This window comes from Lycium ferocissimum, chromosome 6 (genome assembly GCF_029784015.1).
Source record: "Lycium ferocissimum isolate CSIRO_LF1 chromosome 6, AGI_CSIRO_Lferr_CH_V1, whole genome shotgun sequence".
In the NCBI taxonomy this organism is placed as follows: Eukaryota; Viridiplantae; Streptophyta; class Magnoliopsida; order Solanales; family Solanaceae; genus Lycium; species Lycium ferocissimum.
In genome coordinates, this window is record NC_081347.1 from 73,153,127 (window position 1) to 73,224,462 (window position 71,336).

Sequence of the window (71,336 nt, forward strand, 5' to 3'; positions counted from 1 at the left end):
CACAAAGTAGGCGGACTAAAATGGACCTATTTTCAAGAATCAACCGGAGCTCCGGTGGCCATGGAGCCATTTTGGGTTTGGGATGCAGGGCTCAAGCACTTACTCCACCTCCACCTAGTCCTGCAGAAGAGGCCTAGTTTCCATTAGCCAAGGAATGTAGTAAAAGTAGCTTGTAAATAGGAAATTGACGACGAGCCCTTAGCATAGCATGTGATGTGTGTGGACTAGACGCGCGTCACTGGCCTGTCGCAGACAAAAGCCTAGTTTTAAGTGGAGAAGGGTAGAGGGTCAGGCCCACTATTCACCAAATTTCGGACCATGCATCCCTGATCCTCCCAAGTTTCGAACCATGCACCCCTGATTCTTCACTGAGTTCAAACCATGCCCCCTGATCCTCCACCGAGTTTCAAACCATGCCCGATCCTTCATCGATTCGAACCGTGCGTTGCTTATCCTCAGGGATTTTTTCTCGGTTATCAAAAATAGGATATCGTCAATGATCGCTGGTGGAAGTAGGTTAGAGCAATCTGTCTTAGTGCTACTCCAATTTTCAAGAAAACAGAAATACAGAGCTAGCAATAGCACTATGTAGTTTTTTTGTTCTTGTTTTCTTTTATCAGAATTGGATTTCAGTTCTGTACATGATCGCTTTAGGCTTAGAAAATCAGTGTTGTGAAGGATGCAGCTTATCAGTTACTATCTCAGTCTTTTTGAGGAACTTTGCCATTGTGTAGGTACTATATAATGACTGGCTGAAGATAGTGAAGTTACTTTTTACGTTCCGATGTCTCTAAAGTATCCGAATCTTTAGTATATCTTCATGCTGATGTATTGACATGATATGTAAAAACGAAATAAACGAGCGGATCTTGGACTGTTTACTTTTGTCTTTGCTTAATTTTTAGAGTTTTTTTGAGGATCCTCGATGTTATAAAAAATATTGCACATGCAAGTTTCTTTAAGTATAGGTTGATTTTGAGTCACACATCAGTGAGGATGATTTTATTTGCTCCCTTATATGATCTTGGACAATCTCTTACCTCATGAGCTGGCAACGATATTTGTGACAAAGTCATATAAGGCATTCGAGTCTGGTTAAGTTGTGTAGTCACCTTATGACTGAACTTAACATCTTTTATCCCCATTCAAAGGGATAAATAAATGGGAAACGGGTCAAAAATACCCCTCTACTTTGACAAAAGGGCTAAAAATATCATCCGTTACGAATTTGGATAAAAAATACTACTAACGTTAGCAAAGTGTTCAAAAATACCCCTAAAACTAACAGAGTGCCACTGTGGCATGTTGACATGGCAATTGACCAGTCAAAACTGAACATGTGGCATTTGGACCAAAATTATAATATGAATAAACTGAACATGTTGACATGCCACAGTGGCACTCTGTTGGTTTTAGGGGTATTTTTTACCCAATTTCGTAACGAAGGACATGTTTAACCCTTTTCCCAAAGTAGAAGGGTATTTTGACCCTTTTCCCTATATAAATAATTGTATCAATCACTTTACCGTAAAGAACCATGCTAACGTGGGATGCTTTATGCACCGGAATGCCTCATTTTTTATAACTTCACCAAACAGAGGGAAGTACAAACCGAAGAGTTCAAGCCAGAAAATGGATCTAGTTAATGGGATGGATTTACGTGATACATCTTTCTTAGAGTTGAAAGAAAAAGATTGATTCTAGTATTGCAAACTTACGTGAAAATACAGAATTTTTTTGAATTCCAATATTCTGGACTAGTGTGTAATATTTTTTCCATTGCAGATTACCCTATGGACGATTTTATACGCATGCAGTAATCTACAGAATTTACTCATCGCTGCTCCTCTAAAAACACCAAAGAATCTCATACAAGTTGGACAATCATTTACTCAAACCACACACAGAGATAACGAAACAACCATAGTGCCATTTTCAGCCATGGCCATAGAACCGCCACCATGCTTCTTACAGCCATAGTGCCATTTTCAGCCACAAGGATTCATAAGACTTTTGCGTACTAACAGCTTATGATATCATAATAAAAGACATGTGTCATTACATTGCACGCACATTGTCTAACCACCGGGCAGCCTGCTACCAGCTTATGATATCATAATAAAAGACATGTATCATTACATTGCACGCACATTGTCTAACCACCGGGCAGCCTGCTACAACGCTACAGGCAAAGGTGGCTGGTAACACTTTCCACCAGCCCTGGAGCATATAAACTAACATAAACTTAGACTCGAGTGTTGTAACCTGGAATCTCAACTCTTATATCTCAATCACTCAATCATCCCCTTCAGAACACGTTTATCATGTTTTCCTTTTTCCCACTTCCTTTATTGTTAACGAAAAGGTTACCAATCCAGTTACAGTTACAGACAATCCGACATCTTGGATGCAAATCTATACCAAAACACTCAACAATCAAGAACTTTACCGAGTATCAGATGATGTTCACCATTTGTGCAACGTGTGCTACTATACTATCAACTAACACACTTTCGCATTCATTAAGGAATAAAGTTTAAACTTCTGTTCATGTGTGTGTCTGGTTGTTTTTCATCTAAATGAAAAGCTTGATTTTGCAACTTATGTCCTGCAGCTAAATAGTTCTAAATGCATAACTTAAAGAGTAAAAAACTAGCATAAAGAGACTGAGAAATATAAAACAGACCAAACGAAGCCAAGTACGCTTCACGTAAGTATCCTTTGGCTACTAAGAGACTGTTTGGACTGGCTTATAACTTATAGCTTCTAAGCCAAAAGCCATAAGTTAAGACATAAGTTGTTATTTTGGCTTAAAAACAAGTGCTTAAAAGCACTTCTCTATTTTATCCAAACACTACAAAAGTGCTTAAAAACTATTTTGCCTTAAAGCACCTAAAATAAGCCAATCCAAGATGCATTGCCCATTATTAAGTCATATAAATTCCACAACATATATTTCAATTAGATAAAGCTCCAGCATCAATCGATAGGATCAAGCAGTAGTTCACAAACAAACCAAAACAAACACTACCTAACATATAATCATCAAAATCCCAAAAATCAACACAAGCTAATCCATTATTACTCCGTAATTAAAGATCAAAGCAGTACAAGAGAAACCCAATTCACTAAAATATCCCATACCATATAAATAGCAGCAAAAAGTATCCCATACCATATTAATACCAGCAAAAGTATCCCATCCGATCGATAACCCGAAACCCGATCCAATCTCCAAACAAATCATTCAATTCAATCCTGAGCCTTCAATTTCCCCACGCGCTTATTCAACATCTCAACTTTAACAACTAAACTTCATAATTGATTTTTGATGACGTAAGTATTCAGATGGCAAGATACGGATGATTCACAAGTGGGTCGGGTCTCATATTTCCAGTAGATATCCATTAATAAAAAGAGACAAAAGGGTATGATTGAAAGGAATGGTTTGGAGATTTCGGGTCAACGGCAATTAGACCTTTACGAAGCGGGTCAAGACCCGGAAGTGTTAGGAGAAGGAGCATGTTATGTGCTATATTAGCATAGGTAATCCTTAGGAGTTCTGTTAGCATAGTTAAACCCTTCTCTGCACCTTAAGACCTCACTCTAACCCCTAGCAAGTCGTGATTACTCTAGTGATTCATATAATGCTACAGATAGTGGATTCTCAAAGTGAAGAGGTTGCTGGTATGAAGAACAATGTGAAGGTCTCTGTGGGGAGGGCTAATGAAGTTGAGTTGTAAATGGTGAGAGGAAAAAATATTAATTGGATAAATAATACAAAGGAAATTCAACAAACCGGAGAGGTGGAGCAAGCTAGTCGGAAAGAAAGTTAAGCCAGGTGACATTGTGGGGCGGGCAAGGTTCACCATAACAGGAAACTAGTTAAAGGCATGATTTTCACCAAGGGGGTTCATCATCTACTAGCCATATATACATAGAAAAAATTGTCCTTATACATGTGATTTCCCGGGAAAAGGGGTACGGATGAACCCCTTCCGCTAGCTCCGCCACTGGTTAAATTTGTCGTCATACAGGTCAAGTAAAGACTCGCAGAGAAAAATCAGATATGTCAAAGAACAACCACGAGTACAGGTAACCATGCCCACCTCATCACTCAAAAGGACAGTTTCTTTTATCATTCATTTTTATTAAAGGAAACAGTATCATCACAAGAACACTCTATCATTCAAAAAGACAGTTGATGAGCCATAAGATATTTCAAGCCTTTTAAGTATAACAACTTATGATATCATTCAAAAGAAAGACACGAATGATTATTTAACAAAAAATTGGATGACGGCAACAACTCGACTAACTTGCATGCACATCGACTAACCACCAGGTAGCCTGCTATAACACCAAAAGCACAGGTGACAGGTAATCCAATCCACCCAGCCTGGAGCATATAAACTCACACACAAACTTAAGTGTTGTGCCTGGGAGTCAAACCTGGGATCTCAAACTCCCATATTTCAATCACACAATCCAGTAACAGTTACAGATAATTCAACATCTTGGAACCAAATCTCTACCAAAACACAGAGCAATCAAGAATTATAAGAAGACGTTCAGCAATTCTGCAACATGTGCTACCACCTATACTATCAACCATCATACTTTCGCATTGACCAAGAAATAAAGTTTAACCTTTTATTCATGTGTATGCCACTTTTTTCCTTTTATAATCTTTTTATCTAACTCAACTTATTCAGCAAAGGGGTCATTTGGTAGTTGGATAGAGTTATGCAAGTATTAGTAATGCAGGAATAAGTTATTCATTATTAGTTATTCCATCTTCAACCCTGCATAAAATAATATATAAATTGACTTATAACTTGTACATATTTTATTTACGGAAGAGGCTCAAATATGCCATCAAACTATCGGAAATGGCTCATTTATGCCATTCGTCAATAGTTTGGCTCATTTATGCCATCGAACTATCAGAAATGGCTCATCCATGCCATTTTTCATCAACGCAGGTTTTACAATACCAGATATGACACTTGGCCTCCAATTAGAGGTCCATATCGTTTAATTAAACCAGCACAGATTTGTGGGTCGGGTTTTCGTTTAATTTAGGATTTAATTTGTGTTGGTTTAATTAGACGACGTGGACCTCTAATTGGTGACCAAGTGTCATATCTGGTATTGTAAAACCGACTTTATTGAAAAATGGCATGGATGAGCCATTCCTGATAGTTCAATGCCATAAATGAGCCAAATTATTAACGAGTGGCATAAATGAGTTATTTCCGATAGTTTGATAAAGATATTTGAGCCTTTTCCCTTTTATTTATGCGAGATTGTAAACTGTTAACCAAAACACCTTACTTGGTGTATTAAAGTTTACACATAGCAACTAAAATTCTACCAAAATATGACACTAGTTAGGCAGGTCCTAATACATGAATAATTCACTTCCTAACCAGCAACCAAACGGCCCCAAAATTCATAACTTAAACAGTGAAAAACTAGCATATATTTCAATTAGATAAAGCTCAAGCATCAATCAACAGGATCATACAACAATTAACAAACAAATCAAAACAAACACTACCTAATATAAGTATCAAAATCCCAAAAATCAACACAAGCTAACCCATTGAGCAGTTCACCAAGTCATATAACATTATTAATAATTACTAACAAACAAAGCAGTACAAGAGAAACCCAATTCACTAAATATCCCATACCATATAAATAGCAGCAAAAAGTGGCCGATCCAATCAGAAAACCAAACCAAAATAGGGAAATTATCAAAAATATGCAGCCCATAAAATATTACGTCACATAGCCATATTCTCAGTTTATACAACATTATACCTGGGGAAAGCATCATACATAATGTATCAACCATGCATAACAGTGTATAAGAGCTGTTTATACACAAATATGGGCTAAAACGAGTAACAAACTCAAAATATGGGCTACATGGCGTAAATATTTTCTCCCAATAGACATAGAGCGTAATTTTAAAAAAATTATACCTAGTGGAAAGCATTATACATAATGTATCAACCTTGCATAATAGCGTATAAGAGGTGTTTACACACAAATATGGGCTAAAACGAGTAACAAACTCAAAATATGGGCTACATGGCGCAAATATTTTCTCCCAGTAGACATAGAGCGTAATTTTTTAAAAACGACGAAAACTGATCCAATAACAAAACGGATCATTCAGTTCAATCAACAAGATCATGTATCAGTTTACAAACAAAATAAAAAAAACAAGTACTACCTAATATAATTATCAAAATCAAAACAATTCGTATAACATTATTACTATTAATTAAAGATCAAAGCAGTACCATATAAATACCAGCCAAAAAAATCCGATCCGACCCGGAAACCCGAAACCCGATCCAATAGCAAAATGGATCATTCAGTTCATTCAACAAAACAGGATAATGCATCAGTTTACAAACCAAATCAACATAAACACTACCTAATACAATTATCAAAAGTCTTATTACATATAAATAGAAGCAAAAAGTATCCGATCCGATTGGAAAATCCGAAACCCGACCCGAAATCCGATCCAAATTACTGAGCCTTCAATTTCTCCACGCGCTTATTCAACATCTCAACTTTAACAACTAATCCAGTAACAGAATACAACAGCCAGTAAAAAACTACCGCACACGCGATTAAAAGCGCGTTGCGTTGAGATTTCATAATTGATTTTTGATGACGTAAGTATTCAGATGGGGAACAAGATTCGGATGATTCACAAACGGGTCGGGTCTCGTATTTCCAGTAGATATCCATTAATAAAAAGAGACAAAAGGGTATGATTGAAAGGAATGGTTTGAGGAGATTTCGGGTCACGGTGATTAGACCTTTACGAAGCGGGTCAAGACCCGGAAGTGTTAAGAGAAGGATCATGATTGCTTCTGCACCCGCGGCGTAGCTGAGTACTACCCATTCTAAAGCCATTGATGTTGTTCGAGAGATCTGAATTTTACTGAGTTTAGATTTGAAGGAAGGTATCTATAGAAGTGTTGAAAAGGAGAGAAAATGACAAAAGTGGTACCATGTATTTGGAAGTAGGTTACAAATAGTCCTTTAAGTATGAGTTGAGCTGTTTTGGTCCTTTAAATTTGTGAAAAGTGAGCACTTTTGATCTCTGTCAGATATTTATCATAATCAGTGAAAATGAAAAATAATTAACGGAAAGTATATTTATAGTTTATGTTATTTTTGGTCTATTTTAAGAGTTTGGAGTAGTTTTTTATGTATCGATTTCGTGGAGTTTGACGGAAAATTTCTTGTCTTTTTTGGTTAAAAAATATTTACACGGTTCCCGTTAAATTTAATAATTAGAGTTTGGTAAATATATGACGGGAAGAAAAGTGCTTATTTTGAGAAACTTGAAGGACCAAAACTGTTTAATTAATACTTAAGAGACTGCTTTGAACCTACTACCTAATATAAGGGAGCATTTCGTCATTTTCTCTCAAAAAGGATATGGGCTGAGATTTGTTTGGGCCAGATTGGTTAAAGCCCATACTGCAAGTTACCCAATTAATGGTAGGAATTACAACCGGTAACCTGTTTTCCACGTGCTATTTAAGTTATATTAAATTTTTTCAAAGTAGTTAAGAGCCTGTTTGGATTGGCTCATAAGTTGGTCAAACTAGCTTATAAGTCATTTTTAACTTATTTGAGTATTTGACAAAAATAAAAAACAGCGTAAATTAAGTTAAAAAGTGTTTAAAATAAGTCAAAATCAAGAAGTTGCTTAACCCCAACTTATTTTTTTGGCTTAAAAGTCACTTTGGCTTGACTAAAACATTACCCTTTGGTCTATCTCTTGTCCGAGCTTTGTTCTTTCTTCTATGAAGTATGTCATGTCACTTGTAATTTCATCAAGATAATCCCCCCATACATCTAATCGGTGAGCTCGAACCAAAAGCCAAGTATCACTCACAACATCCACTTTGTGAAAATCACTTGAGAGAATAACAACACTTAGGACACTCTTTCCATCGACCACCGCACTAAACGGTTACAAAAGTCCAAAAATCATAGAATTTAGAAGGGTCACACATCACATCCCGTACGCGCCAAATTTTAGAACAATTTTCCCATGTAAGTGGGGTCCACAAAGTGCACAAAAATCATTAAAACACGAATACCCAACATTCGATAAATTTTCGTTCAAAGATGCCATGATCAATTAACATAAGAAAAACTTGTCGCTCCCTAGAATACCGATCCCCAATATTAAACAAAAAAAAAAAATGAATAGATAAAAGAGAAGTTTAATCTAGATAAACAATTAATTTCTAAATGTAAAGCAAGCTGATGACTAACATCACGCAAAGGTTTACGAAAAGAGCGAGCCTTAAACGCATGTGACCGAGCAAACATGAATACATATATAATATAAAGCATGAGTAAAAATATCATAAGTAGGGAGAGCATTTAATAACCTTTATAAAACGTAATAAGTCAAAAAACATGAGATTTAATAAAATGAGTTCTCCGACTAAGAGATCGCACACGCAAGTATACGCGGTCGTACAAGTAATATAGAATTTTTAAGTCATGAATATAACTTGCTTGTATGGATGCCGTCCCCTTGAAAATAGCATATATATCATAAACTAGATGTAAAGCAACCGAAATGAGACTTGTAATTAACTATTTATCAAATTAAACTAATGCTAATTATCTAAACAAGAAATAAAATCCAAATTATATTTGTAAACTAACTAAAAATAAAAGAAAACAAATAATGAACTTGAACCAAGAAAGAGCGGATTTTTATCGGAGAAGAGATAGATCATAAACTAGAGTTATGACCACTACCAATCCATAAAAGTTGTGAGTTTTTAAATGTTCTACCTATGGGTTACTAGTTGACGGGTTAATTGTAACTTTATGATATTCTCTCAACTACTCACAAGCCGTATACTCATTTTAATTGAGAGATGCTACTATAACGCCTATATCTCTATGGTCAAGGATATATATTAGAGGTAACAAGAACGCATTTATTTCTCCGTATTCAACTAAGTAAGGTTAAAAAGGGTTTATCTCTATCTTCGCATGATATGTTCTACCGAAACGATTAAATCGAACAAACTCTATTTATTCTTATTACGTACGTGAATTCCTTTCTCAAGTCGACTAAATCGCGCAATTGTAACTTTATGATATTCTCTCGAACTACCTATAACGCCTATATCTCGATGGTCGTCGCAGGTAACAAGAACGTATTTATTTCTCCGTATTCAACTAAGCATATCTCTACGTATAGTGTTCAATTAGTGATCAAGTAATCAAACAATTAAGACCAAGAATAAATAAATAACCCAAAGATAGAAAATCAATAGATAGAAACGATAATCAAACGTCAACTTTCATGTTTGTGTCAAAGCCTTAGAATTAAAGAGTTTAGCTCCACATAAACATAGAGGAAAAATAACAAATCATCCGAATAAAAATATCAAAATAAGTATTACAGAGAAAAGAAGATAAAACCCTGTAACTATGGCCTCCACGGCGGCTCCAAGCTTTCTCTAGGTCCAAAGTTATACACTAAGGGTTTCAAGCTATCCAAAGTTCTGTAAAAACCCTGTAGAATATGTATTTATAGGGTACCAAAAGGCTTGGGCTTTTTAAAAACTAAATCCAACTCGGACAGGGAAAATAAACGGACTGAAGACCAAATATATTCAGAAACCACTTTAGCTCGCGTTGGCTGTGCGTGGCTTGACTGCCAGGTACGTTTTCTTTTCCTTCTCAAATTCAATTTCTTCAATCATTGTGTCTCCCTGATGTCTCTTCCTCTCTTTCTTCCTTTCTTTTGTTTCTTCCACTTTTTTATTTAATTTTGCTTCAAATCTCTTCAATTTTGTAATTCTTTATTTCTACAAAATAAAATATAATATTAAGCATAAAGCAATATAATTTATACTCAAAAGACAATTAAAAGTATTAAAACGTAAGGCAATTAATAGCTAAATATATGCATTTTTAGGCCGAACATCATTCGAGTTAAATGAATTTGAAAGGAAAGATAAATCTTAATGTGTTCTAGAAGAAGAAAAGGCCTACTAGCACTAACATTTGAATTCAAATTTGTTTAGCTAAGCCTCCTTCTCTGACAATGTGAATGCATGGACTAGCACATAGACTAGACTTAACAATTAAGAAAGGTGTTTAGTCATTAATTGGATCGACTCTTAGCTTAGTCTAGAAAATGCAATGAGGGCATTTAACTCATTCACATTAATCTTTAAAGTCTAGGTTAATCTTAAGTGGGTAAAATTCACGAATAATCAATTTTCAACTTTTGTAAAGATATTACCATAAAATTTGATCTGAAAAATTTCAAACTTGATAACAATAACTATTTTTCAAAAATAAAATTAATAGTAGCCACTAGCCAATGAACATTATTTTTATCCTTTTAAAAGCTTGGTGAAACATGCTACTATATTATTAGATGTAATCTAGGTTGTGCAAATGTTCCCTAAGTTTTGTGTGTTTCTAATGATCATCTAGCCAAGAAGATAAGCGTGTTATCACCATAACACGATCACAAATAGAAGTAAACAAACCATCATTACGAGAAAATAATAATCTTGACATAATCATGGACCTTTAATCAAGACTAATGGTATTTCAACAATATCAATGGTTTAGTATCTTGTAGTGTAACATTAGGAAAAAAGAGAAGCTAGAAAGCACATTAATCTTAAATACAAAAACTATCCAACATCACCGTGGGTTGTGATGAAATGGATAGAAATCTTCCATCTTAACTTAAGGTATATACGAGTCCTGAAAATGCAAAACAAACCTAATAAGGACTGCAAGCGGATACCAGACACCATATAAAAAAATAAAAAAAAAGAAACTTCGATCATTCTACAAGTACTTGGTTACATACAGTATCCTTATTTTTGTTGTTCCATAACCAAGATTTTACAGCTTGCTAGTGCTATTAATGTTCCTAACTTTAGATGTTTTTGGAGTTGCATCTTTTGGTACAACAATGGTGAGAACACCATTCTCAACTTGAGCTTTGATATGATCCACCTTCACATCTTCCGGCAGCTCAATTTCCCTCGAGAAATCACTGCCACACGATTTCTTTCTCATTTCCATGAAATTCATCCTTTTTGCCACCGCCCTCGGCCTTCACCACCAACACATTTCCATCTTCAAACTTGCACCTTTATGTCTTCCTTGCTATACCCTGTCAAATTCATCTCACAACTTTGAATAAACCCTTTAAAAGATTGCAACCTAAATGAAATCAAGAGCTACAACAATAACCATTGCGGCCTCAATCTCAAATATAGGTGGATTCAAAATTTGAACTTTCTGTATTCCGGATGCTACTGTACCCACTGATCATATTAGTTACTAGGTCTGAAATTTTTACATATGTAGTTAATGTTTTAGCACATATACAGGGTCTGAGCCAAAAATATTAAATTTGCCGACCCGTAGCTTTAATTGTATAACCGCTTCTAGTTCCACTTTAAATAAGGATAAGGGGCTAATAGGTCGTCTGATTAGTTGGAGTGTGAACTCGACTTTTTATGTATAGTTTAGTGTGCAATCTATGTATTTTGCCGATACGTTTATAACGAAAAACTATAGCTATGGCAAAGTGAAAAAATACAATCATATGATAATGACATGATGAAGGCTAAAAATTTCATACTTTATTTGACTGCTTCGAAAACTAGACAAACATTATGAACGTTTCACATTTAGAGGAAAATATAAAAATGAAACCTTATTTGGATGAAGACTTCTCTTTTATCATTTGAGGCATGAAAGTAATTAATTATGGAAATCCACAAACAGTTTTTCCACCATCAACACAAATAATTTGGCCAGTTATATAAGCAGCAGCAGGAAAACATAGGTAAGCCACAAGTGATGAAACTTCATTTGGTTTTCCCATCCTGCTAATTGGAGTTCTCTTAATCAAATTTTCCACATCTTTTGATTCAAAATCTTCCTGCAAATAGGAAAAAATAGTTAGGTTATACTGAAAAAAATTACTTTTTCTCCTTCATGGGGAATTTTAAAAAAAAAAAAAAAGGTGGGGGCAGGGGTGGTTGGAATTAGCTACGAACTTCGTCACTACATTGCTCGTAGCTAATAAAATTTTGTGATAATTCATCGCTAAATAGGATTAGCAACAGCTATAATTCATCACTAAATAGGATTAGCAACAGCTATAATTCTTGTTTTTTTTAGTACGGAGAAAGATACTTACAGCTACAGTATCTGTAAGTGCGGTATCAATAATCCAAGGTGCAACAGCATTAACTCGAATATTATCTTTTCCCCATTCGCAGGCCAAGTTCTTCGTTAATTGATTTATTGCTCCTATAAATAGTAGATCAAATCAAAATGGTTAATAAAATAAACAGTAATTTAGCGTTTGTTATGGTGATTCAATAATTGTAAAAACATGAATTCGAGTGTTCAATGGTACAAGCAGTCAAGCAAACGGGATATTCGTCCAGTTTAACTTTATCAACCTATCACACTGGACACGCAGTTTAAAAAAAAATGGTCATAACTTTTGAAATAGTGATTCTAATTAAACATTCATAACAATTGTGACTATAAGACTTTTGAAATCTGCAATGTTAAACATGCCATAACATTTGTGTGATTATGAGAGCTTTTATTAAAGATAAAATGAAAATTAAGTGTAAATTAAATTATTTTCAAACACAAGTACCTTTTGTTGCTGCATAGAGAGAAACAAAAGGAATAGCTATGATCCCAGCGATTGAAGAGATGAACACAATGCTTGCCTTTCCTGAAGCTTTCAAGAAAGGATATGCTAATTGACACAAGTTGTATGAAGCCTCGAAATTTGTTCCCATCATTAGTGAGCAATCTGCCGATGTAATTTTGTCGGTCTCTTTTGGTACACATACAGCAGCATTATTTACCTAAAATATAAGCAACAATCGCTAATCAAATTGCACTGATGGTATAAAAATTCTTTTACTATGTTAGTAGATATAAGATAATCTATTAAAGACATTTTGGTTGTGTTACTTACAAGGATGTCAAGTTTCCCATTGAAGTATGCAGTGGCGTTTTCAATCAACTGAATTCTTTGATCTTCTAAAAACAAGTCACATGTAGAACCATTTACTTTATACCCTTTGTTTTGCCATTTCTCCAAACATTCATCCAAATCCTTTTTATTTCTTGAACATGTATAGATCGTTGCACCAAAATTCGCTAATTCTTCTACTATGGCATGCCTAAAGCATCAGTAGAGAGTAATAAATCAGAAGCCAATAAACTGGACATTATAATGAAATAAATGAACAAGGGGGAAATTATGGATAGTTGTTGAAATTATGTTGCTTACCCAATGCCCTTAGTACCACCAGTAACTAGGGCAGTCATGCCATGAAGAAGCCATCTTCCATCTCCATTGCTGTTTTCAATTTGTGCCATCCTTTAATTTCTTCTTAAAGATTTTTTCAAAGTTTCAGAGGATTAAAGTTGTGGCTTGATGGGAAAAGAGTCAATGATTTTGCATATCAGCATAGGCCAGGTTAACATATATATAGTTTTCCAAGTTCTGCGGTCTAATATGATGGCCTGGACCAAAAACATTCACTTCCACCAAGTTGATTTTGTGGAAGAATAATAATACAAATAGCGAAAATTTCACGAAACAAAGAAGATAGGATAGAACGTGAAAGAGGCCCACTTTGACCACATATGCCTTGAATCAAAATAATCGTACTGAAAATACCGTTTCAGATTGTAATATCCCAAAATAAAAAATCGAATTTTGCAGAAGGGTGAAGAGAGGAAGAAGACGACTATTTCACTGGGCATTCAGAGATTCTTCCCTTTTTAAAAAGGTAAGAATTTATGAAAAAGGAGAGAGAATGGTAATGTATATTAAGTGATTAATATTGTTACCATTAAAAGGGGATATGGGATTGGGGGTGCTAATTTTTAGGTGTATTTGTGAAATGGTAATTGAAAGTTACTGTGTAGCTATAATAGTTAAATTAGAAAAGTATTTAATTATTATTAGTAATTAAAATAAAAGATAGTTATTACCACTAATTATGTATTAGAAGTAGCTATAATGCGTAAAAATTCCTAAAAAAAATCTATAGTACATAGGGAAAGGGGGGATGGCACACGTGGGCGAATAAAAACAAGGATATTATAGATTAGATGTAAAGGCCAGCACGAAATCAAAATCAGTTGCCGTCCGTTCGCTTTCTGTTCAACAAAATAGAAGCTTGTAATATAGCTAGACCAAATTTCATAAATGGAATCCGATAATAACATTATGAAACTGAACCCATACGGCTCAAAGCAGACACATGGGTTGAAAATTGAAATAGCACTTCTAGCAATACAACTGCACACGGGGGAAAACAGGGTCATGTTTTGTTGAAATTCCGAAATTTTTATATACGATGAAATAGGTAACTTTTTGAGTTATAGAAGCGTATCAAAAATTATATCCTTTCCCCCCTAAATGTTTGTCCTTTTCCTCATCTTTTGGGATCACAAAATGTCCATTTTCTTTTAACTTTAATGGTCATTTAGCTTGGTCTAGAAAGTGCAAGGAGGACATTTAACTCATTCCCATTAATTAATCTCTAGAGTGTAGATAAAATTCATAGATAGCAAATGCATTAAGCATGGATGCATAGTGGGTGAACATAAGTCCTCCACCCTTAATTAAAAATCTCCCCTCGAATCTTGTGAATGAAAAAATCATGGTAGAGAGATTTTTCGCGCTTAGGGTCAAATACCAGAACAACAAGAAAAGATAAAAAAAACTTTGATTATTCTACAAGTACTTCGTTACATCCATCCAATTCCATAACATGACACAACATACATAGAGTATCCTCATTTCTGTTTCTCCATAACCAAGATTTTACAGCTTGCTGGTTATATTAATGTTCCTAACTTTAGATGTTTTTGGAGTTGCATCTTTAGGTACAACAATGGTGAGAACACCATTCTCAACTTGAGCTTTGATATGATCCACCTTCACATCATCCGGCAGCTCAATTTCCCTCGAGAAATCGCTGCCTTTGCCTCCGCCTCTCTCCGCCACGTGCCACACTACTTCTTTGTCTTTTCCATGAAATTCGTCCTTTTTGCCGCCGCCCTCGGCCTTCACCACCAACACATTTCCATCTTCAACTTGCACCTTTATGTCTTCCTTGTTATACCCTGTCAAATTCATCTCACAACTTTGAATAAACCCTTTAAAAGATTGCATCCTAAATGAAATCAAGAGCTACAACAATAACTATTACGCCTCAATCTCAAATATAGGCGGATTCAAAATTTGAACTTTCTGTATTCCGGATGCCACTGTACCCACTGATCATATTAGCTACTAGGTCTGAAATTTTTACAGATGTAGTTAATGTTTTAGCACAAATACAGGGTCTGAGCCAAAAATATTAAATTTGCCGACCTGTAGCTTTAATTGTATAACCGCTTCTAATCTTAAGTAAGTCGAAATCGGCTATATAAATCCAAGCGGTGAATTGCTAATCTATATGTGAAACTTTTTAAGATATCTAAATCTAATCACATTGAAATGAAGTTTTACTAATAGATATAGTCATGTTTCATACCCACGTATTCAAAAGATGGATATTCAAGCATGGTAACCTCATATGTTGTCACATATCTTTCATTAATTTATTATCTTATGTTTGCATCAAAATTATTAGATCTATGAACAATATTGTTCCTTTTAAAATCGTATAATTTCATCGAATTAAGTATAGTTATATATTTAAGAATATCTATTATACCAGGGTTATCACAATCGGTCATGATAGCATTCTAACATCTATTTCTTAGTTCAAGATCACTCCTATCGAATGTTTCAAATAATTTCTCATCCAACTCAAGTTAGATTTATACATATGTTGTTATCTCTTTCATAAATATATAACTATATTAATTACGAATCTACCGTCATAAAAGTTTTACCTTTTCAAACTGTTTTCTCTAACTCACTAGTCGCACGAAAAACAAAAACAAAAAGTACACAACAAGAATTATTAAAAAAACACGTTCAAAGATTAATCAGCCAAATAAAAAAAAGAACCACATCTGAATTATTATTTTTCCGAGTTTCACTCCAACTATCACAATTTATGTATCCAAACACAGTGGCGGAGCCAAGATTAATACTCCCTTTATTTCAATTTATGTGAATCCATTTGATTGGTAGACATTTAAGAAAGAGGGAAGAGTTTTAAAATTTGTGATTCAAAACAAGTCATGAATATTTGTATGGTTATAAATCATTTCATAAAGTGAAGTTGTTTCCAAATTAGGAAAGAAATCATTCATTTTGGCACGAATTAAAAACAAAATAGGTTCACATAAATTGACACAGAGAGAGTATTAAAGAGTGTCAAAAAATATAGATAACATTCATGACCTAAGTTCAAATCCGTGACCTTAGGACTTTTTCCAATCCCTTAACCACTACGCTAAATTTTCAACTTGTATCAAGCGGTGTCAAACACTGATATACATACATATAAAACTAAAATTTTACCTATCTATACAATATAATTTTCCGGCGAAGGGGTGTCAAGCGTAGCTCTGCCCTTGTCAAAACACACCTCGAAGCTGATTAAGTTAAACTATATGTTGTTCTCTTTTCCTACCTAAATTATCGCCTATGTATGTTTTAATACACATATAATAATTCAAGTAGGAAAAGAAAATAACTGATAAATGATAATTCAGGTGTGTTTTTAACCTGATTTCGTCTCTAAATACAAAATTGTAAATTAAATAGAAAAATAAATAATTTACCTGGCACATTAATTTTGAAGATATGAGCATTAGGAGATTCAATCCAATCAAGAAGAGCGGGTGAACCAAAAGACGTTCGATAAATGGTTGGACTAATAAAAAATCGTCTAAAAGGATCACCAAAAAGCGCCATTTTTTTTGCTTCTTTTCTGTTTGTGTAATTTTGAGGAGATTTGTTATATATAGAAGTTTAATGGCTTTTTTAGTTTTTTCTGGAAGGTCTGGAAAGTTCTGTAAAGCTTATCATTTTGGTACTTTGGAGAAGATGATCTAGAAGATGATTATCTGTGGAGATGTCTATGGTAATTGGTGTGGTCTTGAGTTAAAATTTTGAGTTGGGCCTTAGCTTGATTCTGTTTGGGCTTGAACTTTGAATTAGGGGTCATTTGCACTTTTGTTCCTGTTTTGTGCAGGTTTTTAATTTTTGGCTTTTATAATTGAACCTATGCATAGAGGGACATAGGTTACGCATCATAGTATTTATAAGTTATGTTAGTGTCCTCAAAGAACATATGCCTGCAAGGTATAAGTTCGATTTTGAAGAGTAAAAATTAGAGACCAGTCCATTTGAAGACCAAGCCGTGCAATTACTCCATTTGAGTTGGGCCTTTACTTGGTTTGGGCTTGAGCTTTGAATTAGTGATCTATAATGGCCAACATGAATATTTTGGGCTGGATGACACGGGTTGTGGTTCTATATACACTTTTTGGTGCGGAATGCCCTTAAAGGCACTTTAGTTCTACCAACTTATGAGTCTTTTTTTAACATGAATAGTAATGTAATTACTCTTTAATATAATCCTCTAACATGGTAAATATATTTTACCAACTTGCAAATTAATATTTAATACAAATGGTTGGTAAACATGATTGGTAAATATATCTAACAACTTATGGGTCTTTTTTTACAAAATATAAACGTATGGGTTAAATTTTACATTTATATTTTTGAAATCATGATTTTAAATCCCAAATCATGCCTTTTCGGATGATTTGGAATTTCATCTCATGAGATGAAATCGCATGTCCAAACGCTGATTTCATCTCATGAGATGAAATCGTATGTCCAAACGCCTACTTAGAGACTCTTGTTTCTTCACGAGAGTGATAACTAATTGTTGGATCAGTTAGATCCACAAGAATATAAATTGTTGGTGTTCAACGTTATCTCATGGGGCTGGCTAAAGTCTCATAATTAATTAATGAAATGACTTGTGTTTCAGCAGAATTAATTGTTAGATGCAGAAGCGAATTCAGGATTTCAAGAGGATGGGTTCACCATCAGGGGCGGATTTAAATGGGCCCGAACAAAAAATTACAGTGTATATATAGGGTAAATTTTCTTTATTTATGTACATATGTTAACTTTTGAACACCCTGAACAAATCCAAAAAGTTAGCTTAAGCGGTCCAGGGTGTTCAAAATGTCTTTAGTGTCTTAGGTTCGATTCCCATTGACAACATTATTTTTTAAAATTTAGCTTTTGTTTTTTTTGGAACCCCTTGAATGAAAATTCTGGATCGGCCACTGTTCACCATTGCTTTTAAGATAAGATATAACATTTTATAGTGACATCAACTTGGCGAGCAAAAAATGTTAAAAGCTGCTTAGAATAAAAGAAAAAAAAAGATATGCAAAAGTGCATTTAGGCTGGTTCGATGGGATTAAAACCAGCACTTAACCAGTGCTCCGCTAGGTCTTATTTGACCATGTGTTCCTTTAGTTAATATTAGATATATTTTAAGAATTATATACATGATATACTGAGTTTAATCGGGTGAGCATGAGTTCACGTGACCCATTTTTTCTACACAAATTCGCTCCTGGTTTGATCATCAGTAAGATCCACAAGCAATTGGTACAATGTTTAAAGTTATTTCATGGGGTTGGCTAAAGTTCATGATCAAATGACTTGGATTTCAGCACCATGGGCCAGGGCCATGCACAAGTTGGTAGCTTTATGGCATGTACTGTTTCTAATTCTCATTGTTTTTTGAAGTGGGTTAGACTGAAATTTGGGTGGGTTAAAATAGGTGGATTAATAAAGTTATTTGAGTTGTAATGTGTTGGGTCAAACAATTTTTTAAAACCTTTGTTCTTTTTATGGCTATATATAACATATTTAATTTGATAAAAATTTTAATGGGTTCATTTGAGCTACATATTTAACTCGAATCAACTTTCTTTTTTCGGACTGTCGTGATTTGCTTTTCTTTGAGCTGAGGGTCCATCGGAAACAATCTCTCTACCTTCGTGGTAGGGGTAAGATTTGCATACACTCTATCCTTCTCAAACCCCACTTTGTGAGATTACATCTGAAATGTTGTTGTATTCAACTCGAATCAACCCAATTTAGATGCAGAAATCTTGCTGGCTACTTTTTGGCCCCACCTTTAAAAATAGTCATCCTAATGGAGTTTCAGTTACATGGGTGAATGGATAGTGTCTTGGAGTTTACCTGGAACTCAATGACAATCTATCTTCCAGTTATATGACCTGAAAAGCAGATTTTACCCTTTTTAAAATGAGCTGAGGTTAGTGGGTAAAATGGATTGAACTAACAAATAGGCAAGATATTAACCCGCACAAATTTAGAAAAATTGGATGGATCACATTTTCATACGTTAATTGTGGCACACCCTTATTTAAGTCCAATCCTTCTTTCTTGCAATATGAAAATAGGAAGTTCTTGATGTTGAATTTGGTTGCCTAAATATTTAATGAATAACTACCTGTTGAATTGTATATTTCATATTTAATAGTAAGAGTTTTTAATTCTTTCACTCTATGTATCAAGAGCTATGTGTCAACGAAAGCAAGAAATGCAAGGGATAAATTAGTTAGTAGCTTACTATATTCTGACTCTAAGAAAGCAACAAGAATCAATAAGATGATTATTAATATTATTATGTACATAATAATTTGTACATAGTACATCTAAAATTAGATTATATAATACTACTATATAACTTTGTATTTTAAAAAGTAAATAAAAAGGAAATAGGGATTGACATTTCAAACTTTTTTATTCAAAAGAAAAGAATCTTTACACAAGCTGGGTATATTTGTACTTTTTATAGATATAATTTATTTTACTCACTCTTAGTCTTCTAGTAGACTTTTAGTATTTTACGAATTTTGTGAAAGAAGTATATTACACTAATTTTGACCACCAGCTGGCTATGGACATTTTCTTTGTTCCTAATCTTTAGATAAGAAGTGGGGCAAAAATGATATTTAGTGCATACGAATGCGGGTCCATTTTTTGGAGTATAGATAATGTACACCGTTCTGGTATATACACATTCAAAAGAGTCTTAGTTTTATTGATATTTTATTTTATGTATCTCCTGAATTTATGTCTAAGGAAAGACCAATGTTTTCAATTTTACCCTTTTTCGATGAATTTAACTTCAAGAAATCAAGTAAGTGTGGAGTTTCTTTCAACTTCATTGACAAGGTAAAAATGAAAGAAAGAAAAATTCATTGTGAACCCACCTTAGAATCATCTAGGACCAATTCACATTATGTATATTGAGAACACAAATAGGATTTAAGGTAAATATTTATCCGTATCTCAAGTTTTTATTAAATCGTATCAACTTATTATAGTTTAGTGATTTAACAAGATATATGAAAATACATATTAACTAATCATGGTTAAGTGCGAGAAGTCTATATACAAGCACATATCCTACGTCTATTGATTAAGTATAACAACAGATGAAAAAATGCTTTTCCCTAGGATTTAAATCATCTATGTTGATTGTGTAATTTTTTTTTGTTATTTATATTATCAATGAATTTTTAACATATGATAACAAGTTTATTTAGTTACAACTTTTCTTATATCACCAATTATTGTTTGTTAATAAATTTATTTGTAGTTACCTGATAAATGACATAATTATGTATATATTTCTACACCATCATTATATATAACTTAAACTTTGTCCAATAAGACAACAGTCTAAAATGATTTGGAACAAACTACTGCATTCCATCTCAAAAAAAATTAAACTTCATCTCTTCTATATTTGTTTTTGTTAACAACAGAATTTTCTTCCATATTTAAATACACTAAAATTTTAAAAATTATCTCATATTGTCAACGTATAGAAAATTGTCTCAAGTATATTTTATAAGTACAAAAAATTGTTTTTAAAATATAATTGGAAATATTTTTTTAGCCCTATGAGAGTTTGAGTATTATCCCATACTTTATTTCTTCAAACTAAAGCAAAGAGGAAATGAGATGTTGAGGTGGCGCTTTCAGAAGGTAACAATTGCACGCGTGTGACCAGTGAAACACGAGTGGAGAAAGTCAAAACAATATTTACGAAAATAGATCAAATAATTTCTAAATAAGCAAACAAAAAAGATTATAATTTTCCCCCAAAGAATATGAAAAATATTGACATTATTTGTCACTTATTAGATAATTAAGACGCATTCAAAATTTGAACTTGATAAAGTCAATGTTAAAGTTCTTTACACCGGATGATTGTACTTTAAATATTATAATTTTAAAATGTAATATTTATTAAAATTTTAGTAACTTCTCACACACATACATATATATTATCAGGGGCAGCTGCACATTATGAGTTACGGCTCAGTCAAACTTAGTTATTTTGGCTCATACCCCATATGTATATATTATGATATCTATTAAATATGTATAAATATTAAACATCTACCTAGTATAGTTAGCGAGTTTAATGACATCCCAAACTTATAATGCTCAAATTATGAATTGGCTTTTATATATTCTTCATCAAAACTACTGTATTTGGCTAAAAACATAGTCAATGGTACACAAAATTTATAAGTTACCTAATAAACATGACAAGTAGTAATTAACTTACCATAATAAATTAATTAAACTACCATGATCTTGAAATCCAAAAGTGATTTGTTGAAAAAACTTGTTATCTCTTCCCGGGGAGAGGGGGGGGGGGGGTGTGTTGATGTGGGGTAGGTTAGATTTTGATTTATATATATGTAGGTGGCCTTGGTGCTAGTCTTCATAGTCTTTTACAAGACCTCTCTTCTCTTTTCATTTCTGCAACTTTTTTTTCTCCTTCTACACAAGGAGTTCTTCATTTCTCTCTCAACAATATAATCTTGATAAAACTATAGGTTAATATTTTCTCCCAAGTTTATAATTTATTATTGTTTTGTTGAAGAATATGGGGAGACAACCTTGTTGTGACAAAAATGGAGTGAAAAAAGGTCCATGGTCAGCAGAGGAAGACAAGAGGCTCATTAATTTCATCCTTAATAATGGCCAATGCTGTTGGAGATCTCTCCCTAAACTTGCAGGTCTCTCTCATTTATTCATCTTTTTCCCATTTTTGTGAACATGTCTGGATAGAACAGTGTTGGAGCTAGTGATTTATGTCGAGGGGTTCAAAAAATTACTAAAACATCATTTTTGGAATTTATATATGTGAACTAATAAAGTAATTTTTGAATCCTTTACCACTACACTAAATTTTTCTCTTATATTAGAGGAACTTAATTATTTATATATAATTTAAAACTCATTTAGGGGCTGTAATCCATAATTAATTGGAAATGAAAAGGGGTTGTTAATTTCAATGATTCTACCAACCCCATAGGTCCAATGATTTTGTTACTAAATTTTCTTGGTTGATTTTTATAAAATGAAAATGACAGATAATAAATATATTCACTGGATAGAAGAAGTCTTCACCATATAGGTTTGGAAATACTATGATTCTTGGAATCTTGTTTTTTAATTATTTCATCATTAATGTTGTGATGGCATATTTGGTGCAGGGCTATTGAGATGCGGAAAGAGTTGCAGATTGAGATGGATAAATTACCTAAGACCAGACTTGAAGAGAGGACTTTTATCAGAATATGAAGAGAAGATGGTTATTGATCTTCATGCTCAACTTGGCAACAGGTAAATTATAAAACCATTCATCTTTTAAAAATGCATGCCAAGTTTTCTTTCTCTTTATTCAGTGATGAAGTCAGTATTTTTCCTAAGGGAATTTAATAAATAGTATATATTCTACCCCGGTCTTCACATGTCTAATGCACATACTATTCCACTTTTAGCCTTGTGATATGCATTCGGATTCAACCATAGGGTCGAGGGATTATCATAATCTAATTTTTTGTGTGTGAGGCAAAAACAATTATAAATGAAGTTATATATATTTTTTATAATTCACAAAGTTTAAACTCTATATGCGCCACTGTGTATGTTACATGTGGAGCTTATCTAAAGTAAACTTCAACAAAGAAAAAGAGTGACTTCAAATGAATTCTAAGTGGCAGACAACAACTTCAACACAATTTTGGGCACCCATTCCTCTTTGTGGACCTTTCTTTCATCTCATATTTTATACTAATTCTCTTTTTAGCTATTCATTACACTTTTTTACACAGTGGGGAAAAAGGTTTAGACTCAATTTTCACACTTGACATGTTATCAAAATATTAAGCTTAAAACAATTTATCTTTCCTTTTTCAAATAATGATCAATGTATTAATAAATGAATGATGATCAATGTATTAATGAATGAAAGGTATACTTAATTGATATAGTTAATATATGAAGAGTTATTTGTCCCATTTTTCTACACAATTAACTTATACATGTTGATAGTCTATAAGACTTCAATTTCAAATTTCAGCGGAGGTAAAATTATTAGATGATTTTTCTAATTTGTCCAAGTTTTGGTGAATAGCGTTATCCGATACCTATGTCGTAGGTACAACGATAGACTTATTCGAGGCGTACGCAAGTTGACTCGAACACCAAAGTTATAAAAATATATATATGTTGAATTGTAAACGAAATTTTACGTTATCGATTACCTAAAAGTTAGCTACAAGTAACTGTCCATAATGAGTATTAGTTATTGAAAAACAAAGCAAGCCACTGTGCAAGATTCTTGTATAGAGATGGTGTATATAAGTTAATTCTTATTCTATTGGTGAAAAATTATTTTCAGGTGGTCGAAGATAGCTTCTCATCTACCAGGAAGAACTGATAATGAAATCAAGAATCATTGGAATACACATATCAAGAAGAAGCTCAAGAAAATAGGAATTGATCCCGTCACTCACAAGCCAATTACTAGTGACCAACCAAACATAGAACAGCAGCCAACAAACGATCAAATAATTATTCAACAAGAAAAACATACTCCTACAGAGTCAACAATTACAGAGACCAAATCAGAAGCAGAACAAAAAGAAAACAAAAACGTTGATACGACGACAATAATTACGCATCAATCCCCAACAAGTTTGGTTCCGCAAGAAAACAAGTACATTGAAGTCAACAATAATGGATTTTGTACTGATGAAGTCCCCTTAATTTCACCAAATGAAATCTTAGTCCCTTCTGAATCAATAACCACTTCAACATCATCAACATCTTCTTCTACTTCTCAATCATCCAATATGATTCTTGAAGACATGCAGCTTTTGCCTAGTTTCGACCATTGTGATTTCAACATGGGCATTAGCTGGGCAGATGATTTCAGCAGCACTTTGGATTATTTACTTAATGATGATGTTAGTGACATAAACAATGCTATTTCTCAAGATTGGTTACAAGTGTTGGAAGTTTGAGCACACTACTAAAAAGGTATGAACTTTCGAGGGACGTTTCCGTCGGAACATCTTCGGGAGTAGAGATATCTACTGGAAAGTTTATTGAAAACGTTTTCGACAAGCCAATTTCTATCGAAAATTTGTGTTTTTTAAGGAGTGACAGTTGTTGTGATTAATTTGTCAAAAGGGAGCAAAATTAAGCTCTATCTTTCGATTGGCTAGTCACTTAATTTTTTCATTTTGGATTGTCTATAGAAGTTTAGATGGTAGTTGTTACTATAGTTCATGGACAATAAAAATTAAAAAAACAGATATATCTATGGGGACAAATGAACATAAGCCCCAGCAAATATTTATGTTATGAATGTATATTCTTTAAGACAAAAGTGTACACCTCTTTTCCAAACTTTATTTTGAAAGTTTTATTTTTATAGACTTCATATCAATCGCCTAAGCGGCTAGTGTGTCCCTCTCTGCTTATGTGAGTTTTATCTGTCTTTTACTTTGCTTGTTCTATAGAATATATTTCAAAATTTTATTGAATTAATCCGAGTATATTACAAACAAAAAAAAAAACAAATAATCTGGTAATATTTACTATAAAGAAATTCACTGAGTATTATGGTTCTAGTTTAAACAAAAATGTAGTAATTGATTAAAGCCATAACATTTTAAAGAATTATCAATTTTAGCAGGAAGATAATAACACTATAAAGGATTTTAGATTTAAAAAATCGTTCTACCTAACTGATAAAGACGTGCAGTTACACTATGAACATTCTCAAGCGTCAGTCAAATGATAACGTTAGTTCATATATGGGGAATCGACAAATACATACAAATTAAGAAAGTCAAATAATCACCAAGTACATTTCCTACTAATTTTATAAATTAAGTCGCAAGTTCGAAGTGGAAATCACAACCTACTACCCGGCAACCACAAAATTAAAATAGATAATTAAAAAAAAATTGTAGAAGATGCCAAATAATATTCTATTAGAAAATTAATCATTGACTAATCAATGCAAAATTAAAGGAGTAGAAGTAACCTTGGCACAATTGATGCGATAAAGTTTTTAAGTTAGGGGAAAAGATATATTGTTATATAAAAAATAAACAAAATTATTATTATTACCCATTTACCTGTTTCAAATATAATTAACTGTTATTCTGGTCTTTGATTATTTAGAAAATAAAAATTTCTCTAAGAATTGAAGGATAGCTAAAAAATCATTGGTTAAGCACTATAGAATGTATACAGATACCTTCTTGACTATAGAATTAAATATGTCTTTTATCATCATTCTTAAAATAAAGCATTTCATAGTATTTTGAAGCATAATTTTTTCAAGGTGTAGTATTTTGTAGCATAATATCAGAATCAACTTAGTAATTGTTTTGGTCCTTGTATAATAGCATCTCTTTTAAGTAAAAGGGAAAATATTCAAATTTGTTATGTATTATTTGAAATTGCTCAACTTTATCCTATGCTATACTTTTGATTTATTCATACTTTTGTCGTTAGCAAATTATTTCGAATTTGTCCTTGTAATTGTTAATGAAGGTATAAAGTGAAATGAATAGACTATATGTGTCCACATTCTTCAAAAACAAAAGTCAAATATTTACCCTCAATTTTTAATTATGATTTAAAATTACCCTCAAGTTAAAATTACATTAGAAACTAAGGGTAAAAAGAGACTTTTTCTAACGATGAATAATATATATTAGACCAAACATTTAACGAAGGTAAAATTCACCCTTCAGAACATGAATTTACAATTGTTTAAAAACATTTTAATAAAGGTCCTCATCTAGAAAACTTTATTAACTCATTTTCCCGTTATACCGAAAAAAAAAAACTCATTTTGCCCTTTTTCAAACTTTGCAGCACTGACTTTGATACAAGATTTACATATGTTTCTATACAACATTAATACAAGAACAGCATGTAGCTTCATTTTCCCCCCAGCGTGAACTAAGTAATTAATATTTTGTTGACAAAGAATTGTCTTATAATAGATATTACTTTGAAATCCTGCTAGTTGCTATTGTTTTTGACAAATTGTTGCAATTGCCTAATTAGTCGATTTTTTAATTGATAATCAGATAACCTAATCATATCTTCCAACTAAGAATATGGTAAGATTACAAATTCAAAGATGCTGTTGGAAAATATATTATTCAAAATGATTAACTAACCCTTTCTTGCGTGTGTTCATTTTAATTCTAAAAACATTTGTTAGGATATATCTGTCAAAATATTAAATAAGCCACAATGTGGGAATTATTAAATGAACCAAAACAAATCATCCTAGTTGTTAGGAAATAACAAAAATATAATGTAATATTTAAGTCAATAAAACTTACCAAAAAAGAAGATATATTTCTCCATCGGAATGATGAAACAATTAAAGAAAATTACTCCCTCCGTCTCAAAAAATTTGTTATTTTTTTATTATTTTTTTCTTTACACGCCCCTTAAGAAATATTAATTAGGAGGGGTGACTATTTTTGGCCTTATTTATGTATAAGTTGTAATCTATCTCCATTGATTATTTAGTCTATTTATGTGTCATCTTCATTAATGATAAAATTCTACTAAAGGTAAATTGAAAAGGAAATAATTAATTATGCCTTAAACTTTTAAAACGACAAATAATTTGAGACAATTATTTTTTCTTAATCACGATAAATGATTTGAGACGTGGGGAGTATTGCTTAATGGTTTAGTATCATCAATTAGTGCCTTGGTGAAGAGTATTTCAAAGATAGCTAGCTTTTGTTTTTGGATTAAAAAAAGCCTTACGCTAACAGCAACACTGACAAATGTCATATATGTGTCCAATTGAGTTCAACATCTTGAAATTAAGTTTTCTTATTTTGAAATTTTGGTAAGTATGATTAGATACACAATTATAAGTCAATTTTACGTCTATTTATTTGAAATATTGTCGTTTGCATTCTACTTGCTATTAATTTCCATTTTTTCTTCTTATGTTGATGACGCTTGGCAAGACCACCAACTCGTCAAGAGGTACGGTGGGATGGTTGGGGTTTATTCACCCTTAATCAGAGCAAAGATTTCAGATTCGAGCCGTGGAAAAGAAAATTCACAGAGAATGCTTTACCGACCTATCTGGAAGTAGGGATCTAGTAGCTCAGTTGGTTGACCACCTGAACTTTCACCTTGTTAGTCAGGGTTCAAATCCCTACATTGTAATCCCCTCCCCTATTTCCCCTACCCCTCCCCCGCTATGTAATAAAAAACAATTTAAAAATAAAAATAAAAATAAAAAAGACCTATCTGGTGCAAATCCGAATTAGTCAAGCTAATAAATTCTATACAGATACTGGAGCGTTAAAAAAAATAGTGCTCGGGAATTGAGTGATATTCTCTAGAGGGGTTGCTTAAAGGTGTGAATTTCAACTTTAATATTCAGTCTTTTGTTCCTTCCACATCTATTTTTTTCTAAAATAAAACGGATCATTTGGTTATTTATTTTCTTGGAGATCTTGGAAAACCATAAAATTAATGAAACTGAAAAATCAATTATTAGTTTTTTTTTTTAAAAAAAAACATCCATTTTGAGATATCCATCCAGGATCTTCTTTTAGAGTTTTGTTGCTTCCAACAACTCTCGTGGTGGTTGTAGCTTATCAGTTATTAGTTCACTGGAATTCAGTATATTTGATTCAAAATATGAACACATATGTGAAAAATATTATGATTTTTATAACTATATATTTTAAATTTATACTTTCAGAAGTATAATAAATACAATAGTTAAAAATTTAAAATGCTGAACTTCAAGATCAAATTCCGAATCCTAGAAGGAATCTCTTTGGTTTTGCGTGTGTGGATTTTTTTCTTTAATCAATTAGGTAAGAAGATTCGAATCTTATATACATTTGTAGTTGATGAATTGTTGGAAAAGCTGACCAATCCTTTATAGAATATTAATAACTCCGTCAAATTCCTCTTTGCCTAGCTACCTAAGATTCCTTAATTTGATTATGTAATTGCTTATGCATGCAACTCTTTTTTTGTCTACACACTTAATGTAAACATTATTTGTGTTTCTTAGTAACCCCCACCCCACCTGCCAACCTTCTATATGTACAGAGAGAGAGAGAGAGAGAGTGTTATGATTTTTTTGTATTTAAATTTTTTTTCAAAAAAAGACAGTATGGAGTGGTTTTTAGTTAATACTCAAAATATTAAAAAGCGAGTACATTCAGAATCATGTAAAATTTATTACTCATATTAATAATTTATCATATTCGTTGTTGCTATTATGGGGTCATGAAACACAATGTGTTGAAGATTGAAAAAGTCTCACATCAGTGGTTAATGAGATGGATGGTCTCCTTAGATCGACTTGGATAATCCTTCCCTCATAAGCTAGCTTTTGGAGTTAAGTTAGGTGATTCATTTCGTTACATGATCTCAATTGAGACCACCCTTTGCCCTAAGAAATAGGTGGCTTCACCTTCAAGCCGTCAATAAAATTAAGTTAATATGCGATCATAATGATACACTGTAACACAAGTCCACATACAAACAACACTTTTATTATCCCGATTTATATCCCGGAGTATTCCTGTAACCGATCTTTTAACAAACCTACATAAAATACTTCTATTTGTTTGACGTAAACATTCGGTAGAAACAATTTTTTACCATCAAACAGCTCCTACATGATTTCATTCATTAGCTTTACTATTTTTCATTGTTGGGATAGTAATTGTCTGGGACTTTAATGGGAACACAAAAATATTAGAATGACCTAATATTATAGTATGTATCTACTTTTTGAACAAAACAAAGTATATTACCCCCTTTGACTACATCAGCCCTAACTCAAAAAAAGGTTAATCACTAAACCGTACACAGTACAAGTACAGTTTAAATTTTGACTCTTAAATCTGAACACTAGATTTTGACGGTGATTTTTCTCAACAACTTTCTTACTACGCAATTGACTTTAGTTTTATTAAATGAATGCAAAGGCCAAGTTCTTGTAAAAATTAAATGATTATATATGTCCCATCATCACTAAGTCTATGGAATTCTTTTTTTTTTTTTTTTTGCATAACAATATTTTGGACTCGAGAAATTCTTTACCATGACATTTCGATAATATGAACAAAGAACAGAAATATTTTGATTTTTTTTACTTTTAAAAAGAATCTTGTGTGCAGGAAAAGAACTATTTGCACGTTTGCATGTCTAAGTCACTTCTCATAGATATATTGACAATGAATATTCAATTCATTGAAAATGTTGTTGAACTGATCACTCTTCATTGTAGTGGTCAGGACCACTACTAAAAAATCTCCATTTTCCCACTAAAAAATGTTTAGTGGCTATTTCTCATTGCATGTCGGGGGGAAACCTAAATAGTAGTGTTTTCACATGGAAAAATTATGAAGTTTTCCAGCGTTTCAATGGGAACCTGTTTCCCACCAAGCGTTTTCCCAGTGAGTTGGTTCGGTGGGAATGAGAGGGGAAAATCATATTTTATTGCACAAATTTTCCACAAAATGTCGGTGGAAAAACCCTATGTTTCTAGTAGTGGACCTACACCAGTGGCTCTACTAACAAGCTACAGTGTTTCCTATCAAGAAGACTTTCATTTTCGAGCTTAAATCCGAGACTTCAAGTTAAGGGTTGAGAAATTCCAAAAATCTCACCACACCCTTGGTGGTAAAATATAATGATGACAACAAGACCACATCACTCTATTGTTTGTCAAGACTAACAGCAAACGAACAACAAACAAGGAATAAAAAATCGTTCAGATATGATTTTTCGGTTCATTTTGAAAGAATTATCGTGACTTTCAATTTTTGAAAGGAAAATATTTGTGCTTTTACATTTTATTTAAGAATAATAAGTTTTAGAATGATTATAAAAAAAAATTAAACTGATACTATATACCTTAAGCCACGAAAAATTAGCATGTAAGCAACTAAAATTAAAGTAGCTGCTGTAATATATACTTTCTTGATGTGATGAATGTGAAAATTTGAACGTCGAGTATTTTATTTTACATGCCACTTATATTGGAATATTTTTCTTTCACGCTCAGTACTTTTTGAGAATATTTTTCATTTGTCAAAGTAGTACCTTCGTAAAATTAATTTATTTAGTACTTTATTCTACGCCTTATATTGACTATTTCCAAAAAGCTCCTAATTATATTTCAACTTATGTCAATCCACTTGTATTTCTTCAATAATTTTTTATTCTTATTTATTAATTTTTCTACTAAGCTTTTGTCTCCTGCCTACCTAAGTATTGATCATTGCCCTTACTCAAGCTGGAAGACTACTTTTTCAACGAGACTTGATTAAAGTCGTAAAGTCTCAATAATTAAAAATTAAAGGATTGAATTGATATACAGCAAAAAAAAAAAAAAAAAATTGCGAAAAAAATTACACTGTTGATTTTTTACTTGTTAATAAACTTTAATTTAGTCTTAGTGAAATTTGATAAAACATATCTAAGATTACATCAACTAAAATGTAATTTCTTGATTTATTTACATAGAAACTATGTTACATTTAGATATCTGTAGTTAGAGCTATATAACGGTTAAATATTGACTAACAATAATAACATTACACGTGAATAATGTTTAGACAATTGATGGATTCGGGTCCCACTGGAAAAAAAAAATGGATTCATTAAATTTGTGAAGAATCACAGGTTTGAATTAAAAGGGCACATTACATGTAGATTAACCATGCTTAACAATATGGCACAACAGCCAAATTTGGCGATATTTCATCTGGTAGTTAAATTTCACCTACTAATTCAAATTCGTGTTGGATAAGTTCATAAAAAGGATAAAATGCTTCCTAGTTCCTACTATAAGTTTCTCAAATTCCTATAGACTTGAAACCCGGCCCAATATATCTGGTTAATGATGAAAAAGTTCTGACAATCCCATCACACCCGACCCCTCAACTGTGGTTACCTAACAGGTTAAACTTTATATCATTTAGTTGAAAAGCAGTTTGTCAAATCGTTAAGATCTTATTAAGTTAACCTAATTTGATTTGATTTTAATATGAAGGATATAATGTACTCTAATTTAGAGTTTTGATTGCGATAAGATGTCTATTGAGTGTCTTCTTCTTCTGTTTCCTTTTTAAACAGTGAAACATAATTGAGTATTAGGCGGGCCAAATAATCCCTATAATTATTACTGTTATATATGGCCCACTGCCGACTCTAAACAGTAAACACTTGAAAATCCTTTTTTTTTTTTTTTTGCCTCAATTGTTTTTTGTACTTAACAAGATTTTGTGTACAATATCATGATATATAGTTTCTACTCAGTGCTACCTATCATCAAGTCACTTTAATTAACAAACTTGGAGAATTTTAGTATTGTCTTTGCATTCACACAGATTGGCTTTCAATATCACCATCATTTGGAAAGAAATAAAAGAAAAAAGAAGAAGAAAAAGAAAACTCACGTTATCATTATACCCAAAACAAATGGTTAAAAACACGTTGAAGTACTTGTCACTAGTAAACTGCATCTATCATAGCTAATAGCTTTGGCATGACCTAATGAAAATACTTATTCACATAAAGAAAAAAAAATCAATTTATGATTAGACATAAAAGAATATAACTTGATAAACCAAAATATAGTACGTCTCCCTCTATTCCAATTTGTTTGACGCATCTGTATTTGAAACCACAGTAACTTTGAACTTCTCATTTTACTCTTAATAAGAAGCTTTTATAACTATTTAAATATTATGACATGTTTAAGATCATAAGCTTTAAAAGTTTTACAGCTATACAAATTACGGAAAAGGCCCAAATATGTCATTCAATTATCAGAAATGACTCATTTATGTCACTCGTCAATAGTTTGGTTCATTTATGCCATCGAACTATAGGAAATGGCTCATTTATGCCATCGAACTATAGGAAATGACTCATTTATGCCACTCATCAATAGTTTGACTCATTTATGCCATCGCTTGTTACCAAATTGACTCATCCATGCCATATTTCATTAAAGCTGGTTTTACAATATCATATATGACACGTGGCCTCCAGCTAGATTATGATTGTGGGTGGTAAGGTGTATGGGTCGAATTTTTTTTATTAATTTGGTATTTAAAATTTGGCTGGTTTAATTAAACAACGTAAACCTCTAATTGGAGGCTACGTGTCATATATGGTATTATAAAATCGGCGTTAATGAAAAATGACATGGATGAGTCATTTTGATAATGGGCGATGGCATAAATGAGTCAAACTATTAATGAGTGGCATAAATGAGCCATTTCCTATAGTTCGATGGCATAAATGGGTCATTTCTTATAGTTCGATAAAGATAAATGAGCCAAACTATTGACGAGTGGCATAAATTAGCCATTTCCGATAGTTGGATGGCATATTTGAGCCTTTTCCGTACAAATTATAACGTATTTTTTAAAACTAAGTTTTAAAAGTTTCATTCCTTTCTTAAACTTCTTTTCGCGCACATGGGTTTTGTTGGCCTATCGGAATTACCAAATCCATATCTATTGACCCCATTTACAATTTATTCGGCCACCAAAAGTTATCATATATAGTGTAAAATAATTTCTTACTCTTTATTTGTGTTATTTTATTTTCTTCCACAATTAGAACAATTCATTATATTTTATTCATGATATTATATTTTAACCCTTTGTCATGCTAATATCTCCGTAGTCTTTTTTTTTTTTCTCAAATTGCTTTGAGATGCTTTACTCGAGTCGAGGGTCTGTTGATAACAACCTCTCTATCTCTACGAGATAGGGTAAGGTCTGCGTACACTCTACCCTCCCCAAACCCCACCTATAGAATTACATTGAGTATATTATTGTTGTTGTATCATGCTATATCTACTGAGTTGCTGGAAAACAAAGAATGTTTATATTTTATAATAGCAAAGAGATAAAGATTCATTCAATGAAACAAAACTAACTTGTCAATAAGAGAAAGTAAACTAGTGCTTTTAGAGAGAGATAGGCCATTTCACTAAATCACTTTATTCTCTTTGAAGTCAAACAAATTTTTTTTTTTTTTTTTCAAAAAATAAATACTCAAGATAATTTAGAGCTTGAAAATATGTTTTAAAGAATTGTACCGCTGATAAATAACATCTAATAGCAGCGAAGAAAAAACTAGAGTTCCCATCTCAAATCCTAATTAGAGAAAAGGACTAATAAAAAATATTAAATTAAAAATATAAAATAACTCCAAGATATTATATTACGTCCTCATGACGCCAAATTACTAGAATATGACGTTAGTCTTACTCCCCCCAGAGACAAAACAAAAGAACCCCAAGAAACTATACTGATGACAAAAACGTATTGTGTGATAACAAAAACGTATTATGTCACATCGACACGTGTTTTTTATTATTATTCCTCAGTGAAGTCACCAATATATATTTACTTAAAAGAAAGATTCTAAACAGATAGATAAGATTATCATAATAAAATAACATTTGTGCTTGAATTGGATAATTACATTTTTATTTGTATATTCCAAAGTGTAACTTTTATTATAACGATAAGAATATTGAAGCCTAAACTATTTGTAGCATTGCACCAAATAACTTTTTTCTTTTTTGAATTTGTGTTTTGATAAATTGTTGGGTGCAATAATATTTTTTTCTGTAATGCTTAGAAAGAAAAATACCCTTTGTCACTCGTTTAATGTCCCTCAAAGACGAGTATTTGTGCAAAAATGTTACATTATGTAATAAAGAGTATGAAAAGGCTTTATTTGTAATAGTTGTACATAAGCTAAGAGGAGCGATCTTGTCCCTCGGCTCCTATTGCCCTTAACTAAAATTATGTAAACATGTATTTTATGATTTAGAAAATAACAAAATAAAGAAAAAATGAATAGTGGAACAGTGACACAGATAAGGAGGAAACCAAAAGATATGATTATTTATAAGAAAAAGGAGAAAAAGACACTAGCAAAAAGTTTGGCAAAAAACATTATTTTTCTATGAAGTTGGCAAATTTTATACTCCTATTACACACCAAAAGAATGAAATTATTATTATTATTGTTAAAGGAATAAAGCATTTTTTAGTACAATATTTCAATTAGTTTTTGTGTATCATTTTGTTGTTTAAATATATGTACTTAATATTATAAAATCAATATAAAAATTGACAAAAAAATAAAATTAAAATACGTTATTTTCCTTATTGGGGCGGTTGTAGAATTACAAAGGGGTTGTCGGCCCACGCGTATAAGCTTATTGGTCTGTTTTAGTGGATTTTGGGGCCCAATTGCTCTTTTTCTACTTTCCTTAACAAGCTTCATGGCTTACTTTAGGAAATAAATAAATAAACGAAAACATGAACATGAATATATGGCTGAAAATTGAAAAGGAAAAAAGAAATAATTCCTTATTTTTTATGGTTTTGCACCCGGTGTTTGGTATCAGCCAGGGCATGAGTCATGCTTAATCCGATTTGCATCGGAAAGTCATACTTTGAAGGATAAAACACTCCCTGCTAAAGGTGACTCCATATTTCGGACCCCGTATATCTAATTAAGAATGAAAGAATATTTCACTCCACCACAGCAACAAGTAACAATTGTTTATGAACCACATGAATACAACAACAACAACAACAACATACCCAGTGCAACCCCACAAGTGGGGTTTGGAGAGGGTAGAGTGTACGCAGACCTTATCCCTACCTTGGAAGATAGATAAGTTGTTTCTGAAAGACCATCGACTCAAGAAAAAGCAGGACAGACGGTCATATAAGAATTGAGGAAAGTAAAGAAGCCACGGCACAATACTTATATATAAGCATTATGCAGAAAAGTAACAGTAACTGCAGCAAACTAATATGATAAACGAAATACAAGAGACAACAGATAGTAACAAAAAATTAAAGGGCAAGAAACTACATAGATAATACTGCGCCTACTAGTATGGAAGGATACACGAGACAACGCTCTACTACCTACTAACCTTCTACGCTAATTTGCGTCCTCCAACTCTTCTATCTAAGGTCATGTCCTCGATAAGCTGCAACTGTGCCATGTCCTGTCTAATCACTTCTTCCCAATACTTTTTCGGCTTACCTTTACCTTTCCTGAAACCATCCATAGCCAACCTCTCACACCTCCGCACTGGGGCCAGCATGCATCTCCTCTGTATATGTCCGAACCATCTCTGCCTCACTTTCCGCATCTTATGCTCCGCCTGTGAACCACGTGAATCTATATTTGTAAATGGAAAAGTACTGCAAATACAATCAAGCCTCTTTTTCATAAATTTTAAATTCACTAATCATCACATGACATGTCAACATCCTAAAATAGCAAATGGCATGTTTGTTTGGTGAGGGAATTTGTTGACTCTTTGGGTTGGATGACATAGGCAAACGTAGAGAGATTTTTAACAAGTGAATTGATTGTTTTACATGATTTTTTTGTGGAATAGAAATGTCAAAATCATTTTCAAGAACAACTCAATCAGAGCCCGATGTACTATATTTGCTACGGTTTCAATTCAACCTAATATTTTCGTCATAGAGCTTTGTATATATGAAATTACTAAAATTTTCGCAAATAACTAAATTTTAAATCTATAATTTCATATAAGTGCAATAGGTTCAATGATAAAAAATTTAAAGGTCAAATCTATCAAATTTAGATCACGATTTCACTATATACTCAATAGTCAAGGTATATCAAAATTTAAATGGCGGCTTCATGAACTTTTTTCTAATTGGTGAGAGATCAATTCCCCTTCTTGTAATAGAGGCGCAGCCAAAAATTTGGAGCTTATGACTTCGGAATTTTAGTCTTTTTGAGTTACTTGATTTTAAATTAATAAGTTTATATTAAATAAATTTCTTAAGACAAATATGAGGTTTATACTAAAACTGTCGGGTTCTGACAAAACTACTCCCTACACTCTAGCTCCGCCCCTAACTTGTAATCCTCTTCCCATTTTCCTTTCCTCTCTCCCTTATATATAATAAAGGCCAAAGGTGCAAATATACCCCTCAACTTTGCGATTTAGAGCATATACATCCCTCCTTACAAAAGTGGTGTATATATACCCTTGTTGTCACAAAATGGTGCAAATATACCCCCGCCGTTACAAAATGGTGCAAATATACCATTTTCGATGACGGGAGTTTTTTTTAAAATCATTTAGGTTATTTTTTAATTAAAAAAATGTCACGTGACTTTCAAAAAAGTCTACCTATTTTTTAGTAATTTTTTTCTGGTGTGTTGGGTATGATTCATTTAAAAAATTATCTCCATGACTTTAAAAAAAATAAGTTTACCCATTTTTTTAAACAAACCCGACCCGACCCATCAGAAAAAAAATATTATGTGGCTTTAGAAAAGTATGTCTAATCAAAAAATGGGTAGACTTTTTTGTCTTAAGTCACGTGGCATTTTAAAAAAAAAAAATAACCCAAATGATTTTTTTTTAAAAACTCGTTAGTGAAAAAGGTATATATTTGCACTATTTTGTAACGGTAGGGGTATATTTACAATATATTAAAACGACAAAAGTATATATACACCACTTTTATAATGAGAGATATATTTACTCTAAATCGCAAAGTTGAAAGGTATATTTTCACCGCTGCTCTATAATAAATAAAGCTAAAAGAGACGAAGAAAAAGAAGAGCAAAAGATGATGTAAGGCTAACATAGGAATATTTCAAGCAAGAGGTACAGTTGGGGACTTTTTCACACCTCTATTGACACTTGGCATGAAGCATTAGCTCTTCAATCTTTTCCTTTTTCCTTTATTCATAGTAGGACTTATAACAGTAAGCACTAAAAAGGTCCACTTCTAAATTCTAAATTGAGTTCAGACTTAGATTTATTCGATGTTTTTAGGACCAATAGAGAGTGGAAGATTTTACTGGTCACCAACATAATTTTTAGTGTGTTTAGGCCAACACAACAGCAAATAAGAGATTGACATTTTCAAGAACCATTACTTATTGAAACCCACAAAGATTGAACTATGTAGTATCCAAGACAAGATTTAGTGTTCCATCACATTTGAGTACATTTGTGTGAAAAACAGTTTGCCAACACATCATCAAATATAACATGAACATTTCTCGAGAACCATTGTTAATTAGACAATAATCCGTGACAGATCCAAAATTTAGATACTGTCAGTCTTTAATTAAGAGGGTGAGTTTCGAAATGTATATATAACTCTAACTATACTTATTTTCCACACGTTTATATTAGGTCCAACTCAAAAACACTACCATATTTTAATTTGTTGAATCTATAAACTCATGATTGAATCTGTTACTGCGACCCGTCACCACCAACAAAGATACATTCAATCATACAAATATGAAACCAAGATTTAATGTGGTGTTTTCTTTTTCACCTTCCACTCCATCCCTCTCACAAAGGATGAGGATGAAAATGTTGTGGACTTTATTCTTTTTTTCTTTTTTTCTTTTTTTCCAATTCCGTCACTCTCACATCATATATATATATATATATATATATATATATATATACACACACACACACACTCAGTCATAGTATTGTCCATTTAATATGTTAACGTATAATTAAACCTTATCCTTAGGTAGCACATTATGTGTTTCTACATTATTCTTAATTTGTTGTCAAACTGTACTAGTACCATTAATTGGGATGCGGACCTAAGGGAAATGGAAATTGGGCACACTATATCAGGAGGGTACTCATTGATCTTTTTTTAAATTGCACTTCCTTTTAATAATTATGATGTCCGGATAAACTTGGGCATATCTCGACTGATTCTACGATGTATCTGTTATCTTCCAGTTTGCTAAATAGACTCACTCTACCGAGAGGCAACAAAGGCTGGAACTCTTCCTGCCAAAAACAAAGGACTTATGACCAGCACAAATATCAGATAACTCTATTCACCGAAACTTGGATAGATAAGAAGAAATAACCTAATGCCTCTCTTTTTTCTTGCATTATTATATATATGATAAATAGATAATTTCTTGCGAGTATGACATACACTCTTCCATTTTCATTATGAGAGTCTATGTGGTCATCAATTTGGTTGGCTAAGTGGTTACTTGTTTCAATCATTTGTTAACACCTTGCTTTAGGATTTGGTGAACCTTTTTTGGAGTTTGTTAGGATTGCTTCATTAGTTGGAGCTTTTTGGATTTGTTAGGATGTTGACTTAAGTGGACAATATTATCCAATTGCAAAAGAGATTCATTCACTAAGTCTTAGAAATTGGGCCTGACTAATCCGGATTGTTCCTTTGTCAATTTTGTGATGAATGATGATAGGGGGAATAAAGGAACAACGAAAGACACATATGTGACCTATGCATGTCGCCATTTTTCTAGCATTAAATTAAAGATTTAATTTAATTTTTGAGAATTCTATGGTATAGAATATTCCGTCATTAGATAGAAATAAGACCCACATATGACTTCTGCTACAATTATGTACATTGTTACTATTCAATAAAGTAACATGGATTCTACTAATTAATGTATTATTATCATTAGATAACTTAAAAAGTATATAACTATTTTTTCCAGCGAGAAAATAATAAAATATAGAATAAAAAAATTGAAAGAGAAGTACCACCATAAAATGGAAAACATATAGTAGTTTTTTTCTTGGAAAATTATCAAATGAAACCGAAATATTTCTAGTGGAAGCTTTTTTCTGAGAGCAGCCCAATTTGTTGGGCTCGAATGGGTAGTATGTAAAGTAGATGCAGGCCAATAGGTTGGACAGACAGGAAATTCTGCAAAACTAGTCTCTTTGGAAAATGTTTTCTTCAAAAAATATATTTTTCTAAAGAGTGTTTTCTTTGAAAAACGTTGTTCATTATTTGTTTCGTGAGTGGAAAATATTGCATAACAACATACCCAATGTAATTCCACAAGTAGGATCTGAAAAGAACAGAGCTCAACATACCTAATGTAGTCTCCGCATAGACTAAAGAGTGTGTTTTGTCTGGTTAGAACTCCACATCTAATACTACAACACGGCTAATCCTAGCAATAACTTTTTGTAAGCCTGCCTTTTTTTGCAAGATAGAATGTAAGATAAACATGCATTACAGATAGAATATCTAAAGACAATTTCTATATGTAGTTAAGAGGCCTTTGGGTTAAAAATAAATCTAATATAACATTCTCATAATTATTTCCCGCATAACAATACATATACCACTATTAAACACATACATTTAATCCCTACAAAACAAAACTGTGAACCAAACGATCCACTAGGATGCATATGAAGCAGCCAAGTGATGCACTAAACGAAGATTGAAGAAATAAAGCAACATTGAAGTTCAACTTTCTCGTTGTGTTCAGACCCCGTGCAAATGCTTGCTAGTTAGTTGCAGAAACAAAGCAACATTGAAGTTAAACTTTCTCATTGTGTTCAGCCCCGTGCAAATGTTCAGAAACAAAGCAACATTGAAGTTCAACTTACTCATCATATTCATCCCCAGGCAAATGCTTGCTAGTTAGTTGCAGATCCATGGTTAACACTTGGATGGTCACAAAACAAAAATTACACAACCATAGTCATTATACTAACTGGATCGATGTTCCAACATTCATGTTACAATCCATTAAACCAAAAAGCAGTAACCTCAAGAAATCTATCAGATATCATAAAAGCTACTTATAGCAGTCAAGAAACTTTACAGCACATTCTTGCAATTCTTGGAAGTGTGCCACTATTAGGTCTGCATAGCTTCTGCATTAGCATGATAGTTTTCCAGCTCCTTGTCAAGATCTTCTGCCGACGTCTCAACACCATTCTTCTTCCCCCTACCACCACGACCGCGTCCTCCACGTCCTCGACCGCGCCCACGTCCCGATGTATTACCAAAACCACCACGGCCCCTTTGACTATACAATAGAAAAACAGACAATTACTTTGGGAATTCTAACAATTCAAAACTCTGGTAAACATAAACTAAAAAAGGCAGGAAGAGAAATGAGACTTATTTTGATTGAATTTTCTAATTCATATATCCTACTTTACTTTTATAAAAAAATTAAGAGTTTTTTTACTGAATGGAGCTCCTTTTTCCTACACCATTCACAAGTATCGATAGTGAATAAAAGAACTAGTGGTTCCTTCGTTTCTATGGTTCCTTCTTAAACAGTCAGGTCTTCTTCGCTAGGACTTTTTTACTATTGTCAGACCGTACACTCAACTTTAATCAAGGGATTCAGCTAATTAGTTTATTTATGCAAATAACTATAATTTCAATTGGATGCAATGATTACCTTTATTTAGTCGTATATTCGACTTCAATCAAGACACGTATATTCAACTTCAATCAAGACACGTATAACCATAAAAAAAAAATTAAAAAAAAAATATTATAAACATCTAACTCCCAAAACAGTAACTCTAAAACACCAATCTATAACTCTCAATTCATGATTTTCCACATCAAAAGTACATTTGATAGCCCATCCCAAAAAAATCTCTTAATTTACAATGCATTGCTAAGAAAGACATTGCACTAGCAAAGCAGCTGTATAACTTTCTGTTTTATGTGAGAGATTTTAAAAATTGACAAGAAATTAGATGTCAAAGCTCTTTGGAACAGCTCAAAACAGAATAATAGCCATCCAAATAAGCTATGTATAGAGATAAAATTCCATTATCTGACATCTATTAATCATCAAATTTGTTAATTGCCTTAAAGGCAAAATCCTTTATATAATACTCATAAATGGCCTTAGGACCGGCATCAGAATATCGAGCGCCCCACCCACCCACACCCCCCCCCCCCCAAAAAAAAACTGAAAAATCCATAGAATAAATAACTCTGCCCAACACAAACTCACCTTAAACCACGATTGACAGAAGATGCACCACCTCTTCCACGAGCTGAGCCCGGCCTGCACAATAGATAGGTTTACTTTAACTGTCAAAAATTATATTGAACAAGATTTCACCCATAAAAACATATATTACTTTGCAGAACAATTTTCCTATAAAACAACCCCAATCAAAACTACCACATCCTACATAAAAATTTAACTACAAAAAAGCAAATGACTCCCACATCAAGTTCTTAAGAAAGGAGCTGATCTGTCATTAAAATGGTGGCAAGAATGAGAATAATTAACTAGTGAACTTTGAGTCTTTGACAAGAGCTACCATTTGTTATTCGGCAGAGAACACAATACCGAGTGTAAAATATTCTGAAAGTAAAATGTGGTACATACTGCACAACAGTCTGTACACAAACATGGTGCTGACACAAACAATCAGAGGTACAAAGAGAGATAGAAATTAATACTACATACGTCATGACAACCGTTCTCCTTCCATTTGCTCGTCCAACATCTGCACGAGCTGATAAAGGAATGTCCGGCTTGGGAGTAACAACTTCTATCTTCATTGGCTTCCCATCCAACTGAACATTGTTGTATCTTTTAAGTGCTTGATATGCATCACTCCTCCTGGCAAAAACCACCTCCGCTGAGCCCTATAAGTGATCAATGTTCTACCATCAATGATAACCCCAAAACTATACAAACTAGTACTATAAAAAAAAAAACTAGCGTATGTTATCCAAAAGAAACAATAACTGACAAACCAATACGAGGACAAAAGATGCAGCAAAACAGCAAGTTCAAAACGAACAATTCAGCACCACAAACTAACAGAAGAAGATACAAGTAAAATGTCCAACATTCAGAGTAATACACCAATAATTTCTGGTTTATTCATAAGCTTAAAACATACAAAAAGACGCATAAAATTTCCAATATGCAGAAGTTTATTGACGCAGATATGTATGTCAGATTACGAGAGCACATTCTATTTAGGATAACTCCTTAGTAAATATTTCTCACGTCTTGTAGGAGGCTATTTCCCCCTTTAATTGAACTTCTAATAACAACAAAACAGTAAATGCATTTCTAAACCACGTCAAGCTTCAACCAACTCATTTAATACAAGTACTTTCCAAAAACTATAGGTAACATTCCTAGCAGCCATCATAATTCTTTCTTTTTCTAACATAACCTTTGTTTGTGCATCTATAGGCCCATACTGACGTGTAATTCAATCTTCTAGTTTGAAACTAGGCAGCATATATATCACCAATTGATGAATATCTTGTGCATGTGATGATCAAGCAGCATGAGTTAAAAGCAACTACAAAACTATGATTTAAATTAGCGCAGATCAACTTACACTTGGGCGACCATTTTTGTCATAGTGGATTGCATATCGTATCAGTTCACCCATCTCGGAGAAGAGTTCCTGTGTAGCAATTCCTTTTATAACAGATCTTGAAAGATATCTATTGCAAAGAAGTATATATGTGAAGGACATGCTCAAAAGTATACCCTTATATCTGAATTTGTGACTCCAACATCCAAGTTGGAAACATACACCTTAGTACCACTCTCTAATCCTGATGATGATAGCCCTGCAGCTCTAAGACTATCTTCAAGCAAGCCATTCTGCCATGGCAAATTCTTCGTTCTGCGGAAAGACTGAAGCAAGCATGCCCAAAATATATCCAGGTGGAAAGTTAAAAGTCAGCACATTACCAAAAGAAAGACAAATAACCATTCTTCAAGATTATAAATCAGTTATCATCAGATTCCCATCAAACTAGGAGGAGTTTCTTACTCAAAAAACACTGTAATCTAATAGAGAAAGGGGAATGAACTATGCAGAAAAGTGTTGGTGAAATGGAGGATTTGACCCACTGCACATCAAACACGTCCTTAAACAAAAGGTGAGAGCTCCACTTTTGATTTTCAGTGAAGGAAGCCACCTATGCGAGAAGGCCATGAACTAGATCGTAACAGAAGGTCTTGACACCGAAGCAGTTCCACATATTTCGGTAGGATCCATCAGGCCAATCACAAACTCCCTTTAAACCAGTGGTGAGAAACTTTTTTTATTTTGATAACCGTGGTGTCCGGGCCAGCTTGCGCGCACCTTGACTAATTCCACGGGATACCTGCTACCTCCCACTAGCAACAGGTACCAATTACAGATGGGAAGAAATCACCTAGCGTTTTTGTCTCTGCTGAAACTAGAGCAATTGCTATTAGATAGTGAGGACTAGAGATGGTTAAGAAAGTACAACCGTCTAGATGTAATGGAAATTAAATGGTGAACGCTCTTTATTTTTTTTTCAAGTTATTGAAGCACCTCTAGCAACATGCTTCAAAGAAGCATATGTGCAGAACAGGGCCACCTGAATATACCATTTTATCAAAATCCATTGCCAGTTCCTCGAAAAAAACCCATTCAAATGGAAGAAGTTCGAGGATCATCGATACTTGCAGTACCATTTCAACAGCTTATAAAGTGGACTTTCTCCTTGGAGCCAAACATATCAGTATCTCTTGTATGTCAATTCAAAAGCAAATATACGGAGAACCCTCAGTTTTCATTTCTAAAGCATATCAAATTGTCTAGGAAATGCAAAAGACTCCGACAGTTTCGAGCTTGCCTTGGCAATTCTGTTGGCAGATGGCCGAGCATTTACACCAAGTTGTCCTTTACGAGGAGGAGCTCCTGTTGTTCTTCCACCTCTAAATGATCCTCCTGCCCCTCTTCCACGTCGGGCCCTGCCTTGTCCCCTACCTCCTTTCTCACTATTTCTCCTACTTTTTATCATGTCATCAAGGGTCATATCCAAGGAAGCCATTCCAGACCACAAAAACCTCAGCTATCAGTCTGCAGGCAAGGGTAAAATAACTATTAGTTAATAAGAGTATGCATGAGCAATCAGTGCAGAGAACGGAAGATACATAGAAACTAGAAATTGAAACTCTGAAACCATCAAGAACAAAGAAAATCAGAATACACTCACTAACAAGTAAAAGAAAAGCTTTTTTAATAAACACTACAAATGTCACATAAATATCTCAACAAGAACATTGCTAGTTCTATAATACATGAGCAAAAAAACTGAATCAACAGATAGTTCACGCCCTTCTTTATCTCTAAAGATGGAGCATCCTAACCACCCAACCACTATTCCATCCCCGTTATCAATTGAACCTTCTCTGAAAAATCCTCCTTCTGCAGGATTAATGCCAATGTAATCATAAAAAGCTAATTGTTCAGGAATTTTAAACCAGTGTCAACCAAGGTGTATGTACATCTATTCAAATTTTTAATGAAGTTGGTTCAACAAATACGGACTTTTCTATAGAGAATTAGATTTCTGTATGATAGTATCTGTAAAATGGACGGCCTCATTGACAGTGTGAGTTTCATATCCACAAGACCACAAGTAATCCAGTGAGTAATCATGGATCAATGAACCAAATAACTACGCCTCAAACGAATAATACCATATGAGTCCTCTATATCCATTCATCACGCTTGTCCACTAAAAATTAAAGCCATGGATGCAAAAGATTTATAAGTCCAATATTATACGTAAATCGTTGTTAAGCATTATCTGTTTACAAAAGCAGTCAATCTCCAATTTACACCAAGCATATGTACTAAACACACACACAACGATGCAAATCTGCAAATCAGCACAGAGGTAATTCGTCCATAACAAAACATAAACTTCACAACCGGGTTCAAACCCGACCCAGATGTGCAAATATCTGACACAGGTATCTGCAATATTTTGCTAATTCATCCATAACAAAGCATGAACTTTACACAACCTATGTTACATGGACACCTTTACGGGTCAAACCCAACCCATACGTGTAAAAATCCAACATGGGTGTCAACCTGGGTACATACAATAATCCGAAACGGGCATGGTCAATCTTTTGCTAATTCATCCCTAACAAGACATGAACTTTACAACCTATCAACAGACTCCTTATGGGTTCAAACCCGAGCCAGACGTGTAAATATCTGATATGGGAATATGAAATTTTTCACGAATTCATCATGCATTGAATAAATCCTCACTAAACACTCCTTGACCCGTTTCACACCGGGTCAACACGAGTAGATACATACAACAATACAAACGAAGGATCTATGTAACAAAACTTGAACTTTACAACCTACGTTACATGGACTCTTTACGGATTCAAACCCGACCCAGACGTGTAAACATCTGATAAGAGTATGTGCAATTTTTTGCTAATTCATCATATATTGAACAAATCTGCACAAATTTTCCTTGACCCGTTTCGCACCGGATCAACCGGGATACATACAACAATCCAAAAGAACTCACACACACACACACACAAATATATATATAAACTTTACAACCTATTGATACATGAACACCTTAACGGGTCACACCCGACCCGGATGTGTAAATAGCCAATATGGGGTATGTGCAATTTTTTGCTAATTCATCACATATTGAACAAATCTGTACGAAAAATTCCTTGACCCGTTTCGTACCGGGTCAACCCGGATACATATAACAATCCAAAACAACAAACACACACAGATGTAAATCAGCAAATCAAACACAGTTATTGTTACATGGACATCTTAACGGGTCATACCCGACCCGGATTTGTAAATAACCGGGTCCATACAAATCAGGTACATACAACAATACGAATAATGGATCTATGTAATAAACACGAGAAAAGAATTAAAAACTTACAAAGATCTGAAGCAAAATACCAAAAAAGTGAACAAATCTGAGATTCTTGAAGGAATATGTAGGGAAAAGTGTAGAGATTGGAGTTTTTGATGGGGGGCAAGTGTAAAGATTGAAGATTTTGATGGGGAAAAGTGTAGAGATTGAAGATTTTGTTAATGGGGTTGAAAGAGAATGATGAAAAGATATTGATGTAGGGAGAGATAGATGTAGTTTAAGGATTTTTGGATGAAGATTGAATCTTGTAGCTCTAGGGATTTACTTTTTTTTTGGTTTTTGGTATTGAGATTGTGAATGATGAGGAGTTTTGTAGAGGGGGGGGGGGGGTTTGTTAGGGTAGGAGGGGTACGTACAAAGATAGGCTGTTTTGATAGGCCCAAATTATGGGGAACATTTGCACAAATGACCTATTTATTACTTCCTCCGGATTAAAAAAAAAAGAGTCTAATTAGTCATTTGCATATCGTTTAAGAAAATAAGCATTAGAATTTGATCACATAACACTTAATAGAGGTAAATTTGGAAAGATAAAGTTAATTGTTTTTTTAGTTAATAAGTGTATACTTTTTTTGACAAAAAAAAAGGGCTAAGTAGACTTTTTTTTTTTCTAAAGGGAGTATTTTACAATTTTGTGTCTTGTACGTCGGTTATAGTAATATTTTGTTGTAGTTACTTTTTTTTTTTTTCGGAATGCTTTGTTATGCTATTTTTAGTTTTTTATTTTTGGAAGATGGGAAGAAGCGTAGAGATTGGAGGTTTTGATGGGAAAAAGTGTTAAAGATTTGAACTTTTTAATGGGGTTGAAAGAGAGTGATGGAAAGATATTGATGTAGAGGGAGATAGATCTAGTTAAGGATTGTTGGATGAAGATTGAAACTTGTAGCTTTAGGGATTTGCTTTTTGTATTGTGGCCAATGGGAGAAGAGTAAGAAGTATTGTGGATAATGGGAGAAGAGTAATAAAAAATAAGTTTCGTATGGGGTGTAGCTATAAGTTTTGTTGCTATAGGCGTTATTTTTTTGAGCTTATTTTAAGCCACAAAATGATATCAAATAACAAATTCACTTTCTAATATAAGAGTTTTGTATGGGGTGTAGCTGTTGTTGCTAAGTAGGCGTTTGGTCACAGATATCAAAAATAAATTCACTTTTTTGAAATTTTTGAAGTTGGAGTTGGAGTTGTGTTCGGCCATAGTTTTAAAATTGTAGTTTTTGGTGAAATGTAGTTGTAAAAAAGTGAAAAAAGTGATTTTTTTTAAAAAAATAAGTTTTTTAAGTTTTTGGTATTTCGGAATATTTATGACCAAACGCCCAAAAATAAAAAAAGTAAAAAAAAAAATAAAAAAAAATGAATAATTTTTATGGCCAAATGGCACCTAAGTTAGTGCCTAAAATCTGCGAATACAGGCTCTGCCAGTTTGGGCCTTGTTATACATCCAATGGTTTCGGCCCTCAAATGCATGTTATTTTGGGCCTCAGTTTTCTCCAACTGATTCCATCAATTTCTATGTATGTTGCTAGCAAAATAGACTCTTGAGACATTTTTTTTGCGCCGGATTGTCCTTCAAAGGCACTGATCTTTAATCTTTGTCCCTCAAGTTGTTGGTCTTTAATTTTTACTCTTCATCTATAAATTTATGAGTTTTGGATTCGAACACTCGCTCAGTCAAAAATTTAAAAATAAAATAAAATCGCAAGGCAGAGTTTTGGATTCAAACTCTACCTTATGCTTGAAGACAAACTCTGCGTTATAAGGTAGCAAATTCTGTCTTCAGATAGAGTTTTGTCTTTCTTAAAGTAGAATTTTGCAGGCAAATTCTGCCTTGCGAATCTGAAACTGTGTCTTGCGTTTTTTTTTTTTTTAAATAATTTTTGACTGAGCGAGGGTTCGAACTTAAAACTCGTGGGTTTTTAGGCGAAGGATAAAAATTAAAGACCAGAAATTTGAGGGGCAAAATTAAAGATCACCCCCGAATAAGGTCAATCGTTCAAATTGCCACTCTTGAGAGAGTGTTCATGGAAATTAAATCGCTGCAGCTAACATCTATATATTTGAGGATTTAACATTGAGAGACTCGTTCATGTGATATGAAACATTTCTGTACTGATACAATTATAGGGATTTGATTTTGTAGTCCACTATAAATGTTATTTTAGTTATATCATTTTTTTTTTCGAGAGATCGCCAAAAAAACAAAGAAATCGGTAAAGAAAGGACATAAGATCTTTGGATGATTATTTTCTTATATGAAATGGTAAGTGAATGTGCGTAGGAGATCATTTCCTTGTGCAATTAGTTTTGAGAGTCCGAAAGTTGTTTGTTTCGCCGCTCACGATCTAAGGCATCAAATTATACTTTGTTGTTTGTCCATTAATTTTCAAAAATTTCAGTAAGTGTTTGTTTATCGAACTAGCCTATTCTTTCAAAGTTCTTTTTTTATTTTTTTTCCTATAGACCGATAACATACTAGTCTATTCTTTCAACTTCAAACTTGAAATATGATACTTGAAACTTGAAAAATGGGGTTTTCCAATTTTCACTCTCAAAATTTGGATTGTACTTTTATGTCCGAACACAACTTCAACTTTTAAACACCGTTTTGCAACTTCAAATACTACTTCTTTTCCTTCAAGTATCAACAATTTATTGTGACACACATGATGGAGGGCTGATTGACAAGGGTGTGGAGGTGGGGGATTTCACATTAATATAGGAGAGAAAAGTGAAAAGTTTTATTAGGCGTATCACAGGTTTAAATGATATGTAAACCAAAACGGACACTACATGTCATGGTAACACCGGCCAACCATTTTTGTTTTACTAAACTTTTCAAAAGAGTATCCTTTTGGAAAACCTCATAATTTTCAATTATTTCTTTATGTTATCCAGACAACCTTTTTCTTCCTCGTGGAAAACTTTAACAAGAAAAGGGCTAAACTATCATCAAATCAGAATTAAGATACTAAAATGAAAACAATGAAAGAGCCCACCATGTACAATTTTGTCAAAAGTGGCCACATAGTTATTGGGCATCACATGAACTTTAAAAAAGAATCGTGTACCTCATCAATCATCAGCATTATAACTTCATTTTTGCACTTTTCACCTACAAGTTCTAGCTTAAAAAAAAGTGGGCAATTAATTGCTTTTTGGATGTTTCTCTGAATGAATCATATACATAACTTTATGGTCCACGAAACCTCCATTTTCTTTTAAAAGAGGGGAATAAACAAAATTATAGAGTATCATTTTCTTAAAGAATTAAGCCCCAGATTTTATTATGAATCCTTCATGTGTCCTGTTTAGCACTTAAAAATTAACATAATGTCTTTGATTGAAATAACACTATAACAGTGAATTAAGTCCACTCTGAGGCAATCAGGCACAATCGCCGTCCAATTCAAGATTAAACTTATTTTAATCCTTAATTATGGTCGCTCTAATACTATGATAAGAAAATTTATGTACTAGAATAACAGTTTAAGATTCAATATACACATACAAATATATTGATCTTGAGATATGGTCAAACAAATGTTCCGTTCAAGTGTTGATTCATCAATTGTAATAATCGCCAGTTAAGCCTGAGATTAACTTCTCAATTCACTAGCTATCATGCTTTCACAGTTTGAAGAACTCGACTGATCGGACGTCATTGTTATCACATATTTTGGAAACAAAATACGCTAGGATTTTAGCTGATAGCTAAGGAAAGAAGGATTCACCTTTATTTTTATAGAGCGCCCACCCATTAAAAATCAATAATTATTATGCTTTATTTATCCATACACATAATTAAAATACTAATGATATATTTTCTTATAATTATTACTTAATCATATTATTCAAACATCTTTTACATCTTGAAGGAAGCATCATTCGTCTTATCATTTTAGAGCCTTCTAGTCTAGCTAATCTAATGTATAGTTTTTTTTTTTTTTTTTTTTTTGTTGGGAACCTAATGTATAGTTCTGATAATATAATCTATAACAAATAATTAGTGGTAGAGCTAAGAACTTTTGGATTTAATTTGCGCGGAAAAGGCTAGGTGAAAAGGGTTAAAAATTGCAAAAGCATATATAGAATTTGACGGTCTACTTGCGGTTAAACTTATTAATGAGGGACATACAATACTTGTATTACTTAGAATTATTATTGACGATAGTAAATATTTATTGGAAGCTAGCAAGACCACCATTGAACATTTTTAGAAAAGAGATAAACAAGTGTGTCGACTTTCTAGCAAATTAACGAAGGGCGCAAAATGTGAAAAAGAGTTCCTAATCTGAAAGATGTGCTCAGGAAATGGAATTTATTTTCTTGATAGATTTAAGCCATGTTACTTTTGAAATACTAGTATTTAAAAAAAAAAAAATTAGGTTGAAGAAAAACGAAACATTATTAGGACCAAAGTATCAAGCTACATTTCCTAAAACATGTAATAAAAGCAGAGAGATTATAGGAGTAGTACTTAAGGACATGCTGGTCTTTTGAGTTTATGTTTTTCTTTTCTTTTCTTTTCAAAGCTATATAGTAATTTTGTGTTTAACTCAAAAGCTTTTGTAAATTGCCAACTTAACATTCATAATTAATTTGATCTGCAAGAGCTTATTTATAAGCTGTGATTCGTCCAACATTGATAAAACTGTAAATTATATTTCAGCTTTCCCTTTTGGTTTTCTTCTTCTTTTGCTTTAAATTTAAAACAGGACTAACCTTTACCTATACACCAAGCAAATCTCAACCAACAATCTTCTTCTTTCTTTCTTTTTATTTATTCTTTGAAGCAAACTCAGCCAGCAATATTGATGATTGTGTGGGAGGACGGATGGATTTAACTGTTAAAAAAGTTAGCATTGAATTGATTATATTTGTCAAATTATAGGTTTAGATCTAATATTTATTGTAATTTATTTTAATGAATTTATACATATTAATGCATGTTACGTTACACGTCGAAAATATTGGATTCATATGGACTGTCAGAACCAAAATTTTGAGTTTTTGGGTTTTGTATTCTGTTGGTGATAATACAATAAAAATAAAATTACAATTGAAAAATAATATGAAGAAAATAAAATAATATGAAGAAAATAAATAACTTGTCTAAACATTTCTAGGGTAGATTTTGATGAATATTGAAATTACTAAACTTTAAGGAGAGCTTGTGAAACTTTTGAGTGTGAACAAATCTAGAGGATTGGTTGTTTGGGATCACAAGTCCCTTTCGTCATCATAAGAGTTTGGTGCTCTATTTGATTACAATTTGAAGGTCTTAATTATTATAGAACTTTGATTGTCAAATTGTGTCTTTAGTTGTGTAAATCTAGTTATCCTTTGTTTTCTTGTCATTTTCTTGTCCTTTTTATTTCCTTTATTGTATCAAACATAGTGCGTAAAAATGTAAATTATATTTTAGCTTTCCCTTTTGGTTTCAACTAAATAAAACTCTCTTTGCTTTAAATTTAAAACAGGACTAACCTTTACCTATACACCAAGCTCTCAACCAATCTCTACTTTCTTTCTTTTTATTTATTCTTTGAAGCAAATGACTAACTATTTTGTGTAGCTAGGAAAATCATCCTTGATGGATTGAATAAGATATGAATAGGAATTTGTCAAATTATAGGTAGATAAATGGAATTTTAATGAATTTATACATATTAATAGAGGTCGAAAATATTGGATGCATATGGACTACATGAAAAGGGAAGAATGAGTTTTTGGGTTTTGTAATGTTGGTGATAATACAATAAAAATAAAATTACAATTGAAAAATAATATAAGACAAATTTTATGGCCACTTACTGCCACTATAAGCGTGAATGACATGTCAATGGAAGAAAAAAAAAGACACTTTAATATATCAATTTTATAACTCATTTTCATGCACTCTTATTTTTATTCTAACAAAGCAAGGATGACTAACTATTTATAGCTAGGAAAATCATCCTTGAATTGAATAGGATATGAATAGGGTAGTAAAGTAGGTAGATAAATGGAAGAATTATTATTTAGAGGTAACATAAGTTACACACATAAAGGGGAAGAATGAGGGTGAGTAAAGGATTAGTGGTTACAAGAATTTAAGAGAAATTTTATGGCCACTTACTGCCAATTACTGCCACTAATGTGAATGACATGATCAATGGAAGAAAATGAGACACTTTAATATATCAACAAAATAATATTAAAATGCTCCAATGTCCCTCATGTTCTAAATAAGATATTCTACAGGATTTAGATAAATTATTTATACATGCTAAGTATTTTTTTAGCATAAATATAGGATTATTCTGTTGTACCACCTGGTATATATACCACTATTGCATGTCGATATGGGTGGCTCAATAAAAATAATGACTTAAAATCCAAGCCAAACTTTATTTACCATGATATATATAAGAGTTAAAATATATATATGAAATTAAAACCGTGTTCTTGAATATATGGAAGCCTTATTTGTCTCTAACAAAAGCAAAACAACTACTCTCTTCGTCTCGAATTATCTGCTGCTTTTTTGTTTTGCACTCCTAATAAGAAATATTAATTAGACAATATATTTGACTACTTTACTTTTATTTATGTCTAAGTTATAATCTCTCTACATTAAATGTTTACTCTATTTATATGTCATCTTCATTGATGACAAAATTCTACTTCCTCCGTCCATTTTTACTTGTCCACTATACTCAAAATAGACGTCCACTTTTACTTGTCCGGCTTAGAAAATAAAGATGAAATTTGACACTTAGTTCCTAATTTAACCTTATTATTTACTACTCCCTCCGGATGAGAAAAAGAGTCCACTTAGCCATTTGCACACCTCTTAAGAAAATACTAACTCCTAAACAAAAATAAGTAATGTGACTAAATTACCCCTAATTAAATAGGCATTGGGATTTGATCATATAACACTTAATAGGGGAAAATATGGAAAAACAAGGTTAATTTTTCTTGATTTGCTAAGTGGACTCTTTTTTTGATGTTTTTAATCTGAAAAAAAGGCTTATTTACTATAATCACTTCTCAATGCATTTCCCAAAATATTGCATTTATTATATTTCAAAGGGTGATATAATAAAATTGTTATTTTATTTTTGGCTTCTTAATAGGTGTGCTACATGACAAGTAAAAATGGACGAAGGGAGCACTAAGGTGAAAATGGAAAAAATTAATTAATTGTGCCTTAAACTTTAAAATAAGAAATAATTTGAAACAATTAATTTTAGTAATCATGACAGATAATTTGAGACTAATTGAAGGGATAGTTATAACTGCAAAGACCAAGGTAACCAATTCCTCGTATTTACTGCTCCCCATTTAGTGGATTAATTGATCTCTATTAATAACAAGAATGTGAAAATCAAATTATGCAGGTGCAGGAAATTCACAGCAAGAGCATGATTTTGTGGGTTGCCATTGATGAAAGAGATAAAAAGTCTTTAGTCATTTTTAGACCTATATTATGGTTTTACACATGCTACGAGTACTTGCTTTCGGGAACTCTATCCAATGGCGGACTCAAAACTTGAAGTTTATGAATTTTTACATGATTTTAAGTTAATATACAATGCTCTTTCATTCATTTTTATTTGTTTTGTATTGACTTGACACACTCCTAAGGAGGCATAAATAGAATAACAATTTTAATATATCACCCTTAGTTATTATTAGGTCATCTAATGATTGAAATCAATCAAACCTATTTTAAAATTGGTGGCTGTTCCTTGAATTTTTCAACTCAATAATCACGGATAAAAATCATTATTTTCCCACTGAAAATTTCCACTAAAATATGTTTAGTGGCTATTCCCACTATGTTGGTGGGAAAAACCTAAATTGTAGTGTTTTCACATAAAAAAATTAGGAAGTTTCCCTGCGTTTAAATGAGAATTTATTTTCCACTATGCGTTTTCCCAGTAAGTTGATTCGGTAGAATGAGGTGGGAAAATCATATTTTATAGTACAAATTTTTCACTAAATATCGGTGGGAAAAACTTATGTTTCTAGTAGTGAATTAATAACAAGGATAAAATAAGTATGAAATGGTAAATTATCTCTTGGTTTTCTAAACTGGACAAGTAAAAGTGATCATCTAGTTTTAGTAGTAAATATGGACGCAGGAAATAATAAGTAGGTTCATAATTAAGTTACTAAACATTTAGTGGGTGGTTTCTGAATACATCTAAAGAGTTTAGACAAAAGCTACTGAATTCACGTGAATCCTACGTGATATATAGTCTGTCTACTCCCACGCCCATGTTTTCACTTACCATGTTACAAAAATCCAAAAAGTTGAGAAGCACTTGGTGATTACCAGCTTAGCATTAAGTGATACTGTAATTAATGATCCATTTTCAAAGTTCAAACACCTAACAAATGCTAGCTGTTAGCACTATAAATACATGAGAGGGCATTATTGAAAACACCAGTAGTCCTGTTTGAAAGAAAATGAATTGAAACTTTACTCTTATAAATAACCTTGTAACGCTTTTTTCTTTTCCCCTTTTCAATACACATCTGAAGAATAACCCCACATAGTCCTCCTCTCCAAAATTACTTTAAAAAAACATACAGCATTTTCTTCTTGTCTTTGCAGAGGTATGCATATTTTCTTCTTGAGTTCTTCCTTTTGTTTTACTAGTTGGTCTCATTATGCTATATTCTTGTGAAAAAAATCATGATTTAAGTTATATACACGGACGGTATAAGAAAAAAAAATCTGTTGTCAGTGAATGTTAACTTGTGATACAGGTTAGTTATCATTTTTATCATAAGATGATTTTGCCGGTATATAAGTGACCTCATTATGTAAATATTTTTTGTACTGTTAATGCATAAATTAAACTTAAAAAACATTCAAAAGATTCTTGCAGGGAGTGTGAGAACTGAAAAAAAGTTGGAAAAAAAATGAAGACAGTTTGGTGGAAGAGACAATGGAGTCATTTTCTTGGATTGTTGGGAATTTTTCTTCAGCTGTTCTTGATAATTGAATGTGCTGCAACAAGGTAAAGTTTAGTTCTTTATTTTACTTTTGCCTTTTGGTTCCATTTCATAGCAGCATAATAATTAACTTCAAAACTTTGGTTTTCTTGTTATTTTCTCTGTTCTGTTAATTTATGTTTGCTTAGTCGCTTAATATAGTATATGAAATGGAGTTCTTGGATTTTGTTTAGGTTGATAAGTGAGAATCTAGAGAATTTGGAATATTTTTGTTGTTTTCTTTTTTGTTTTTGTCTGCTATTTTGTTTTCATGTAGTGCTATTCTGTTTTCATAACTAGCCATTGAGCTTCTTTAACTATTCTGTATAAAATATAAGTCCATTGTTCAGATTCTCACCGGGTGGACCTAATAAGGGTAAAGTATGTTCTAAAATCTTTTATTTTCAGTAATCAAATCTAAAACCTCGTGTTAAAGGTGAAGGGATCCTAACAAGGACATATTCAGAGTGTAATCTACGTGTTTACGAAATCCCGTAGCTTATTTCAGAACTACGTTTATGCATTAAAATATCCATAACTATTCCCTTATAAATATTTGACTGTAAATTTTGTTAATTGTATATTAATTTTAGATTGATGTAAGAATCCATAACCTTTAAAGTTTGAATCCGCTTCTAAATCTGGACAGTTTGTACCTACTGACCTTGTAGTTGAAGGATCATTGGAAGAACAATAATCACATGCTTTTCCTTTTATGCTTATGACTATTTCTACGTCTTTTCGCATTTACTTTCCTTTTAACTATCATTACTTATGGATTCATTTAGAATAAACTTCAGAAAGGGGTTTTCATAAACTATTTAGAGCCTGTTTGGATGGGCTTATGCCTATAAGTATGTTTTTAAAGATAAGATAAAAAAAATAAATTGGGGGTATTTTTTTGAGCTTTTTTAAGCACAAAATGACTTTTTTCTACTTATAAGTTTTAAACACTAAAAAAGTCAAATGGGCCCAATTATTTTTTAAGCTTATTTTAAGCCAATCCAAACGGGCTCTTACTTTCCTTTTAACTATCATCACTTATGGATTCATTTAGAATAAACTTCAGAAAGGGGTTTTCATAAACTATTTAATCACATAATTAGTGGAATCACAAAATAAGATCTTATGAACATTTTATTAGACCTTTTAGTCCTTCACACCACAAAATAAGATCTTATGAACATGTCCAACGCCGAATTCTTCATCTTTCCTTAATTAGTTTTTTTTTTTTTTTTTGAAGATTTCTCATCTAATGTCTGGTATCTTGTTTGAGGTTTGATTAACTCGAATTTGTGTTGAGAAGTCTCACTGGGGATAAAAATTTGTATCAAAGGCGAGACTCTATATCAAAAACCTGAGCCCGAAACATATGATTAAGAATGGAAGAATATTTACTCGTTAGCATTTGCATGTGCACCCCTCATGACTTTAGGACATTCTAAGTTCAAGGCACACAAGTTGTCCTCTGCTTTTATGTTTTTCCCTTGTGGTACCCTAATTAATGGGCGCATGACTTAGTTTTCTTCTGCTTAGGGGAAGGCATGTCTTCCTTTGTGAAATGTTACTCTTATACTACGATATTTTAATTTTATATTCCTTAGGGGTTCCATTTAGACAGATTCCTATTCCACTTAAATATTTTTTGCACCGGGATTATAACACCAAAGGGGCGCCATCATAATTTATCCCAAAAGCCCTAATTTTTAATGGTCAAAACTTCACGAATTTATTTTATACCATTAAAATGATGGTATAATAATTTAATTGAGTTGACACAATTTAAATGAGGTATTTAATTGGGATAATCCACGTAAGACACTAATTTGATTTTGCTCATGTTTGGATAAGCAAAAAGTTATCTAAAAATAGAATAAATTTATACCTTCTACCAAACATGGTAGACAAAAATTAGAAGGGATCGATCCCAACTTATACCTTTTACCAAACTTTATATTCCTTAGTGCTCAGTGAATAATGCTTTGCAGCTTTAAAGTGATTAGACTCTATCATAATTAACCTATTAAAATATGGGTCCCCTACCCCTTTTCCAAGAAAAGAACATAGAAAAACAAACAAACAAACAAAAGCTTAGATGTGCAAGATTAGGAGTCTAAAGTAAAAGCAATTATTGAATATGTTGTTACAAAAAAGTTAAAGTTCAATTAGTGAGAATCAAAGTACTATTTAATAGGCGAGAGGTTGGACTAGGATTGAAGTATAGTGGTTAAACTCTATTATTTCAATTTGTATAGCATAGTCTAATTGAGTACAAAATTTAAGAAGATAAAAAAAATTAAAACTTACGATTTTGATTATGTCATAACACTTGTTAAAAAGAACTAATAAATGGCAGGTGGTTAAATTTTTTATAGCTAATCTTTAGATTAAATTTAAATTTTGAACGGGAAAACAAAATAAAGAATTAGTCACCTCCATGGCGCCCACATAATCTTTGTACATGGAACTTATTTTTATGGTTCTAAAATGAAAAAAAGAATAAAAATATAGGGGTTTATAAAGTGTAGCCTCTTCTACTTTTCTCTGCTCCTTGCAACCCTGAAAAAGTAGGATATCTTATATTCTTGAACCGATAATTATTTTTAGACTAATTAACCTAGCTTCCTTCGTCCCTCGAGACCAACATGGGCTAGTACACAAATATTAACGTGTTGTTCATGAACTAGGTCATTTGTCCTGATGTTAGGCCTTGACTCACCCTTTGTGGATGAACCTTGCAAAGAAATCCTTAGGTTTTCAGGTCATTTATTTTTGACTATGCATCTTGTTTTATAGCAATAAAACTTTTCCCCTCATTTTTACGTATTTTGCCATCATTTCATGTCCGACCTCCTCTAATCCATTTCAATCTCTTACATTCATGTAACTTAATTAGCTCTATCTAAGATGTAATTAGCTCAATCTAAGATGTAATTTTCACATGAAATTTTTGGGCTTTTCTTGTATTTGTTTTTCAGGAGAATTGCTAAGTACAACAGCCAACTGGAAATGCAATACTATCCTCCAGTACAATTACTTAAACTGAAAAATCATGTATATCCTCTACAATAATTCTTACCTCTTTATTAAATCTACTGTTTGACACCTAATTAGTCAAATAATTTACATGATCATGCAACTTTTAATTTTTTTCTAAGTAGTAGATGTATGAATTTGTAAATCGGTACGAGTATTTTTTTTTTCCTTTGGCAGGTTATGGTGGATAATGGTCTATTTAACATCACATTTTCTGTTCCTGGAGGAATGGTCACTGCAATACAATACAATGGAATTAATATGCTGGAAAATGAAAATAAAGAAAATAATAGAGGGTATTGGGATATTGTTTGGAACAAAGCAGAAAAACCAGGGATCATCTATGACAAGTAAGTTATTTTTTATAAAGAAAATTTTAGACTCATTTAGAGAATATGAGAAACTTAAGAGGATGATTTGGATCTTATGATATATTTTAGACTTGAAGGGACGAAGTTTGAAGTTATACTCAGTGATGAAAATCAAGTAGAGCTTTCATTCATAAGGCTTTGGAAGTCTTTAAATGCGTCAAGTCTTTCTATGAATGTTGACAAAAGGTGAAGTGTAAGTCTTTAATCCTTGCCTTAATTACCACTATAATGTTTATTCGAAAAATAAAATAAAATTAATGACTTTATTTTTTAATGTTTGATCACTTTTTATTATTGAAATTATATAATCCATAGGTACAAGTTAATTATTTTTTTCGACTAATATCTCGATTTTTACTATATATCACTTGCTTCGAGTATCACTCTGGCATTGTTATTGATCTTGTAAAACCATCACAAATTATTTTCTTCACATATTATCTCACAATTTGTACACGTATCATATGTTACGTAACTTTATACATAATCAAATTCCAGAAAATGATTTACCAAGGTTTTAATTACGTATCAAAGAAAGTATTTTTATACGAAATGCAAGATATATAAAATATTATATGAAATTAGGGTTTTCTTTCACTAATATTTAGTTTAATTTATTATAGGTTTATAATTCTGAGGGGGTATAGTGGATTTTACTCCTATGCAATTTTGGAGCGCTTGGAAGGATGGCTAGACATAGATGTTTACCAAGGGAGAATGGCCTTCAAGCTTAATGAAAAATTGTACGTAACAATTAACAACTATTAATGGCCTTATATTTTTGTTATTTATTTATTTTAAATGTATATGTGTATATTTACGTAACACAAAAACACGTGTGCTCACACACAAACACACATAATGTATACGTATATGTGGATAGTATGCGTGTGTGTCTCTGTATATGTATAGCCTTGTATGCGCGCATATATATGTTTGAGCTCTTGTTTGTGTATGCAACCTATATATATTTCAAGAATCTGTTAGGTGGATTGACACGAGAATAGTTGAGAAAGAAAAGGTAGTAGTGCAAACTATTCAAGGTTTAGAATGCTCCTTCCCTATGATATTTCTTAAGTTCGGTTGTGGAATCAGCCACTAATACTTTTGTCAGGTTAGACAGTTTAAATCATATCTTTATAGGATGCAGCCCATTTCCAGATCTTGCATAAATGAGGATGCTTGGTGCACCAAATTGCCTTTTTTATTTTATAAGCTAAATAATTTTCAACATTTTGGACAGGTTCCCTTATATGGCTATTTCAGATAAAAGGCAGAGGATAATGCCCACAGCAAAAGATAGAGAAATGGGCCGAGAGCTTGATTACAAAGAAGCTGTACTTCTTACAGGCACAACTAATTACTTCCTTAAAGGAGAGGTATATTTCGAACTATTTGTTTTTTCAAATAATAATCAACATTTGAAAATTCTTGAAAAGTAGTTTGTGATTTCTGAATACAAATAACAACATACCTAGTGTAATCCCACAGGCGTATATGGAGGGTAGTATGTACACAAACCTTACCCCTACCTTGTAAGGTAGAGAGGTTGTTTCCGCTAGACCCTCAGCTCAAGGAAAAAAAATTCAAACCAGTGCGGGAATAGAATACTAAAGATAGAATGACAAAGTATTCTGAAAAAAAAAGGATAGTAACTACAACAAAATAATATGCTAATTGAAGTGCAAGAAACAATAGATAGTAACAGGAATGGAAGAACAAGAAGCTACAATCGTAATACTACAACTACTAGTATGGAAGGATAACTGACAATGAATTCCGAAAATTTGCTATTTTTCAATTACTTGAATTTGTGGTTATTTTTCAATTACAAGTCCGAAAAACGGCTATTTTTGAATTTTAAGGATTATACTTGAATACACTGAATTAACTAATAGCACACATTTTATCTATTTACTACCTTTTATATTTTTCCTTTCAAACTTAATTATGCTTATTGCAATTTTTTATTTCTGTATTCAGGTGGATGATAAATATCAATATACTCTTGAAAACAAGGATAACAGGGTCCATGGGTGGATAAGCCCAAACTCAAGAACTGGATTCTGGATGATCACACCAAGTAATGAGTTCCGAACAGGTGGGCCTATTAAACAAGACCTCACTTCTCACACCGGCCCAGTAACACTATCTGTAAGTACTCCCTCAGTTCACTTTTACTTGTCGACTTTGGACTTTTCACGTTATTTAAGAAATAATAAATGGAGTACATAATTTATCAATGTACCCATATTAAATGATTCATATTTTTATTGGATTTGAAAAATGATTTGAAGTAAATAAATAATACTATGGAGAAAACAGGAAAAAATAAATTGTCTTCTCTTGATATGCTAAAAGTGACAAGTAAAGGTGAAAATTTATTTTTAGAATACTGAACAAGCAAAAGTGAACTGAAGGAGTATATAGTAGCTTTAGCAATGTTTGGACTAGTTAAATCTCAATTCTTAATACTTATGTTGCTATTAATTTCCTCGATAATGGTTTCATCGCTTGCATGAGCACTTTATTTGGAATACTGTAGTTGGAATGAGGAATTATAGACGCAATTTGACATGAACAGTACTTTATTTGGATACCCTTTTATTTAATTAGACAAAGAAGCTCAAAACCAAAAATCTCAAATAACCAAATCGGTTAATCCGAAACCGAACTTAAGAACCTATCCAATCCGAACTTATTTGGATTGCACTTTTTTGAATCTGAAAATAAAAAATCTAAACTAAAATTGCATGTTCAATCTGAACTGGTTGAACGTTCACTCCTATACTCGAAGGTCTAGTTCCTCTTTTTTGGCTAACTTTTAATGTATTTCTAAGAATCCGCAATGTAGTATCTTCTTATACCACACTACTAGTTAATCCCGAATTCACGGGTACTGGGGGTAGAGTTAGGGGGCGCAAAGGGTTCATCCGATCCCTTTCGATGAAAAACTACAATGTATATATAATGTTAACGTTATCTTCTATGTATATATAATAGATGTTAAGTTACTTTGACTTTTTCGTGTGTTTACTTATTTATATCTTGAATTTCTTTGGCGAAAATTCTGTCTCCGTGTGCACGTCAAGGAAAAGGAAAGATTCACGTCAACATAAGTTTTATGTAAAATCTTATGGATTTTGAAAGCAAATGTAAACTCATATGTCCACAAAATTGTATGTGACAGATGTTCTTCAGTACACATTATGCTGGGGAGATTCTAGCATTGAGATTTCGAAATGGAGAGTCATGGAAGAAGGTTTTTGGCCCTGTTTTTATTTACCTAAATTCAGCTTCATTAGATGATGAAGATATTCTCACACTATGGACAGATGCAAAAGAACAGGTACTAAATTTATGTACAATGTTCCCGGAAAATAGTACAATGTCTTTTTCTTAAATATCTGACCCGAATTTATAAAAACAGATGTTAATCGAAACAGAGAATTGGCCGTACGATTTCCCTCTTTCCGAAGATTTCATTCAAGCTAATCAACGGGGTATTGTAAGTGGCAGATTGCTCGTTAGCGACAGGTACACTTGTTGTTTGATTATTTCTCTTGTAGGTGCATAAGAAAGGGCTCAAATCAGTCTAAAAATACTCTTAATATAGGGTAAAATTCCAAAATAGCGGTGCTTCGGATTTGTAATTGCAAAAATATCTACATATTCAAAAAACATTTACAAACTAGCCTATTTTTGGAATCCATGTTACCGGCATGGATTTTGAACTAAAAAAGTGAAACTCTATCACTATATCCTGGATGAAAGCTAGGACACTATCATAGAGTTTCACTTTTTGTAACTATCATTGATTTCAAAAATCCTCATAATATTTTGAATTTTTCACTTGTTAAAATTCGAAATCCATGGTACTATATGGTGCTTTTGCATCAAAAGTAGTTACTTTTCAACGAATTTTCAAATACTAGCTATTAAAAAAGAAAAACAGGTCTAGAAGGCCTGCACAATTTTTTACTTAACATGGTTTAATACTGTTTGCCTCGGGTCAATCCCACACGGATTTTCCCCAAAATGTCGTCCGAGTATCTCTACATCTTATATATATATATATATATATATATATATATATATATATATATATATATATATATATATATATATATATATATATATAGCCTTCCTATCTTTTCAACTATCAAAATGAAATTTTGTTCGCACACACAACAAACTTGGACATTTTTTTTTGGATTATTAACAAGCTACAAGTTTCTTATTGCAGCTATATGAATAAAACACTTATCACTGCAAATTCTGCTTTTATTGGATTGGCTGCACCTGGAGATGTTGGATCATGGCAACTAGAAAATAAGGTTTGTGTATTTGTTTTTTCCTAAGTATTTCTAGCATAACTTTTTTTCTTAAACTTCAGCTGCATTAGACAAAAAAATCACCAATTGGAGTATATGATTTTTGTACATTGTTTTTCAGGGTTATCAATTTTGGACTCAAACAGATGCAGAGGGATATTTCTTGATTAAAAATATCATCCCAGGAAATTATAGCTTGTATGCTTGGGTCCCTGGATTTCTTGGTGATTACAAATATGACGACTACATTAACATCACCCCAGGTTTTTATAAACACTTTTAATTGATCCATTACTTCAAATCCAAAAATACCATATTGAGTATTGACTTATGAGAGTTAGTTCAACTTGGTGAGACAACACTTCTATTTTCCACCGATAGGTTAGGAGTTCGAGTCAGATGATATAAGTAGATATACGACTCTTGTTTTTCCTAAAGAGGGGGTGGGGGTAAAAAAATACAACATTGACTTATAAAGTCAAGTCAATTTTGGTAATGTCGATTTACCTTGATTTTCACACTTTTGGTAACATGCTACTTTCTTTGTTTCTGTTGACGTGATATTATTTTCTTATAAAGAAGAGATCTATTATATCTGAAAATAATTTAAATTTAATCTTTTCCTTTTGCCCTTAATGCATGCTTTTACAACCACAAATATTTGTCCTAAATATATATCTTTCTTTCTCAGACCCTGACCAGTCAAATATCATCATACAAATGTGAATATGACAAGTTTCCTACAGGTTCACTCGAACCATAGAGTATATATATTTATATAAATTTCACTACAGTTTCAACAAATATTTTAAAATTACGAAGCCATATTCTCAGGAGTGCAGTAGGTTAATGATATAATTTTAAAGGTGAAATCCTTAAATTTAAATTTTGAATCCACCTCTCTAAAAACAGGATCAAGAACTAGGCTGCATACTCTTGTGTATGACCCACCAAGAAATGGACCAACATTGTGGGAAATAGGCATTCCTGACAGAACTGCTGCAGAATTCTTCATTCCTAATCCACAACCAAGACTTCACAATCAGTTGTACATTGAACATTATCATGCTGAAAAGTGAGTCAACTTCATTTAGTCTATATATCTTATTTTCTAAGTCTTATCTTGGTTTATTTATGGATGGATGTCACTCAATTTGTTTATTTATGGATGGATGTCACTCAATTTTCATTTTATTTCACTGAAGTCACTCTAATATTTTTCATAACGAATAATTCTTTCAACTTACCTAAGTACCGCGAAAGTCACTATACTCTTATGTGTAACAAAAAAGTCATTCAACTTCACTTAAGTATCACATAAAGTCATCAGGAGGAAACAAAAGAGATGTTTATATGATACTTAGACAAAGTTGAAAGACTATCTTAGTTACAAATATATCGTTTAGAGACTTTCTGTTATAATTAGTCAAAAGTTTGAGTTATTTTTTTGTTACAATCTTCTCTTCTAAGATAACATGATTATATCACATACGCTTAAAGGGGCAATGAAAATAGATCACCAAGTTTAGCATAGACATATAATATTGACTGGACAAGTTGCTGTGCAGAGCATGGATAAGGTGCAAATAGTCAGTGATTTTCTGTGAAACTTACACTAAGTTATCGATTCTTCAATGCAATCAAATAAAAGTTGAGTGACTATTCGTAAGTTATCCGTGATAATTTGTTATCTTTTTGTTTCTTTTAATTTTCAGGTTTAGGCAATATGGATTATGGGATCGTTACACAGAAATATACCCTAATGATGAGCTAGTCTACACTGTTGGATCAAGTAACTATCAAACAGATTGGTTCTTTGCTCATGTTAATAGATATATTTACAAGTATGTCCACAAACATCCTCTTTTTTTTAGCTTGTTTACACTGCATGCACTGAAAGTGTATATAATTTTTAAATTATTATGTAATTTAATTTGCCGTAGTAGGTTATCTGCACTATTATGCAACTTACACTACTAAAATAGCCAATTTCGGACGGTCGTTCTTGTCGGGAATATGAGATTTCCGACGGATTTTCCTCGAACATTTCTGTCAAAAATTAACATGTTTTTAGTAGTGCTACTGATACTACTTATTATGAGCAGTTACTTGTAATTATATTAGAGTCTTGACTCTAATCTTTCTGCCAAACAGTGATGAGGGGAACAAAACGTATATACCAACTACATGGCAAATTATTTTTGATCTTCAAGAACTGGTGTATTCCTCAAATTATACTCTTCAACTAGCATTAGCCTCAGCAACTGAAGCTGATTTACAGGTATGGACTATTGACTAAACAAATTTTCACATTCTTCTTAATTTGTATACCTAGCATATTTCTCATGTGTCCATTTTTTTTCCAACTAATTAATTTGTGTTTCTATTGTTATAGATTCGAATAAATGATGAGAATGCAAAGGTTCCTCATTTTACAACAGGGTCGATAGGCAGGGATAACGCGATTGCAAGACATGGAATTCATGGATTGTATCGGATGTATAGTATAGATGTACCTAGCAATCTTCTTGCTATTGGAAATAATGTTATATTTCTTAAGCAAAGTAGAGGTTCGACCCCTTGGAGTGGAGTCATGTATGATTATATTCGTCTCGAAGGACCCTCTGGAAATGGTTAATTAACAACCATTGGGGGATATTATTGATACTATTAGAAGTACAGAATTTAGATTTCCAAAAAATCTTTAGCTCCTGTTTTTTATATCTTGCAAATTTAAGCTTTATTTTGCATAGTTTACTATCCTTAAAGGATAAAAACTTTGATTTGTACTAGGTTATGCAATTTAGCCTTCTTCTTTTTTTCTGGGATATGGCCTCCAAGTTTTTTTTTTTTTTGGGGACAATAGAATTTTTAGTCTCTCAGTTATTGTTAAATTTTAATTTTAGTCCTTGTGATATTTGACTTAGTATATTTAATAGGGAAATCTACATGGTGTAGCTAACATTAAACCGTATTTTTATCTAGTAGCTATACTTTAATTTATTTACACCTCGTAGCTAAAAGGTGTATATCAATTACACTCCATAACTAAAACATACAAAATAGGTTAAAATAAAAAAGCAACCCCTGTATCCACATTTTTCTCTCTCCTCCCTCCTTCTCCCTCCCTTCTGCTCTCAATATCGCCGCCGGAGCTCCGACGAACGAGCTCCGGTTACTGTTTCCTCATCGTCACCACTGCTTCATGCGAAAGCCAGATGGAACATTGTCGGGATATTTCTTGTACTTGGGGAATCACTGATTAATTCATGTTGCTGTTGGTTGTGGTTCGTGTTGTTGTTGTTGTGGTTCGCCGGAGAAGTAAGCTCCGGCGATGGCTGGTGCTATTGTTGTGACTGTCGAATTCTCGACTCTAGACATTTCTGTTGGTTTTTGGTTCATTTCTGAGTACTACTTTGTTTGTTTTGGGATCTGCATTTTTGTGATTTTATTGTTGGATTGGCGATTTGGGTTTCTGTCTGTTAGTGTAAAAATACTAGAGTTTGTCGAATCTTTCTTTTGTTTGGTCATTTTTACAATAATAGAGATTAAACTAGTTATATCATCAATAATATACATGACGAAGTTGCACTCAAGTCATTTTATCTCCTACATTAAACAAAAAAGTTATGAGTATGTCAGATCCGGACGGAAACAGTCAGATCTGGCCGGAAATTGCTTTCTATTTTTGAATACAATCCGGTGTTGATGACGACGACGGTGACAACGGTCAGATCTGGACGGGAACAACCAAATCTGGCTGGAATTTTATTTCTTGTATTCAGTTTTGAGTGTATTCGTTAATTTTATTTCTTGTATACAAATGAATACAGTGAATTTTGAAGTGTATACAAATGAATAGAGTGAAATTTATTTCTTGTATTCAGTTTTTGAGTGTATTCGTTAATTTTTTTAGTGCAAATTTTTGTGTTTTTGATGTTTTAGTTGAATACATCTGATTTGAATACAACAAAATCTGAATTGAATACAGCAAAATCTGACTCAACCGAATTTTGAATACAATCCGATTTCTGAATACAATCAACTGTAGCAAACTACTGTAGCGCGCACTGTAGCTACGAAATGTAAATAGCTAAAATGTAGCTATGCCCAATTTAAAACCCCTAAATGTTAGTCATTTATGTAAAATTTCCTATTTAATATTCAATTAACAATAAAAATGTCTTTCTATTCTCTTAGAAGTTTCAGTGTGTTTATTCGATAAATTGAAGGTTCAGTGTGTTTATTCAAGTATATAACACAATGACCAAAATAATAAATTTGTTAATTATTGAGGGAGCAAAAGTGCTATTATTCCTTTTTTGTAATTCTCGAGATGAATGGCACCTTCATTTTAAAATGGAAAGAAGTGGTGGAGGTTTATACAATCATAGGGTTTTACATTTGATGTCCTCTATGAAAAGGATTGCAATCCTGCGAGGATGAGGTAACCGCAGAAACTTGTGCTCATTTTTTATTGCAGGCTGCAACTTGCTTATATGAAATTAAGATTGTTATAATCGACACTCAATCATATATTGGTGAATTTATTTCTTGGCCTTGTCCACTCCACTGTCACATTTTCTTGTACATTTATAAAATTCAAAAGTAAAATGTATATATTTTTTTTCATATTTAAATAATGGGAATTTTTTGCCGGATTGCTCTTATAATGTCTTCTCACACATCTAACTCGACCAAGTTTGCAAGTGAATTTCATTAGAGGTTTTTGTTTATTCTGCGTTTAAATTTATCGAGTTTAAATGTGGACATTCTTTTCTTTGAAAAAAGGGATCGAGGTATTCAAGATGAAGGCTATTCCTAAAGCATAGTTCAAAGTTTGTTATTTATTTGGTACGAGAATTGGATATAGGTTAAAAAAGTTTTTTTAACCACATTCTATTTTCATGCCATTTGGGATCAACTTATAAGTTTAGATGATGCGGTTGGCAAACCAAGGAAGACAATTACTCCTACATTAATAACTTTGACTTTTGTTTGACTGCCGTATACTATAATTTACTTCAAGTGTTAAAATTGAATTCCTATTATATTTAGTTCTTTCTCCAAAATTCTTTCTTATTTTCCTTGCCTAACGTCTATTGTAGGAGTGGTGTCTAACTCCATTTAATTTAGCCTAAAAAATTGGATTTTGCCTAAGTTTGGCTCAACCACCAAAATGGACTTTGAAAAATCCATGGCTACTTCACATGCTTAACCATTTTGGTGCCTGGCCCAATCGTGTAGTTTCAATATGATCCAAAAATTTGAGATATTTGAACAGGAAAGAAAAGATATCCTAAAGTTTTTTATTTCATTTTTTGAAAAAGTGTTGCTTTTGATTTATAAAATAAAATTTGGTCTCCAATAATCAGAATAATTGTTTCCTTGAATCCAAAAAACAATTGGAAGGTTTCCACAAAGAGTTTAAGTTATATACATTCTCGAGGTAAAGAATACTTTATACCATCAGATCACCTTTATCTGTTGTAGCATATATTTGTCATATTTTCAAGATTACCTACAAGAAAAATAGTAACAACAAAAATCTGTCGCTAATTCCATTTAATGGCAGATTATTAGAGAATATTGTTAGCTACGAGTTATTTGACGATATATTAGTGACGAATTCCGCATTTTTTTTTGTAGTACAAATCCAACATTGTGAGGAGGCTACCTATAAATATTCTCTGGGTAATATATATAACTTAAAACCTTTAACAAAGTCTAATACAAATGTTATATATCGAGAGGATTTATATTTTTGAATATTGGAAGAAATCCTAATTTGTCTGCGTTGGCTAAAAGTACGTCCACAGTCAACTGTAAATACCTAATGAAACTTGAATTCAAAGTTCTATCTTTAATGATGAAATATTTCAGTTAAAAATAATATAAAATTGGGTGAGTAGGCATTTAATTAAATCCTTTATATATACGGAGATACAAACGACTTAAAAATAGGAGTTCGATCAAATACGTTTATCTCATTGGTTTCAACTACTATTTTCTAATTCCAAAAGGTTCAGAAGTTCCATTCAATAGCTTATATATACGAAAAAGAAATTATACCCTCAAGATCAACGTTTCTTTCTCCTATTGATTTAGCTAATTTGGATTTCTCTAAGGTATAAATAAATCTCTTTTCCTCTTTATGTTTTCTCTTTTATATTGTTGAACGTAACTAGTTTCTTGCATGGTTTATGATATTACTCGTCCATGTTCTTTTGTAAAATTGTGTAATCACCTGATCCTCTAAAACTAATGGCAAAGCTAGAAATTTCTATAAGCAGTATTATTTGCTATATACATGTATAGTAAAATTTTCCGATGAAGAGTGTTCAAATGATCGACCATCCTTTAATCTAGCTAGGCCAATATTGTCTAGAACTAAGGGTTTACGCTGTAATTAGATAATGTATTTTTATTTACTCAGCTATTTTTCAACACGCCCCTTCATCTAGGGAGTCTGACCTATTAGAGAAGATACACTTTTATTTACTTAATTATATCTTCAATATCCTTAACGGTAATAGTAATTGTTGTTTTGCAGTGTTTCATGATGGGAAAGATGGAAGGAAAGAGGCTACGACGGCTAGTTTTATTTTGGTTTACAATTATTATCCAGCTTTTCTCGCTTCATGCAAGGTACTGCATACTGATGGCTTATTTTATTTATGACATGAAGTTTTGAGCTCAAACACAAAGCTATATCAAGAATTTCTTCTACATTAAAAAAGAAGAAGATGTTTATATAAAGAGGATTCAACGGAACCTAGTAGTTCTTCAAAACCCAGTAAACTAAAAAGATTGTGATCCAAAATTATAAACAATAAATCTTGAATTAGCCTCTAAATGCTGGTTGACTTTCTCAAATTTATTAGTATGTCATTGAATATGGATGTTATAACATGATCAATTAAGCTTAAAACGTTTTGTTCCTATATATTTATTGAGTTCAATGTATATGATTTTTTATCTGTCTCCTTAATTTTTTTTTTTTAATCTGTCTCCTAATTACAGGCACACTTCAAATGACAGGCATACTCCACCACACGATAGACAACGGATGATACATTCTCCTCCGGTCAAATTGCACATCTCAAATCACTATGTAAAATCTCTTAATTACTTATTTACTTAAATCACCATAAATAAATTAAAATTCGTTAATAAATTTATAGCTATTATGTTGCTAAATAGCCCAGTATTAAATAGGATTAGTGATAAATTTTAGATGTTTAGCTATAGAAGTTGTTGTCTCATGTCTGTCACTAATTCATGTTTTTTTTTAGTGAATTTCGAATTCTTCAATGCCTAATTAGACGGTGTCTTTGTGTTCCACCTTCAAAATCACTTCTTAAAATAAAAAAGAAGCTTTTATGTTATAATGAGTTAACAAAAAATAAAGCTTTTTGTATTACATGACCAACCTTTAATTTTTTTTATCATTTAACCTTATGTTTTTATCAAAGTAGAGGGAAAAACAAAAAGAAACGAGAGCACTTTATTTGTGTGTTCGCGGGTCTTTTAATTATTTCATCAAATATATTGTACCAGTTCTTGAAGCAGATTATCATCTAATTAATTACAGCTAGAATAAACATAATAATTTTTTTGTTTTGTTTTTTACAAGTATTCCTATGTGATTGATGACTTATTATGATATTATTATCAGGTGGTGATTGATAATGGCATTGTTCAACTTACCCTAACAAATCCAACGGGACATATTTCTGGGGTAAGTTACAATGGAATTGATAATCTCCTGGAGAAAAGGTTTCCAGAACCAAGGAGGGGGTAAGTTTTATTTTTATTTCTTTTTCCTTCTTATTAACAATATTTACAATATATTTCAACTGAACCCAATATTTTTAACACTATAAGTTTAACGTTAAGAAGTATAAGGAAGTATTTATCAAATTCAAATTCTGAGTCAGTCTATCGATCACTTATTTTCTTTATAGTGGGAAATGGTAACAATAATTTTACCGCCTTCAATTAGTTATCACGTTTGGATGATTTTTTGTATTTCTAAAAATGCAGTTATTGGGATATCATGTGGAAACTTCCAGAAGACAAAAGTAGCACTTTTGATACGTAAGTTAATTTGTTTCTATGCAAATAAAACCATATTTTTGCTTCATAATGTTATATACTACATAAATATGTTGTGTGTTTTATTATAATTATTGTATTAATTATGTATGCAAAATATTTTCAGGCTTTTCATGAAAAAATTCCGAGTTATAACAGAAGATGATAATAAAGTTGAAGTTTCTTTTACAAAAACGTGGAATTCCAATGCTCACCAGGATCTTCCTCTAAACATCGACAAAAGGTGAGTTTTTTCAGATGATTAATTAGCAATTTTGATCCCTATGTTATTTGATAAATTATAATTTTAGTCATTGTGATATTTGACTAGAGCACATTTAATTTTCAATCACTTGAAATGCTTTCTTTTTAATTTTTTCATGAACAATATATAATTACAGGTTTGTGATGCTACGAGGAAGTTCAGGATTTTATTCATA

The 71,336-nt window shown here is 32.4% G+C and overlaps 8 protein-coding genes and 1 long non-coding RNA gene across 16 annotated transcripts in view; 5 read left to right on the forward strand and 4 right to left on the reverse strand.

Annotated features, from left to right (window-relative positions):
• Positions 1-881, forward strand: part of LOC132060382 (nudix hydrolase 18, mitochondrial-like) — a 4,128-nt gene extending 3,247 nt beyond the window's left edge. Inside the window, exon 5 of the mRNA XM_059453420.1 lies at positions 1-881. This exon is cut by the window's left edge and continues 82 nt beyond it. Coding sequence (XP_059309403.1) covers positions 1-137 — 137 coding nt within the window. The 3' untranslated portion in view covers positions 138-881.
• Positions 882-6,375: 5,494 nt separating this feature from the next.
• Positions 6,376-6,972, reverse strand: LOC132060383 (uncharacterized). Its single transcript, XM_059453421.1, has one exon. The coding sequence runs from the start codon at positions 6,943-6,945 to the stop codon at positions 6,553-6,555; it is 393 nt and encodes a 130-aa protein (XP_059309404.1). The 5' UTR covers positions 6,946-6,972; the 3' UTR covers positions 6,376-6,552.
• Positions 6,973-10,660: 3,688 nt separating this feature from the next.
• On the reverse strand, positions 10,661-13,565 carry LOC132060384 (tropinone reductase homolog). 3 transcript variants are annotated; one of them, XR_009415926.1, is made up of 6 exons: positions 13,382-13,565; positions 13,064-13,271; positions 12,734-12,950; positions 12,260-12,372; positions 11,770-11,998; positions 10,661-10,803 (listed from the first exon to the last, which is right to left on the reverse strand). XR_009415926.1 is itself a non-coding variant. In XM_059453422.1 (5 exons), exons 1-5 carry the CDS (start codon positions 13,468-13,470, stop codon positions 11,822-11,824), a joined length of 804 nt encoding a protein of 267 aa, XP_059309405.1. In that variant the 5' UTR covers positions 13,471-13,565; the 3' UTR covers positions 11,677-11,821. The 3 variants fall into 3 exon arrangements, 1 of the variants encoding a protein (XP_059309405.1); XR_009415925.1 differs by lacking the exon at positions 10,661-10,803 and adding an exon at positions 11,111-11,221; XM_059453422.1 differs by lacking the exon at positions 10,661-10,803 and having other exon boundaries at positions 11,677-11,998.
• Positions 13,566-14,814: 1,249 nt separating this feature from the next.
• LOC132060385 (15.7 kDa heat shock protein, peroxisomal) lies at positions 14,815-17,117 on the reverse strand. The gene is made up of 2 exons (XM_059453424.1): positions 16,849-17,117; positions 14,815-15,231 (listed from the first exon to the last, which is right to left on the reverse strand). The coding sequence occupies exons 1-2, from the start codon at positions 16,979-16,981 to the stop codon at positions 14,930-14,932; spliced, it is 435 nt and encodes a 144-aa protein (XP_059309407.1). The 5' UTR covers positions 16,982-17,117; the 3' UTR covers positions 14,815-14,929.
• A 4,771-nt stretch (positions 17,118-21,888) lies between these two features.
• LOC132060386 (transcription factor MYB20-like) lies at positions 21,889-24,919 on the forward strand. Its single transcript, XM_059453425.1, has 3 exons — positions 21,889-22,173; positions 22,654-22,783; positions 23,844-24,919. Exons 1-3 carry the CDS (start codon positions 22,041-22,043, stop codon positions 24,466-24,468), a joined length of 888 nt encoding a protein of 295 aa, XP_059309408.1. The 5' UTR covers positions 21,889-22,040; the 3' UTR covers positions 24,469-24,919.
• A 15,026-nt stretch (positions 24,920-39,945) lies between these two features.
• Positions 39,946-46,328, reverse strand: LOC132060387 (THO complex subunit 4D). The gene is made up of 7 exons (XM_059453426.1): positions 46,077-46,328; positions 43,980-44,206; positions 42,856-43,005; positions 42,701-42,769; positions 41,806-41,987; positions 41,341-41,394; positions 39,946-40,386 (listed from the first exon to the last, which is right to left on the reverse strand). Exons 2-7 carry the CDS (start codon positions 44,175-44,177, stop codon positions 40,215-40,217), a joined length of 825 nt encoding a protein of 274 aa, XP_059309409.1. The 5' UTR covers positions 44,178-44,206; positions 46,077-46,328; the 3' UTR covers positions 39,946-40,214.
• LOC132060389 (uncharacterized) lies at positions 42,347-42,838 on the forward strand. The gene is made up of 2 exons (XR_009415927.1): positions 42,347-42,482; positions 42,592-42,838. It is a non-coding gene; the product is annotated as an uncharacterized LOC132060389 (long non-coding RNA).
• An 8,151-nt stretch (positions 46,329-54,479) lies between the features above and the next one.
• LOC132060390 (probable rhamnogalacturonate lyase B) lies at positions 54,480-65,616 on the forward strand. 6 transcript variants are annotated; one of them, XM_059453432.1, is made up of 16 exons: positions 54,480-54,677; positions 54,943-55,084; positions 58,037-58,112; positions 58,272-58,444; positions 58,535-58,651; positions 59,089-59,208; positions 59,709-59,844; positions 60,449-60,619; positions 61,656-61,814; positions 61,896-62,002; positions 62,712-62,802; positions 62,921-63,062; positions 63,712-63,874; positions 64,515-64,591; positions 64,954-65,080; positions 65,195-65,331. In XM_059453432.1, exons 2-15 carry the CDS (start codon positions 54,987-54,989, stop codon positions 65,046-65,048), a joined length of 1,725 nt encoding a protein of 574 aa, XP_059309415.1. In that variant the 5' UTR covers positions 54,480-54,677; positions 54,943-54,986; the 3' UTR covers positions 65,049-65,080; positions 65,195-65,331. The 6 variants fall into 6 exon arrangements, with proteins under 6 accessions (XP_059309415.1, XP_059309411.1, XP_059309412.1 ...); XM_059453428.1 differs by having other exon boundaries at positions 54,483-54,677; positions 54,953-55,084; positions 64,515-64,643; positions 65,195-65,616; XM_059453427.1 differs by having other exon boundaries at positions 54,484-54,677; positions 64,515-64,643; positions 65,195-65,616.
• Positions 65,617-68,784: 3,168 nt separating this feature from the next.
• LOC132061021 (uncharacterized) overlaps positions 68,785-71,336 on the forward strand; it is an 8,085-nt gene continuing 5,533 nt past the window's right edge. The window contains exons 1-7 of the mRNA XM_059453905.1: positions 68,785-68,927; positions 69,353-69,447; positions 69,823-69,913; positions 70,478-70,599; positions 70,846-70,899; positions 71,024-71,140; positions 71,298-71,336. The exon at positions 71,298-71,336 is cut by the window's right edge and continues 81 nt beyond it. Coding sequence (XP_059309888.1) covers positions 69,359-69,447; positions 69,823-69,913; positions 70,478-70,599; positions 70,846-70,899; positions 71,024-71,140; positions 71,298-71,336 — 512 coding nt within the window. The 5' untranslated portion in view covers positions 68,785-68,927; positions 69,353-69,358. The remainder of the gene's footprint in view (positions 68,928-69,352; positions 69,448-69,822; positions 69,914-70,477; positions 70,600-70,845; positions 70,900-71,023; positions 71,141-71,297) is intronic.

Coding starts and splice junctions, on each gene's coding strand:
- LOC132060383 (XM_059453421.1), bottom strand. CDS start 6,945: ATGGCTTTAGAATGGGTAGTACTCAGCTACGCCGCGGGTGCAGAAGCA.
- LOC132060384 (XM_059453422.1), bottom strand. CDS start 13,470: ATGGCACAAATTGAAAACAGCAATGGAGATGGAAGATGGCTTCTTCAT. Junction 13,272..13,381: donor GGTGGTACTAAGGGCATTGG/GTAAGCAACATA, acceptor CTGATGCTTTAG/GCATGCCATAGTAGAAGAAT. Junction 12,951..13,063: donor ATGGGAAACTTGACATCCTT/GTAAGTAACACA, acceptor CTTATATTTTAG/GTAAATAATGCTGCTGTATG.
- LOC132060385 (XM_059453424.1), bottom strand. CDS start 16,981: ATGGCGCTTTTTGGTGATCCTTTTAGACGATTTTTTATTAGTCCAACC. Junction 15,232..16,848: donor CTTCAAAATTAATGTGCCAG/GTAAATTATTTA, acceptor TGAATTTGACAG/GGTATAACAAGGAAGACATA.
- LOC132060386 (XM_059453425.1), top strand. CDS start 22,041: ATGGGGAGACAACCTTGTTGTGACAAAAATGGAGTGAAAAAAGGTCCA. Junction 22,174..22,653: donor ATCTCTCCCTAAACTTGCAG/GTCTCTCTCATT, acceptor TATTTGGTGCAG/GGCTATTGAGATGCGGAAAG. Junction 22,784..23,843: donor CATGCTCAACTTGGCAACAG/GTAAATTATAAA, acceptor AATTATTTTCAG/GTGGTCGAAGATAGCTTCTC.
- LOC132060387 (XM_059453426.1), bottom strand. CDS start 44,177: ATGGCTTCCTTGGATATGACCCTTGATGACATGATAAAAAGTAGGAGA. Junction 41,988..42,700: donor ACAAAAATGGTCGCCCAAGT/GTAAGTTGATCT, acceptor GATCACTTATAG/GGCTCAGCGGAGGTGGTTTT. Junction 40,387..41,340: donor TCTGTCAATCGTGGTTTAAG/GTGAGTTTGTGT, acceptor TCTATTGTATAG/TCAAAGGGGCCGTGGTGGTT.
- LOC132060390 (XM_059453428.1), top strand. CDS start 54,987: ATGAAGACAGTTTGGTGGAAGAGACAATGGAGTCATTTTCTTGGATTG. Junction 58,652..59,088: donor TCTATGAATGTTGACAAAAG/GTGAAGTGTAAG, acceptor AATTTATTATAG/GTTTATAATTCTGAGGGGGT. Junction 59,845..60,448: donor ATTACTTCCTTAAAGGAGAG/GTATATTTCGAA, acceptor TTCTGTATTCAG/GTGGATGATAAATATCAATA.